The sequence below is a fragment of the Onychomys torridus genome, chromosome 15 (assembly GCF_903995425.1).
Source record: "Onychomys torridus chromosome 15, mOncTor1.1, whole genome shotgun sequence".
Classification (NCBI taxonomy): domain Eukaryota; kingdom Metazoa; phylum Chordata; class Mammalia; order Rodentia; family Cricetidae; genus Onychomys; species Onychomys torridus.
Genome location: NC_050457.1, coordinates 75,870,559 through 75,942,647, shown reverse-complemented (window position 1 = coordinate 75,942,647; position 72,089 = coordinate 75,870,559).

The window sequence follows — 72,089 nt, the reverse complement described above, 5'->3', positions numbered from 1 at the left end:
GGGAACTCAGGCAGGCAAGAAAGTCTGCAATTTCGCAGCCGAATGCAGAGGCTTCCTGTGTGTTCCAAGCATCTTGTTTGCTCTCAGCAGTGGAGCTGGTGGCCGGTGGCCATGCCTACCACAGCAGTACCATCTTATTCTTATAGGGAGTGAGTGGCCCACGGGCTTGAAAGTGGGACTTGAAAAGCTACCTGAGTTTTACAGAGCGGGATTTGGGCCAAACGTATCTGGCCAATGTCAGTGTGAGTATGGATTTTCAGGTCCACATTTGATTCTACTCTGCTTTTAAGTGTCACTAAGATTGGAAGGTCAGATTTTAGTTCTTGGAGCATATTTTAGTATTGGAAGTACAAACAGGAGCCCCACTATCCAAACAATGGAGAGCAGGGAAGGCCTCTGCTGTGATGCTGCCACACACCTGTCTTAGGGACCTGGATCTGTCCCTTGTTAGCTGGCTCTTAATAGGATCTTCTAAATGTGTTCAATATGCCTCCGCCCATGTTGTGATAATCTCACACATGTAGTGATTGAGGTTGTAAGTGGCAGATGTTTCCAGGCAGTCTGCCATGGATCTGGGATTAGGGCACATTCCTTTTCATCCCTATACCACTCTTCGGCACTTGACCATCTGATATGTTAATTCTCTCTTTCTTATTTTGACATTTAATTCAAGTGAGAATTCCAAAGTCTGGGCTTAAATTAAGGAGTGTCATTTATCACTATTTAGTAAATATTTAGAATTGTTGTCCACCCATAACATTATATTAATAACCCTCTACAGTCCAGTAATGCCCAACCTGAGGTCTGAGGGCTGCATGCACTCCACAATAGATGTGAACGTGGTCTGGTGTGTTTGTAGATGCCAACTATGTCAGTGTCAAAGGATGGATGCCCCTGCCATGTGAACAAGCCTGTCAGCCATCATCCTACCTTTTCTCTTGTATTTTTCTTTATGCTGTCCTTAACTATCTCATTGTCTCCCAGATGGAGTTACAATGCTTTTTCTGGTGATGAGATTTTAAGCATATTCTGAAAATACAAAATGTATAAATGTCAGTTAATTGCAACGACAACCAGAAGAAATCATTTCTAGGCTCATCCTGCAGGAAAGGAATAGGAGGGAAGAGCAGAGGCCCACAGCCATGGTCACAGCCATGCCACATTCAAGACTTTACTGGGCAGTGCCAGCAAGGGGGACTGTGCTGGCAGAGCCCTCCTTAAAGTCAGACCAGCTCTGTTTACACCAGGCTTCCATTCTCTGTGTGTAGACAGGGACATGTGAACCCTCTGAGCCTTGGTTTCCTCATTTGTCATGTGAGAATCAGATGAAGGACTACATGGGAATGGAATAGAGAGAGTATGGGCTGTGCAGGTGGCCCCCATCGGTCCCACAGCTCACACTTTGCTGCTGTGACTTCTCTTGTGGAGAGGCTGAGAGAGCTCAACCCTCAACCCCACAGGCTACAATGATGTTTCTCTGAGTCACTCAGAAATGTGTTCAAAATGAGTTTTGAGTGATTTCAAGGAATGCAGACATATTCTCGTTGGTATCAATGAGGCTAATGCTGTACTTGAGAAGTTTGTCTTCATGGCTCTGTGAGGCCAGATGCTGAAACTTAGGTGAAGAGAGAAGCCACAGTGCCCACCATCAGGGTCATCTCACTGCCTGTGTAGTCCCTCAGATGACAGGGTACCCCACTTTGGGTTTTCTGTTTCTTCATGGCCCATAGCTAAACCACACAGGAAGGTGAATATATGTTACAACCTTAAAAGCAACTTGAAAAACTATTATTGGCAGAAGATTTGACTTCGACTTCAATAACTTCCTGGTTAATGGAGTTTTTTGAGAAGCTCAAAGTGCTCCAGGGGAGAAGGGGAACAGTGTAATCCTGCCTATCTGTACTTGGTGCAAATACTTCTTTCTCTCTAGCTAAGTGTCATGGCTACTTCTTCATGACTAGCCCAGTGGCTAGGTAGGGTCAGGGTCTTCATGCCTATGAGCTGCTGTAGTCAGAAGACAGAAGCAAGCTCCCACAGATGACAGAAGTGAGTTCATTGCTGCAGCTTTTCCCAGTGGAGCCCAGGTTAGGAAGATAAGGCAGCATCAGTACAGCGCTCTGGGGCTTTGTCAATAGAGACAGGGTGGTGGACAAGAAAGCCTTCTTTCCGCACAGTTTGACTGGACGTAAAGAGCCTGCAAAACTGCGAATGCCTTTGGACTCTGTTTCTCCATTTTATGCTGTTTTGCTTCTCTTGTAGTTCTCATTTCCTGCCTCACCTCTTGCCTTGCACTGGACCTTCATGAAGAAAATACACAAGTGTGCAACTGGCTGCTGGAGCATGGGGTCTTAGGGGATCCCGCACTTCCCACAGTCTATACCCATGCCAGTCTTGGACTGTATTTCTGTCTGAGTCTTGCTGCCAGTCTGTTGATGTGTCCTGGCTGTGATGTCTCCATTTTGGTAAATAACAAGGGAGAGATTTGTGGATCCTGAGCTTCCCAGAACCCCCTGACCAACATAAAGTGTTCAAAGCAAGGTTTTGGATGAGGGCTTCTGGTTGGCACTGTCCAGAGACAGAAGGCCCAGGAGTTTTATGTGGCTCCTCATCTGGCCAGGCCAGCTGATGACAGGAAGCTGGGCAGCGGACTCAGCAACCCATCCAGGAATTGCTCATGGCCTAGGAAACAGCATCAAAGGCAGGCATGAGACTGAGCCTCTGTCCTCTACTTATTTGTGCAATGTTCCTTGTCAGACAATCTTCAGAGCTAGACTTCTGTTCCCACCCCACCTGCTTGCTGCTTCTGTTCTGACCACTGAGCCTTTCCACAGAGTCTGGCTTCTCTCAGAAGCCACCCACTTGATGTAAAGAAAAACAACAAGAACATGAAAATTAATCAGTTCCAGAAAATGAATTCCCAAAACATGGGAGAGGCTTTATTCTATTAAAAGTAGAAAATAAGCCTTCAGTTGAAGGGACCCCAAGGCATGGTGGGTGTGGGGATATGTTGTTACCCTGAGCTCCTGAGCAGGTGCACCTGGTTCATAGTGGCCTTATGGGGGTTCAGGGCAGCTTCTCATTTTTCTGCAAAGTGCCCAATTTCATACATCTTTGGGCTCTCAAATCTCCCAGAGGATATTATCCAGTTATAGTATACAGTTGTGGGGCCTGCAGGTACTGTGTGTCCTCACATACAGGCATTGCACAATATCGTGTATTGCTTTACACATACATGATGCCTTTATGTACTTTGTCCAGACATATCCACATAAGCAGGCCAATGGGGTGTGTACAAACACTGGGGACAAGGTGCTATAATATCTCAAGTTTTCTATCCAGGCTGAGATGTCTCACCCTCAGTACTGAAACATGAGATACACATGTGCTTGATCTAATTGAATATTCTGTTCAACAAGTATATGTGTCTTTCTGGTTGGTCTTCATTGTGTTGCTCAAGCATTCTAATGTTTGACACATATTTTAGAATAAGTTTTTGTAGAAGTTATGTTAAAACCCACCATGACTATGGATTTGTAGACTTTGTTGCAGTAAGATAAATTGATGGGTGTTCTTTAGCTGTACATGGTATCTTAAGATCACACAGATTTATTCATCACACCATCTTTCTGAGGTCCCACCCTCACTTATGCACATCACTTTTACTTAAAACAACTAGAAGAGATGCTCTGCATTCTTTATTTCCCTGATATATTTTTTATCCTGTTTCATTTTGTATTTTTCACTATCTCTTACAAAGTCATATAATTTTGATTTTCCTTAATGTAGTTTAATAGTCTTGGATTTTTTAACTTTTAAAGAATTTTGTAGATGAGTATACTAAAATATGTCATTTTATTCCTCCATTTCCCCTACCATGTCCTAGTATATGCCCACCCCTTTCATGACCTCTTTTATAATCACTATTGCTATATACATGCACAGATACACAGACACACAGACACAGACACACACACACACACAGTCCCCACAACTAACTGAGTCTAGTTATTGTTATATGCCTGTATCTGTGTTTAGGGATGACCACATGAGATGAGTTATATAACCTACTAGGGACTCATTCCTGGAAAAACTAAGTAACCACTGATTGTCAGTATCTCTTCTTCTACAGCCTTGTGTTGGGATATCTGCTCTTGCATAAAGTCAAACATGTACTGAGAACCTTGAAGGGCCCTGCTGAAAAAAGATGCATTGTGCTGCATCATCAGGCTTGGTAACTAAACTTCAGGCTCACTGCAGGCTGACTTAACTGTCCTTTACTCAACACCCCCTTCCATCCTTTCCATCTACATGGCTATGAAGGGAGACATCTTCTGTCTTTCCACTAAGCACTCTCTCTCATTTCACTGCAGAGCATGAGACACTGGATTAGGCCTTACTCTTGAATTGATTTCAAAGTTGTTGGGTGAATCTGTTTTGGGTTTTTCATATATAAAGCATAAACACTGAGCATTGAGCACAAGATTCAATTGACATTATATCTGATACATGCCTCTCTGCTCATGTGCAGAATCATAAGTATCTTCAAGGCAATCTTCTCTACTTTTATACACAGCAGAATAAATGTTAATGCCAACCTAGAATCATGAATTGAACTGGTTTGGGTCTCCATGGTCTTCTATATTACATTCCTGTGTGCTAGGTGCAGTCTCCAGGATCTGGTGCTATCATGAAATGTTGGAACCTTCAGGAGGGTGAGCCAGGAAAGAAGTTAGGTAATGGGGACATGTCTCAAATGGAGTATCACCCTGCTCCCCAGTGACACAAGGCAGCCTTACTCCACATGCTTACTACCTTGCCCATGATGTCTTTCACTGTCTCCATCCTGAAGGAAAAGGGCCCAGGGACCTTGACCAAAGCCTCTGAAATAGTGAGCCAAAATTAATCTTTCCTGTTGATGAATTGATATCTCAGTATTTTGTCATAAGGACAGAACAGTGGCTAACACACCATTTGCATTTAAATTTCTCAAATCATCTTTTTTTTTTTTTTTTCATGGTGTCTAAATAAGATTTGAATGTTGTGTGTCTTGTGGAGGGAGAGCTAAGGATCCAACTCAGAGTCTGTGAACACATGCTGGGCAAACACTCTGCCACTGAGCCATGCCCTTAGCCTAGTGTTTAAAGAATTTTTATTTATTATGTATACAGAAGCGGGTGCCAGATCTCATTACAGATGGTTGTGAGCCACCATGTGGTTGCTGGGAATTGAACTCAGGACCTCTGGAAGAGCAGTCAGTGCTCTTAACCTCTGAGCCACCTCTCCAGCCCTCAAATCATCTTTCTTATCTCATCACATTTTCCGATCTATGAGAAACAGCATCAAGTTGATGAGTAATTGTAAACAAACCAGGAAGCACATTAAAATCTCTCTAGAGGTGCCACCAGGAACAGCTGTTGTGTGTCTCTGTGTGTGTGTGTGAATGCCTGTGCTCCACACTCATTTTGTGCTTCAATCTGGATGTTTTGTATTGAACAACTTTCTAGCTAACTAACCTCTCACTGTGTGTTAACTTTCCTGCTAAACACGTATTTTGAAATTACATTTTCGTAAACTATAATGTTGAGTTCTGTAATGTTTATGATAGCTTTCATAGATCTCATCTCTCTAAAAGCCATTTCCTTGAATATCCTATTCATGGTTGCTCTTAAGGCCCTCATCTACTGGCCTTAGTGGCTGAATCCTCTGTGGATGCTTTTCTATGGTTGAACTTCTTTGCTTTAAAATAATTTTGTTCTCTTTCTATGCTTTCTGTGAAGCTTCTTTTTTTTTTTTTTTTTTTTTTTGTGTGTGTGTGTGTGTGTGTGTGTGTGTGTGTGAATGACCCATATCAAAGACATATTTAAAACCTCCTACTACTTTCCTGGCTGCCAGAAGAGTCTTAGCAGACCATCTTGCTTGGCTAGGCTATGATGGCTGCAGGTGGATGAGATACCCATCTTTGTTGTGCCTTTATCCCTGTTGTCAATTTCATCAGAGTCTCGGGTACAAACCCCACAATGACTCAGGGACTGTCATGGAAAAGGCAGAGGAAACAATGTAATTTCTGGAGGATGGGGAGGTGTGCTGTGAGATGCTGCCTTTTGGATACCATACTCACAAACTCACATTAGCTCTGGTTACTTGCACAGAATAGGCACAAAATCAAGCCAATCAAAATCCCAGCACAAAGAGGGGTGTTGTTCAAACCTTAGATGGTCTTTTAATAAAAAAAAAATGGTATTATATATTGGGGTGAAAGTTGAAAGATCAGAGAAGCAGAGCAAGCCACAGCCAACCTCACTTCGTCACCTCCACCAACTCCTCTGACTGAAAGCCTCTGAGTCTTCACACAAAAAAGTGAAGTTGAACTGCTTTAGTTTCTGTTTCCTCATGCCTTATATAACTTTCTCCTCCCAGCCTTGACAATTCCTGGGATTAAAGGCATGTGTGCTTCTCAGTACTGGGATTAAAGCTGTGAGTTACCACTACCTGGCTCTGTTCTCAGTATGGCCTTGAACTCTGAGATCTAGATAGATCTCTGCCTCCCTAGTGATAGGATTAAGGGTGTGTGCCACCACTGTCTGGCCTCTGTGTCTAATCTAGTGGCTGGCTCTGTCTTCTGATCACTAGATAAATTTATTAGGGTACACAATATATCACTACAGAGGGGAGGAGCTTGCAAGACACACAGCTAGCTGAAATTAGGGGGAGGATGAATTGATTTGGTATGCATAGAGAGTTGGAGGGAAAGAGACAGTAGGTGTGAACAGAATACCTTATACACATGCATAATTCATAAAGAGTAAATAAAGCAATTCAATCATATTGTTGGTCCCTCCCATTCCTTTTAAAATCCATCTCCTTGTTATTAACCTCAAAGCCAATTTTTATTTCTCCAGCACTCATGGCTATGGAAACATCTGGGTGATATTTTGTGCTTCTTAGAAGATACATCTGCTGTACTTTCCTTTGTCTGCATGTGCACAGATGGAATTTTGGACTATTAAAGTGAAAGTGGGTGTATCACCTTCAGCTTTGAGAACTTCCCAGCAGTGGTAACACTGTATTTAGACATTTCTTTCTATGTCCCTGGGAACTTTCTGCTCTCTGAAGGCCAGTATATTCTGCTTGGCCTCAGGCCTTGGACCCTGTCATAGATAATGTCTACACTTACTTCTAGGGACATCCTTTCCTACACAGTCCTTGAGAGTGCCTCTCATCACATCTAAAAGACATGCTTGCATTCTTTGTAGTGGTCATACTATAAAGTGGAGACGGAATGTCACTGCATGATTTATCCTATACAGTTAATTCCCTTTGTCAATGTGATTGGCCTATGTGCTGCCAGACAACTGATTGGACATTGTACTTGGTGTGACTCTGAAGGTGTCTGTGGAAGAGACTGGGGGAAAGCCACTCGTATCAGTGTAGTAGGCACAGTCCAATCTGAAGGAGGCCCAAAGAAAATGAAAAGGAGCAATGTAGAGAACCCACCTTGTCTGAAAAGAATGTTCATTTCAGACACACTTGTCTGGTGGCCTCCCGGGTCTGGGTCTTCAGGCACATGTAGGTCTTATGCTGTGGTCTCTTGGGCTTCTGGGCTTGAATTAATGCCACATGACCAGCTTGCTCTGATCCTCTGTTTATAGAAAACAGCAACTGAAACACCTAGCTTCCACAGTCACATAAGCCAATTACTCATAACAAATTGCTTTCATTGACCTATCATTTCTCTATCCATCATCTATCTATCTATCTATCTATCTATCATCTATCTATCTATCTATCTATCTATCTAGTGTCTGTTTGTCCATCTGTCTGTCCATCCATCTGTTCACCCATCCACCTACCTACTCATCCATCCATCCATCCATCCACCCACACACCTGCCTGTCCATCTCTCCGTCTGTCTGTCTGTCTGTCTTCTGTCTATCTATCTATCATCTATCTATATTCATCCATTCATCTATAAATATATTTCTCACTGGACCTGTTTTATTTCTCCAGAACCTGATTAGTATATCACATGAGACTCTCTTAGCAAAATGCAGAGTGAGATCCTCATGGAAGCTTTCTGAAGGAGCCCTGTGCTCTAAAAGCATCAGGGAGCTGCAGCTAGCCTCCCGAAATGAACACTGCCATTCTTCCAATAAACAGAGAAAAGGCGTTAAGAAAATTAATTGTATCAAGAACCAAATAAAATGTAAAACACATTGTCCTTAAAGTCAGACTTCCTGACGACATAACTGGTTGCTCTCACCTTGACTGCTGCCTTGGGAGAGGCTGAGTAGAGAACCCAGTGAACCTGTGCCGTAGCAGAGGTGGAAAGTCTGTGCTGTTTTAGGTCCAATGACATAGTTCATTATGCAGCAAAATTACCCCAAGGCTTTCCAGAGTGACAGTGTCCAGAGGAAAAGGTGCAGGCATCATGACTCACCTGCTGCATTTCTTTTCAGGGTATTGGCTTAAGTGTTGGCTTAAGGTAGTGTTTTCTATTCTTCTTTTTATTTATTTATTTGTTTGTTTGTTTGTTTGTTTTTCAAGACTCAATTTCTCTGTGTAGTCCCAGTTGTCCTGGGACTCACTCATTCTGTAGACCAGGCTACCCTTAAATTCAGAGATCTATCTGCCTCTGCTCCCCAACCCCTGAGTGCTAAGATTAAAGGTGTATGTCACCACTGCCTGGCTAAGTTGATGTTTTTTCATGGCTTTATTCCTTCTCTCTCTCTTCCTCCTTCTTTTCTTTGTTCCTTCCTTTCTTTTAATTAGTAAAAATTTATCCTGCCTTTCAGCCAAGCCTCGGTTGAGGATTCAACTAATAATACATGTTGCTCATAGCCAAGTAAACCAGATAGCTTATGAACATATTATCACAAAAAGAATTTTGATGTTGCAGGATAGAATATATGAGGAATAATTTTATTTACATTTAAAATATATATACTTTTATATGTAAGTAAGAACTACAAAATTATCAAATACTCAAAAAAAAAAAAACTGACAAATCATGCTTACTGTTCCAAACTGTTTATGAAGATCTCAGAAAAGTGTGTGCCATGTCTGTGACTGGAAGACTCAATATTATGAAACAATAGAAATTTCAAAGGCCAAAAATAGAAATGCTGGTTTTAAAGAGCAAGAAAGTGGGAACCATCACTAGATTAGCTATTCTTAGGTAGCAAAAGGAAGACTGTGTGCACAGTTATAATATGGGCAAGGAAAACAGAACAAAGACCCAAGGTGAGAGTGACTGATAATGATACTAATAATAAAGATGGTTGTGAAGAAGATGATGATAAAGAAGATAGAAGTGATAAAAAGATGAAGGTGACCATGATGAAGATGAAGGTGACCATGATGAAGATGAAGGTGACCATGATGAAGATGAAGGTGACCATGATGAAGTTGACCATGAAGAAGATGACCATGATGAAGATGAAGGTGACCATGATGAAGATGAAGGTGACCATGATGAAGATGAAGGTCTGTAGCAGGGATCTTAAAGGTACTTATTAATAAAATCAAACCCAAGGCCAGTCATTGGGGTGACTACTGGAAGATTAGAGAGAGAGAACAAGCCACAGTTTCCTCACCTTGCCAGTTCCTCAGCTGATGCTGTTTCCTCAGACTGAAAGCTTCTGAGTCCTCATCCGAATGGATCTCAGCTGAACTGTGTTGCTCCAAAGTTTAAAAGTTTAACCAGCCAAATGCTGAAGCAGCCAAATGCTTCTAGTTTCTGGTCTTCATGCCTTATATAACTTTTCTCTTTCTGCCCCCATTCCCTGGGATTAAAGGCGTGTGTCAGCATGCCTGGCTGTTTACAATGTGGCCTTGAACTCACAGAGATCCACCTGGTTCTGCCTCCCAAATGCTGGGATTAAAGGTGTGCACCACCACCGCCCAGCTTCAGCTATGGCTTGCTCTGACCCATTTTCTAGCCACCATTTTTGGCTCTGTATCTAGTGGCTGTCTGTTCTCTGACCCCAGATAAATTTATTAGGGTGCACAATATTTTGAGGAACACAATACCACCACAAAGGTCCTGCTGTTAGAGTGTAAAAAGTTTACACTAGTATTACAGAAAGGACATAAATACAGTACCCATATACAGCATTCTCAAAAATAATGAAATAAATGTTAAAAATAAAAATGTAAAGTATATAATAAATTTTAAATGTTTTGTGTATCCGTGAAATGGAATCAAACCATAGCAAAATGATTGCCAAGTCAATGTTGAACAAACAAGCAATAAAGAAAAAAAAACAACAGTCATCCAAGTGAACAGGCAGACACCCCATAGTATCAGAGCACAGTCCCATAAGTGAAAGAACTGGAAAGTAGCCACCTTAAGTTATGCCAAGTTCCTGCTGGGGGAGGTGGAAATCAAGATTCAGAGAGATACAAACTGGGATCTCAGGTGTCTGGAGTTGTCCTGCTTAATTTGGAATCTACTGAAGTGTATCTCTCTCTCTCCCTCTCTCTCTCTCTCTCTCTCTCTCTCTCTCTCTCTCTCTCTCCTCTCTCTCTCTCTCTCTCTCTCTCTCTCTCTCTCTCTCTCTCTGTGTGTATGTGTGTGTGATAAAGTCTGTAACACAAACATTTATAAAGAGGCATAGACCTGTAGCTCAGTTGGTAGATTGCTTATCTAGCATGGAAGCAGCCTTGGGTTTAATTCCCTAGCACTCCCATTTTCAGAGCTCAGCGACACAAGCTTGACTCATTGCAATGTGCACCTTGCCTCTCTCTTCTTGATCGCTTCCTCTACAGCATGATTGACAGAATACCAGACACTCCCCCTGCATCATCTTGGTCCATCATCTAGTTCAAAGCTTGCAGAGGAAGCACGCTAGAGCACACGTGGGTGAAGGGTCATTGCTGCAGTGGTGTGACTGCAGAAAGACTCACTCAAAGACAGACAGTGATGGATGGCATCAAAAAATTCTTATTGCATTTTCTTCTACAAAAATAAGAGCAGTGTGTTAGAATGTCTCCACATCAAAGGGACAGAATGGAGCTCATTGCGCCCTCCATTCCAGGCTTTGTGGAACCTCTATGAGAAAGGCCCTATTCTTACTCCATTATCACAAGAGCTTTGATCAAAGCACATGTTTGAGTAATAAAAGGAAATGTCAGACCTTACATAGAATGAGATAGCCACCTCTGGGTGATTAAAAAGGAGATGATGTAGACCTGAGAGTCTTCTTTGAAGGACAGAGCAAATGGCATAAAGCCCCTTGACTTCAACTCCACTGTAGAAAGAGCATGGAACCAAAGCCCATGATGTTTTCTCAGATGAGAAGGCACAGAAAGAGATATGTGGCCCAGTGATATTCTTGTCCACCATGAACGCCCATTATGCAGAGGTCTCCATTCTGCACTTGCCTTGGAAGTGGCAAGTCACAGAATGAGAACTAAGATCTGGTTACTTAATGAATTCCTGACTTGCAATGGCTGCTGCTCCGTGTCTTCAGAACATCTTGGTCCTGAAAGAACACAGATGGCGTTGCTACATGATCTGTCAGAGGACAATGTCATATGATGGTTTGCTAGGGCCTTCATCCAGGCTCAGCATCACGCTGGAGTTTTGCCCATGGGTGGTGCCTCAGATGAGGAGGGACTTGACCATTGGAGATTGTCCTTGGATGGCAGTTGTGTGCACCTATTGGGCAGCTGTGGGTGTGAACCATGAAGAATCAACAGTGTGGAACATTATTACCATTATTCCTAGGAAGTCCAAATGAAGGGTGTCAACATCTGGATTTATTTATTTATTTATCTATTTATTGTTTCAAAGTATGTATAAGTACATGTGTGCATGTTTGCATGTATATATGTGCACATGCATCCTGGTACCTGCAAAGGCCAAAAAAAGGAGATCAGATGCCCTAGAGCTGTAGTTATAAGGATTTGTGGTCCATACATACAACATGGGTGTTGGAACAGAACTCAAGTCCTCTGCAAGAGCCACAAGAGCTCTTATCCTCTTAGCCATCTCTGCAGGCCAGCACTTGGATTTTTAAGTTACCATTGTTCTTCTGTGTTGTTACCCAGTTTTGATTCCCATAGACTTAGGGAACATAGTCCTTAAATGGAAACATCATGGGGCTAAGAAGATAGCTCTGGGGGAATAGAATATGCTGTATGAGGTTCTGTGTCTAACTCCCCAGAACCTGTGTCAAAAGCCAGACACATAGCTCAAGTCTTGACCCCAGGGCTTCTATGGGAGATGAGACTGATACAGAAGACTTGAAGACTCTTTGGCAGCTCTGGGCCAGCAAGCCTGGAGTATGCATGGAAGAAACAAATAGACAAATAAGGTGTAGATGAAGCCCAACAGTCAGTACAACCTCTGACCTCCATGTGAGCACTCACACTTACACACAAGAATGAATACATGCATGGTACACACATAGGTACACATGCTCACACACATACACACAGATATGCATGCACACAGATGTACACACGCATACACACATACATACATACACACACACACACACACATACACACACACTTGTTAGCTTAGAAGGTCCCACAGTACCTGTGGTTTTGAGCAAATCATCTCTTTACTCTGTTGCTATGGTTTAGATATGAAATGCCCCACAGGCTCAAAGAACGCTTGATCATCAAATGGTGGTGATATTTCAGGAAGCTGTGAAACTTTCAGGAGATGCATTGGAGTTAGAGAAAGTGTGTCGCTAGTGGGAACCACTGAAGATCATTCTTGGCCTCTAGTTTCTGGGCTGCTTTCCTGGTCCACTCAGGTGAACAACCTCCTCTCAGACACACTCCCAATGCCATGAAAGGAGCTGACTTTCCATGCCTTCTCAATCATGTTGAAAGGAAATCCTTTGATAAGACAAAATGAATCTCTCCTCCTGTAACTTACTGGCAGCAGGCTGCAGTGGGACAAAAGTGACCAACACATTTCTTGAGCCATTGATAAAACAGGAGTCATCTTTCCATTACTACGAGTGTTAGCTCAATAGGACAGCAGACTATAGAGAGGGTGGTGCTTTTATAGGGGCTTTAGACGGTCTACCAGGAGAACAGAAAGGCCATAGCCTACCAGGAGTGCAGAGACCACAGACTACCAGGAGTACAGAGACCACAGCCTACCAGGAGCACAGAGACCATAGTTCACCAGGAGTGCAGAGATCACAGACTACCAGGAGCACAGAGACCATAGTTAACCAGGAGTGCAGAGATCACAGACTACCAGGAGTACCTACAGACCATAGTCTGCCAAGAGAACAGACAGTCCATAGTCTACCAGGAGTGCAGACAGACCATAGTCTACCAGGAGTGCAGACAGACCATAGTCTACCAGGAGTGCAGACAGGCCATAGTCTACCAGGAGTGCAGACAGACCATAGTCTACCAGGAGTGCAGACAGTCCATAGTCTACCAGGAGTGCAGACAGTCCATAGTCTACCAGGAGTGCAGACAGACCATAGTCTACCAGGAGTGCAGACAGACCATAGTCTACCAGGAGTGCAGACAGACCATAGTCTACCAGGAGTGCAGACAGTCCATAGTCTACCAGGAGTGCAGACAGTCCATAGTCTACCAGGAGTGCAGACAGTCCATAGTCTACCAGGAGTGCAGACAGACCATAGTCTACCAGGAGTGCAGACAGGCCATAGAATGCCAGGAGTGTAGAGAGACTGTAGCCTGTAGCTTCTCTAAGAATGCACACAGTAACCTCCTTTCAGACAACTTCTAAGTCAGTATCTTTCTGGAGTCTCTATGGCTGAAACTGGAGCATACTATGAACTGGTTTCTGGGGTAAAAGTTAATAATTTTAAGAACTCTGACCAGCGATTATTAAGGAGCAAGGATGATACATTTTGTAAAGTGAGGAAACATTGAGTATTCCTGATGAAATTCCTTTAATCAATTTTCCCCCAACTTCAACACCAGAGACAGTGCTGAGAAAATATTTCTGATCCTATCTCCTCTCCTGGCCTTACTTTTCACCCAAAAGGCTTCTGCAGTATTGTTGCTTGCGTGTATTCATCCCCAAAGCCAATTGGGCATCTGCAGCAATGTAGCACGACTTCAGCCTGAAAGACACCCTTTTATAGACCCGGGAAATGCCTCTGCTTCTCAGGTGTAAAGTGGAGTTCAACTGTGACTTCAAGCTGGTTTGTTTCTGGCATCATCTCCTCTCTAAGATGATCAGTCATCTCCAATCCTGGAGCTCAATAAACAGGCAGCACACAATTAACCCACAGCTTCCTAATTCTTCCAAGGAGCATGCCCTATGACCAACCATTTTCAGCGTTTCTGTATAAAGTCATATTTCCTGTAACGATATATCTTGGGTAGAATTTGCTCCTAATTATCCAGTGGCATACTTATATATTTAGTCATAATATACTGATTTTTAATTCTGTTTTTGTGATTTGTTTATAATTAAAATAATGATGCCAAATATCCATCCAGCACAGGAACAGTGTAATGTAGTACTCAAGTGCTTCAGAACTCTAGATGAACCAGGCTGTGGAGCGAGCCCTGCCTTTGAAATATGATTTAAAACAGAATTCATAGTGTAGCAGAATTACATAAAACTGTGTGAAATTGTGCAGATAATCATTTAAATCTCCCTACATGAAAAGATAATTGCTCTAGAAATTAACTGTACCTGGGGTTCATTCATTTGGTCATGGCTAGTTTCTTATGTAGCGCTGATTTGATATTAGAGCTAATTAAGATCAGGTCAGAGTTGCTGAAGGTCAGACATTAATGTGTGGGATCATTGAAATGATAATTATAAACAGATTAGGAAGCCACGGTCCTTTATAAGGGGTTATTAGGTAATTACTGTGAGCACGAACAGCTTACTGTAATAATGGATTATCGACTCCTCAAGGCACTCTTGGGGTGAGAGTGTACTGCTTCCTCAAGGACTAAAGAACCACATCATCCAAACCCAGAGCTCAGTAAATAAAGTAGAAACTTGGCAGTGGTGGCTTACTCTTTCCTTGAAGGGTTTCGGCTTTGGGGGAGGTCTGTTTTGCCTAGTATGCCTTTGTTTACCTGAATAACAAGAGGGCAGATGCCTAGAGAAGTAGAAGAGGAAAGAATCCCATTCCTTATTGGTAGACTGACATATAGCAGGGCATGGAAGGCCTCCCTGGGTTGTCTGGGTTCTGAGGATAAGGAACCCATGACCAACTGCACAAGGTGTAGGGGGTGTAGTTGAGCCTGCTCTGTCTCTAGTCTGGGGTGGATTTCACTCAGCTTTTTCTGGGCATGTTTTAATAGTTACATGGACTGAAATGTTGGTAAGGCTTATAAAAGTTGACATCCTGAACTGGGGCCATGTGGAATTTGTCCTCAACCCAGAACTGCATGATAAGCAGGTGCTCATCTCAGGTCAGCCCACAAAGGTAAACTTTGAGGAGAAATGAGTTCATGAGCATGAAAAAAATGGCCAGAATGCTTAACTTGCTTTCTGCCTTGAGCATGTCAGAGTCCGGCAGTCTCTTCTCTCCATGAAACCCAGTCGCCGCCTCCAGTTCCCTCTAAAACTTTCTCCCCTGCAGAATAAAACCTGGCACTTACAGCAAATCAGGAAAGCATACTGGAGCAGGGATCTCATTGTAATGCAGTCTTTTTAAACCTTCAGTCTAGAGCTGAGCTTCTGAGGAACACATTAGATTGGAGGTGGGGGTAGAGGTGGGATGCCCTCATGACCAGGAGGACTTAGGCAGCAGCACTCTGAGCCATTGGGTATGTGGCCTTGGGTGTAACTGTCCATGGCTTTGGCTGCTTCCCATGGCAGCACCTCCTTTGTGATGATCTCAGAGTATCTGGCTCTGAGTCTGGCCTTGGCCAAGGAGTTGGATTTCTCTTATCTCTATCTTAAGAGGACTCTGGCCTCAGCCTGGTTTTTAGTGCTAACAAAGTATACATGTGTACATACACATAATAATTATTTATTTTTAAAAAAAGAGTTAGGGGCTAAGCGTGAAATGTTAGGATGATGTTGACAGTCTCAACTCAGTCTCTTGGAACCTCCAGGCCGGGGACTCAGGACCACTTACTGAGAGACACTGATGAGAATGTTCTGTGTCAGCACAATTCAGATGTCTTGTCAATGTATCTTAGCAGCAATGAATCTCAAGTATGCTTTTTAATGAAGTTTCAGACTCTCCTGTTTCTATTTCCTGCATGAGCCTGCTCAGTACTGTTAGCCATCAAAAGTGGATAGAGTGTGATAGACAAAAGTGTGTATGAGGCGTCCAGGGGTTGGCATTAGCTCATTTGTCTTGCTCTCTGTATTGGTTGACAAGATTGTATATGTATAGAAGATCATGTGGAGTTTCCATCATTCCTATGGTTTTGAGAGATCTCATGGGGCTCATCTTTAGTAGCCCAAAGGAATGCCTTTCCCTCAAGGTTCTGCTGAACTGGGATGCCTCCTTCGTGACTGGGGAGTTTTGCCAACCACGAGTGAGTCAGTATGGATTCTCTGAATACACCCTTGAGTTTAAGTGCTTTGCTTGGAAGTTTCTGTATGATTTAGGCTTTTGGGGAGATAGGAAGTCACAGTCTATGCTCAGCAGGGTAAAGGAGCCATAGTTTCAACAGTGCTGGCAGGGAAGGGAAGCCATGCAGTCATGGTGAGACCTGTTAGAGGAGGCAGTGATTCTGAGCAAGGAATGCTGAAGTCTTAAGTTCAAAGTGGTACTTGGACCCTGTTTCACAGAAGCACAACTGACTCCCTGCTTGAGACTAGGTGTTCCAGGTGAAAGGAAGGCCAGGGCCACAGGACTCAGGATTCATCTTGTCCTCCAACATACAGGAAGATGGATGCTGGAACCTGCTGGCTCTGTGAGTAGCCACAACTCTTGGACTCTAAACCCTTGAGCTCTGGGGACATAAGGGCCTAGGGTATTTGGATGTTGGAGATTGGACCAGTGTGTCTGGAAGAGGTGCTGAGAATGGGTCCATTTCAGGCACCTCCTAGTGGTTAAGGAAGCTGGTTTTGGGGGAAAACCGTAAGTACTCAGCACTATCCTCCACTATTATCAGGAGAAGAAACTGAATGGTTGGAGCCTGGAATGCACAACACTTAAATATAATGGAGAAGGCAAAAGAGGAAAAGAGGTCCACACAGTAGGAAGTAGAGGATAGAGGTGAAGCTTCCCAAGTGGAACATCTCCTGAGACATAGAGCCTGAACTGAAGCTGTCAGCTCCCTGTCACCGCTTTCATGCCTTTCTTTAAAATGTCTTTCTAAGAAGCTGCTAATGAATGGTTAGGCCAAGAGTGATGGGCTGTATGTTGTTATGAGATTGGTATGCCTGCCTATATCTTCCTAACTTCAGGGTAAGCAAGGGCTCCTGGGCCACTGAACATAGTTAAGAAGGAAGTCAACCTTGGAGAATCCTGTTTCAGAATTGTTTCAGAAGTCATGTGATGACCTGCTCCTGTCTGAGAGACAAGGGTCCTTGTCCAAGTCTCACAACCTTCAGGTCACAAAGCATGTTTGTAGTACATGTTGCTGTACATAGGATTCTTGGATACTTGTCCTGGAGTGAGGCATGAAAAATCCATCCCACATTCAGGGAGAAGATCCTCTGGCATGGGGAATCTTTAGGTTGAAGGTAAGTTTTAAGCATGGATGGTGGTTGGAGTATCCAAGGCAGGTGGAAACATATGCTGGAAGGTGTCTTTCTAGTAAACCTTTTGTCTCCAAAGAGGCACATTCAATCAGTTGCTCTCAACCTGTGCTGCCTTTCTGTCTCACAGAGTGTTTTGACACATCACTCCCACATAAATGAAAATAAATGAGGATTTTACAATAACATTAATAAGAAACTAAAATAAAAAGGCTCATTAGTCAAGATGTGGATGGCAGGAAGTGTCATAATAAAAGATGGATGAAGCAAAAACATATCAAGAGGGTCTATCTCCCAACACCACGAGTGCATCACCTGCTTGGGGGGCCTTGAGACATGGGATGGTTCAGACATGTTTATCTACCCCAGTCCTTGTCTCTGGGTATCTTTCTTGACACTCAAGTTACACCCAGGTGGAATCCCCTTCTTTCCTGATTCACCCCAAGATCTCAGAGTTTAACCTCAATGGAGAATGTCCCATGATGCATTGCATCCTAAACATAGGGTCCTTTAGTTTGTTTGTGGCACTAAGTGGTGCTTTATGACACATTCAGCCATTAAAGACACTTCATATCTCTGGTGGGCAGAGAAGGTGGGGCAGTTCAGAACTCAGGCTGCTAAGCTGTCTGTCAGATTGTCAGCATAATGTTTGCTATCTCAGTGGTGATAAAGTAGATTCTCTCAGTCTCTAAGGCAGGTTCAAAAGTTTCACTGGAATGGATCCTCTCTTGCCTATGAGCTCACAGGCCCCTGTGTCCAATCCTGGGATTTTCTCTTTCCTGTGAGGGAACAACTTCCATAAATGAAGTCACCAAGTCAAATGCTTTCTTTTTCTTTGTATTAGGACAACACAATCCTGTTTCCTATGAGTCTTTTCCCACAAGGCTTTACCATGCATTTTAGGAAATCTAAACATGGTTGCTGAAATACCAAGGAAGCAGAATGAAGACATCTGTCAGTCTAATTCAGTTTTAGCTGCACAGTCAGGCTACAGTGTAAGCTGGATATGGAGAACTAATGGTATGATCATTTCTTCCTCACTGGAGTCTGGGTTTTATAGGACAGCTCTGGTTCAGGAGCATCCTTGATGATGCGAGGTTTCTGCTGTGTTTGCATCCTCTGTGCAGCAGGAAAAGCAAATTAACTGTTTATGTCTTAGAGACCTGGAGTAAAGGGAAGTGTTTGGAACTGATGGTTCCTGTGGTGAAAATCTAGGAAGCCTTGGAGTACTCTCTTTTTCTCAGGTTTCAAGAACATGCCACAAGATGATCTGCTTTCAAGATGAACTTGGAAAATGTAAGGTATTTTTGTGTTTTTTGACAATACCATACTTGTATGCAATGCACCGTGTTTATATTGACCCCCTATGCTCTCCCGTGTAGCTCACTCTCACCTTGCTTCCTTCTCCCTGGCTATTATAGCTCCTAACCTCATGCCCTCCTTTCCTTTCTTCCTTGATTTCTCTCCCTTCCACTCACATCTCTCCTTCCTTCTTCTTTTCAGTTGCTGTGTGTCCATAATGGCAACGGCAGTGCTATATCAAGAAGACAGAACTGCACCATACTCCTCCTCATCTTGGGTTCCCATAGTCCTCCCACATCCTCTTCTGAGATGTTCTCTGGGCCTCAGAGGGAGCGACACAGGTGTCCCATTCAGGACTGCATACGTGGCAGTCAGTTATTCTTAGCATTTTGGCCACTTATGGGTTCTTGCTTTGATTGCCACCCACTGACCAAAGAGGCTTCTCTGTCAAAGGCTGAGGGCTGCACCGGTCTTGCATAGAAACAAATATTTAGAGAACCATTTAACTACAGGTCCACTTGGTAAAACATCAATAGCCTACCCTGCAAGAAAGCATGTCACCTTCCTAGTCACGGGCTTTTATACTGAATGTGGTGAGCCAGAGAAACAGACACTGTATGTTCTCTCTCATATGTAGACCCTAAACACAGACTTTTAGACAGCTATGTTTCAGTTGGAGTGAGTGTCAGCAGAGGACAGATAGCAAAAAAGAGGACGTGAAAAATAAGGAAGGTCTGAAAGGTGTGTAGTAAAACATGTACTACAAATAGAAGGGGGATCCTAAGGGAGGAAAGAGGAAAGGAGTAGAGGTAGGAGGGCAGAGGAAACATGTCAGTGAGGGTGGTTCAAGCAAATCTAAAGAAGTTTGAAAAGAATACATAGACATTGACTACTGTATAGGCGAACCAAAACTTTTTATTGACATAAATAAGGTAGACTGACAAGATGGCTCGACAGGTAAAGAGGCTTGCCACCAAGCTTGAGAGCCAGAGTTCTCTCTCTGGAACCCACGTTCTAGGAGGAGAGAACTGACTTTTGCAAGTTGTCCACTGATATTCCACAAGCACACAGTGTCACGCATGCCCCACTCCCACATACACACACCAATAGGTAAAGAAAAAAAATTAAGAAAACAGGAAAGGAGTTGGAAAAGAAGTGTGCTACTTGATTGGTTAATGCTGCTCCCAGACTCATACGTTCGCAAATCAAAATCCCAATGTCAAGTGTGAGATACCTCCTCAAATAATATATGCTATTTGCCATTTCTCCTGGTTACATACCAGAACCAGATGGTTAAGATGTACTGCTGAAGACACCACACACTTTGGTTGCAGGACATAGAGAAATGAAGCTGGAGTTAATCTGGCAGTTTCTTGCCTGCTAGGTAGTATTTGTAGAGACAGGAGGTGCTAGTTAGGGTATCAGGGGTAGCAGAGTCATCAATCCCCTCACCTAGATGCAGACACTTGGAGCTACAGTACTGAAGTGCCTGCCAAGGTATGTTCATGGATGCAATATGCAATGGTGGCATGAATGTTCTGGGGGTAACCAACTGCTTCCCGATTGGAATTAGGGCCCAATCCATAGGAAGAAATAAATACTTGGTACCGGAGAACTAGATAGAATATCCTCTATGAACAAAGCAGAAAAATACAGGCCCATGTCACTTAAATCTAAAAATTTCATCACTCTCTTCTAGTGTCTCTACAGTAGAAAGTCTGACATCGGCTCCAGACAAATGACTCCAAAGGAGGTCTGGCTGCTGTAGTCTTCCACAATTTACTTTCAATTTTCATTTAGAAATATTTAAGCCAAGATGAAAGCAAGCTTCCCAGCAGCTCCTGACTTCCCCCAAGTTCTGTACTGAGTCCTCAAATGATGGGTGCAGTGAAGACTCTTCAGTGTAAAGTCCGAGCTGACTGGCCCTCCACAGTTGACTGATGTGTTTTTGAAATGGACTTCTCATGGTTCCCCTCTCTTTCAGTGTAGCCTTGACCTCAGGAAGCCGTGTCTATTCTGCTAAGTAACTGTCCAACAAATCAAAGCCCTGACCATTTCTCCTGAAAAGCCTGTTATCACACACAATAGGTTTTGGGGGAAACTGAACTTGGAGCTTTCAATTCTCTAAACATCTGGTGGGCTTCTGATAGGAATTCCCCAAGGAACTGCTCAGTCACGACATTACTTACATAGCATGCGTAGCCTTCCTGCAAAGATAGTGTGGAGCCCCCTACCTGGGTGTCCGAGTATGGCCAGCAGGAAGATTGTGTTCAAGTTGGGAGGGGGCCAGAGTGTGAAGACCGGCTTAGACACCCAGCCAGGCTGTGGGTGGACTCTGAATGAGATATGTGCAGATGGACAACACCCTCTGCTGAGTGCAGATCTTTGTAACCCAAGGAAGAAAACGCTTCAGGTGCTTGCAAAATTGAAGCTGAAAAAAAAGAAACAAAGCAAAACAACAACAACAACGACAGCCTGTGATAAGTGACAATCAGGCCGGAACTGACAATAGGATTACAAAAGGCTCACAGTGTGTTGTTTTCTGCTGTGGCTGATTTTTCACACAGATACTGCCCTTGGGTGTGCAAGCTGCTGTTTTCCTGCTAGCATAAGCCTGAAGTGTTCCCGTGTGTGAGTGTGTGTGTGTGTGTGTGTGTGTGTGTGTGTGTGTGAGAGAGAGAGAGAGAGAGAGAGAGAGAGAGAGAGAGAGAGAGAGAGAGAAAGAGAAGGGGAGCAAACTGTCCTGTGCACACACATGTGAAAATTTTCCTGCTTGTCCGTGCTCTTGAACCTAATTAAAATAGGAAATCATTCCCTGAGTGGAATGCGAACTAAAAGAAATGAGACTTTATTTGTTTTTAACAAGACAAGAGCATTTACTTTCGTTTGATTGTGTGTGTGTGTGTGTGTGTGTGTGTGTGTGTGTGTGTGTGAAAACTTGTTTTTTGTTATTTTCACTTTTTTAAACACCTGTGGTCAATACTGTTTTATCACCCAGACAAGCACAAATTGGTTTCGAAGACTATTGACATAATTGCTTTTGTTCAGTATCAGAGAATAAACATACTTATTAATGTCGGAAAGTAAACAAAGTCCTGGTCAGCAAGAGAATCCTGACATTGATGGTGGTCTTCCCGGCTGGTTCATTCCAGTCCATAGGAAAGAAAGCCTGTGTTTCCAGGCTGTGGGAAGCCTCCGCCATGATGATGATAATTCAAGGTTGAATGTGTATTATGTGTTCAATAAATTTTTGCTAGGATGATTGGGAAAGAATGCCATGCTTTTGGTCCCTTGTGACATACCCCAGTTCTGAATGCATCCTTGATGAGCATGTAGACCACACATAAAGACAAGACTGTCCCTTTCTGTACCTAGTGTGGCATTTTCTTTACAATTTCTTTGGTCCAAGAACCATTGGGCCAATGTCTTCTCTCTGGATGGTCCACTTGTGCCCTGTTCAGTTACCTACAAGATGTCTTTCCCCTGAGCTCACTGCTTTCTTTGTCCTGAGCACCCCCATGCTTTCATCTGCCTGTTGAAATCTCCATCCAAGTTGACCCAGGCAGGAGCCAGAGACAGACCAAGAGCCCCACGTGGGTGAGCAGTAGCTCCCTGACAGATGCATGGAGCCCATCCCTGCCCCCACCCGTCAAGTCAACAGAGGATGCAAACCAGCATCCTGCCCAAGCCCACCCAGGGCGGAAATGTGCTGCCCTCTCTGTTGAGAGGCCCTGGGGATGCCCCTACCGCGGGTGTCCATCACATGTGCTGATGGGCATGAATGGGGCAGAGGGGGAGTCCCTTGCTTGCCTGCACCTGTCAGCATAGTTGATGGGCAGGAAAAGGTGGGGGAGGCCCTCCTCCCATTCTGTCAAAGCAGCTGACAGACAAGTGTAAGTGGGTAAGGCCCCTGGCCTCTGCTAGTCATATCTAGAGGGTTTGATTGGGAGTGGACGGGGTTCCGCTTGCCTGGCAGAATGAGGGGCTGTAAGCATTGGAGGCAGGAGGCTCTACATAGACAAGAGTGAAAGACAAGGCCAGTGTGGATGTGTTGTGCATGCTCGTGTATGTGTGAGAGCCTTGCTGCAAATGTGAAAGTGTGGCCCCACATGCCCAGGTCACTAAGACACAGTGCCTGACATGGGTGTTGGGGCACTGGCCAAAATTAGTATACTATACAGGAGACTCCCATGAAATACACTCTGAGAATGAAGAGGGGGAGGAGTCAAAGACAAGGGCTGACCTTGGAATCTATCAGGGAAATTCTTTGATATACATTTGATGTTTGTAACTCAAAACAGCTGATGATTCCTTATCTCTGGGTTTGGAAAGGAATGCACCATCCAAATTCTTCATTTAGTCATTTTTATGGTTTGTTCCTTTGCCTTGAACTTTGCCACAGAAAGCCATGTTGCACGGAGGGTTTTGATGCAGTTCTCCTAGGAATGTGTCTTTGAAGGGAGCATTAGATGTGACCCACTTACTAGTCAGATGTACTGTAGTAATATGTGGAAGTCTCTGGGTGAGTCAAGAGCTTGCATGTTCTCTTAGAAGTTAAGTATTTCTGCCAGTGGCCCTGGCCATGTACTGTCTGGGAAGAATCTAGTAGGGACCAGGGAAGAGCTTTTGGCTCAGTATCTGGCCAGCTCTATATGACCTATGAAAGACCATGCAAATGTTTTGGTGATCCATTTGAGAAGCAATACACTTTTATTTCATAGAAACACATTCTTCAGTTTAGTGGAAGGAATTTACTCATTAGTTGCAGTTGTATTTTGTCCATGAAATACACAAATACCTTTCCACAAGCCTAGGGAGTCTAGTGTTAACAAGTCAAGAACAGAGTGAGGCAAAGCATCCAGTGTGGTCAGGTCATCATCATTCCAAAGATTAGTTTAGATGAAGGGTACACATCTTAGACTGTAAGTATTTATTTGTATGTATGAGTGTGCATACACGTACGTGCACTCCCTCATATGCACACCGTTAAAAGTATGTGGTAGTCAGAAGATGACCTGTGGTAGTTGGTTCTCTCCTTGTTACATTCTGGATCTGGAGGTTGAATGTAGGTCCTCAGGCTTGGTGAAAAGTGCCTTTACCTATTAAGCCATCTTACTGCCCCAAGGGATATGTTTGAAGAAGCATGGCCACTCTAAAATTTTCTTGGCTATGGTCTTTTGGAATACCTTTAAAGAGTAAAAGGGTAAAAAAAAAAAAAATCACGTAATATTGGAAGCATATGCCAGAAACTCTAAGCGTCAACAATCTGAAGCAAAAGCAACCTAGAACTCCACGGCTCACTCCTCTCCCAAGAATGACATGGGAATGTCAGTAGACACACTCACCTGGTCCTGATGGAGAGAAGCAACATGCCTTTGCCCTGGAATGCATCAGCTATCCTCTACATGCAGGTATCCATGCTGGATTCAGAAAGAAAGGGAACTCTTCAGTGGCTTGTGACTTTCACTTCACAGTGGCTCTTGCAAGCAGCAGAGGTTCTGTTGGAATGCACCCACGTGTCTTGGAGACAGAGGCCACTGTTGGTAGCTCTTTGTTATCAACTGCAGAACTGACAGTAGGAGTAAATGAAACATGTCACACTGTACAGGGGAGAGAGCCTCTGAGAAACCCCGCTTATTGCATTGGTGGAAGCTGACGCCTCTGGTCCCTTCTGGTACAGCAAGCTCCCAGTGACAGGCTTAAAGAGTCTCTCCATTTTTCACTTCCAAAATGAGCCTTTGCTTCCAGTAGCATCGAGACAAAAATAAAATTAAGAAATAGATTATAATATCTTGAGGACCTTGATCATTTTTCTCTTAAACTTCAGCCTGGTCACTTATTTATACTCAGAGTGCAATACTCAGACAGCCTCAGATAACATCCTGAATAGTGAGCAATGATTCTATGGCTATTTAAGAAAGGTAATTAAGTATCCAAACAGACACTAAGGAGTTTTAAGGCTTTTCATACCACAGAGAATTGACACTAGTTTAGCAATTTTAAGAAAATTGGCCCAAGACCAACCTAGGGATCAAAGCCATAGCACACAAGGTGTCGGACAGATAAGCACCAGCCACTGTTGGTACCACAGAGGTGCTGAATGAACCAACTTTCCACAAGTGGGTGACAGAGCTTTGCCTGCTTGTGGAGGTGCTGCAGAGAGGCAGAGGTAAGAAATTAAGTCTTCTTTCTGAGAAGGTTTAATTTAACCAAGAGTGTTTAGCAGCTTTGGGGCAGGCTGAAACCAGAAGCCCCCTGATTATTACTGATCACTTCCAGACTTAACATCAGGAAGGTTTGTGTGCAGCATGCAAGTGTGGATAGATCCTTCAGTCCTCACGTATGAAGTCACAAGCTGACTGCATATGCAGTTTTAGAGGCTGTATGTCACCTTGAAGACAGCTAGCTAATACAAAAGAAAAATGGGATGAGATTTAAAATGGTGAATTTTGACTGCTGATAAATAAATATGCCCCTGAGATTCAATAATTCATCACTTTGAGTTATTTATCTCTCTCAAAAGGTTTCTGAAATCATTCTTTACTGTTTCACTTGATTAATTCTTTGATCTCCGTGACAAAGATCACTTCATCCATGGCCACTGCGCTGCACAGGGTGAGTTACTGAGAGTGACAAACAGGTGGATGCTAATCTGTTAAAACTGTAAAGAGGTTGGGGGTGCAGGCTGGTGGGGGAAGGGGCCAGGCTGGGGGGTATCCTTGGAACAGGCTTGGGGAGCAGAGTGGGAACAGACTGGGAAAACAGACCAGATGAGCAGACTGGGAACAGGCTGGGAGCAAGCTGGATGAGCAGCAGGCTTTGAAGGATCATGGTTCTGAGAGCTACCTATGGCTGCTGTACATTGTAGATTCCCAAAGCTTTTAAAATGGCTGATTAGCCAATTGGCTCCCTAGGCCTGTTTTCTCTGTTTCAAGGCCAGGTTGAATGACAGGAGCCAGATGATGCCCTGAGCTTTTGCTTCTGCTATAAGGTAAAGGCCTAATAATGGGGTCAACAGCTTTCTTGAGCTGCTTTGGGGTGATTGGGTAACAGAAGCAGTAGTGACAGTCAAGGTCTCTTGTGATAATACCTAAATAAACCTTGGTAATCACATACATTCCCAGTCAATCACTGAGGAGAGAAGGCAAACCCTTCACCACAGAACAAGAATATGGTGTGAAAATATCAGGAACATGAAGCAGGCCACACAGAAGGGCAGTCACAGCCTCGTGTCTGATTCTGTGAGACACCTAGCCTGATGAATCTCATGGATGCAGAGACTGGAGGGAGGGAAGGAGGAAGCTGCTGATCTGTGAGCATACAGTTTCAGCTTTACATGATGAGTGGATTCTGGAGGACGCTGGACAACAATGTGTATGGTGTATTGATAGCATCTTAGGAGGAAAAGAGTTTATACAGCTCACAGTTCCAGGTTGGAGCCATCATCACAGAAAGTAAGATGGAACTTAAAACAACTTATCACATCACACCCACAGTCAAAAGCAGAGGGAGAGAGGGAGAGAGGGAGAGAAGGAGAGAGGGAGGGAGAGAGAGAGGGAGAGAGAGAGAGAGAGAGAGAGAGAGAGAGAGAGAGAGAGATGCCTACCACTCAGCTCACAGTCTCTACTCTCACTTAATCTAAGATCCAAACAGAGGAAGTGGAGCTGCCCACTTTTAGGCTAGGCCTTTCCCATATCATGTAACACAATCTGAATAATCTCCCAAAGACATGGCCACAGGTTGACCTGATTTAGACAATCCCCCATTGAGACTCTCATCATCTTTCAGATGACTCTAGATTTTATCAATTAGACAGTTAGAACTAGCCATCACACACATTGAACAACATTTGGGGTTTTGTTTAATATGTCACAAGACGCCTGGATATAAACATTTGTCTGATTTTCATCTTGATGCTCTTCAGACATTCTGAAAGGGAGCCCTACCCCTAGGAATGGTGGTGGGTGACCACATGGCTTGGTATGAAATACAAAGACCAATATGAACAATCCAAACCCTTTCATTAGTTACTTGCTATTGCTGTGACACAAACGCCATGACCAAGGCAACTTGTAGAAGAAAGGGCTGATGGTTCCAGAGAGATAAGAATCCAGCTTGGCAGGGAAGGATAGTGGCAAGCATCAGGAATTGCAGCCAAGCAAGGGGTTGAGTGTAGTTGGAAGTTTTCCTGTGTCCCGCCCAGTCTGCAGCCGCTAAGACCCAAGTAAACACACAGAGGCTTATATTAATTAAAACTGCTCAGTCATTAGCTCAGGCCTACCATTAACTAGTTCTTAGACTTAAACTAAGCCCAATTCTGTTAATCTATATGTTGCCATGTGTTCCGGGTGACATGCTTTACCTGTGTGATATTACATGCTGCTCCCTGGATGGTGGGCTGGCTTCTCCTGACTCAGTCTTCCTCTTCCCACAATTCTCTTTGTCTGCTTATCCTGTCTATGCTTCCTGCCTGGCTATTGGCCAATCAGTATTTTATTAAACCAATGTACAAAAGCATTATCCCAAAGCATCTGAGAGCTCACATCTTCAGCTCTAAGCAGGAAGCAGAGAGAGCAAACTGGGAACTTTAATCCTAAGGCCTGCCTTCAGTGACGTGCTTCCTCCAGCAAGGCTGCACCACCTAAACGTCCTCAAACAGTCACTACACCATTGGGGACAAAGGCCTAAGTAACCAAGACTGGGGTGAAGGCATTTCTCATTTAAACTACCATAATCCTAAACCATGAACCAGCACTTTCTGTAATTTTTTTTTATGAAATGGTTCCAGAGGTTGATTAAACCTTTTTCTCATCAAAAGAATACTTATTACAGGTTTGAACAGAAAGTCATCCTCAAGCAGTAACACCCGGGAAGCTGTGTGTTTGTATTTACCTCTCCTTTGGACAGATTCCAGCTCTGGAAGGGGGTCAAGGCTCCTATAATAATCAAGGGCATAGGAACCGATACTGGCTTATGTCCCTTCTCTATAAAAGACAGATCCATGCAAGTACCTGAAGTGATGGGGGTTGGAAAAAGGAGTGTGAAGATAAGTGATCCAAAGTTGGAGTTTTCTTCTCCATAGTTTTCTCCACTGTAACTTTAAAATAGTCTTCCATACTTATTATAAAGAGAAAGCTCAGCCTGTGTATGACATTTTCCCATCCCAGAAACAAAAGGGGAGACCCATGAAGATGTTTCACAGGTCATCAAGCTGCTTAGGAGCCTTGATGCACCAGCATGCATGTGTGGTCACCCCGGATGGGCTGCATGCCAGGTTTCTTGGGCTTATTGGCCCACAAAATCCTTTTGCTATGGGATGCCTATTAATATCGCAGGGCACAGCATGGAAACCTCTGGTTTACTTTATTAATTTGCTTACCAAACCCTTTCTCCATGGATGAGGAATTGACAAGCATAGTCCCCAGCCAGGTCTGAATTCATAGCAGATTCCAAATTGGTGAAGACAAGTCAGTGACATTTTATCCTTGTGATATTTTCTTTCTGAGGCTGTGAAGTAAGCAACAGGGCAGGCACTGTTAGGGTGACAAAGGATCACCTGTCCTGTGGAACACCTCAAGAAAAACATTAAAAGAAAATACATTCATAGTTCAGGAAATTGTTCAAAGCCTCTTTGGTTTCCCTGATATCAGCCCATTCTGGTGACAAGTAATAAAAATAGTCATGACTATTAAAATAGTTCAAATAAATAATAAAACAAGAACAAAACCCAAATCCAATATAAGGCTTGTATAAATGGCATTTGATAAGAATTCCACACATCTAGAAACATGTGAAGCCAGACGGGACCCACAGGCATCAGTGGGAAACACCACCCAAGGCTCATTCCTCCAAACATCCTGCTCTTCATTTTTTTCCTCTGTGATTCAGTGATTCAGGGAGGTGTCAATCAGCAGTGTGCCTGCAACTCTTGAGGAAGACAAAACAACCTGAGATGTGAGGTTATCACCTTTGTTTTCTAAGCTGATATGGAGACCTGCTTAGAACCCAGGTACCGGCCTTTGTCTTTCCTAGAAACTCCTCATGGCCAGGACCCAATTTCTCTGAATGAGTTTTATCAACACTCATCAAAGGGCTGAGAAGACAGCAAAGCTGGGTGTGGACATTCTCAGGGCAGCCACTGTCTTTCACAGTATTTCTGAGTCTGACTTTCCCATGCGGCAGCAAATTCAAACTGCATTGCTGGACATATGCCCCGGCTCCATCCATGCAGACTTTAAGGACCATTAGTGAAATAGAAAGCTTCTTAAAATTCCACAACACATCACAAGTTACTATAAATGGCCCCAAATCACTCAGTGGGCACTGTAGGTATACAACACCTACCTGGGGTCTGCAAAGCAGACAGGTGACTGAAGTATTCTCAATCCATTCTTGCCTGAGGGAACATATCTTTCTTTTCCAAATGGTTGTGTTCCTGGAAGATTTTGTTAATTTTTATTTTATAGGACTCCTTGATAATTTTGAGCCCCAAACACTATTTATTGTTTGACTTCATTTTCTACATAATAAAAGTATTTCTATTTGAAAGCAGCATGGCCTTTCCTGACACCAGAATTACTGCTGTGCCAATACAGCCACCGGATCATCATCAGTGCTCGCCCAGCTTGTGTGGGAACAATAATTATAAATATTTACTATAGGTGACTAGCAGTTAGTAACCCATTTAGAGTATAAATACCCTTTTCATGTTTAAATACAAAACAAAATAAAATAATTTTTAAAGATTTGTTTATATTTTATGTGTCCATGTGTATGTCTGAGTGAATGTGGGTGAACTGTGTGCATGCAATGCATGAGAAGGCCATAAGAAGGCAGGCAGTTCCCTGGAGCTAGAATTACAGACAGTTGAGAGCTGCCATCTAAGTCCTGGGAATCCAACTTCAGTCCTCTGCAAGAGCCCTATGTGCTCTTAACTTCTGAGTCATCTCTCCAGCCACGTGAAACAACTTTTATTCTCCATTTGAGTTCCAGAGAACTTTTTCAAGAAATTAACTTAAAAAAAATACCAGTTTATGCAAAACGATTTTTCAGCTCTTGTTTCTAACACATAAGACTATTAGTTCACTGGAGATGAGGAAGCTGAGCCTCAGGGAGGTGAGCAAGTGTAGAGTTTAAAGTCAGGATTGCCAGGCAGCACTTTCTGGCATGCTGCATGTCCTTCCCAGAGCAATCAGGGAGCTGTGCAGATGTGCAGGGCCAGCATGCCTGCAGCATCACATCAAAGCTGATATTTAGAACCCAACATGCTGGTGGTATTCTGTCTTACTCAATGATGGGGGAAGTCCGCTGCCAATCCTGTAGAAATGGTGCCTACAAAGCTGGAAAGACGAAGTGCTTAGCTGTGCAGCTGTGGCTTCCACTGATGACTACCAGGGTGGTCAGCCTGCTGGAATCACCAACAAGGCCTCCAAGTGTGGCTGGCCCTCTGCTCACATGGCTTCTGTAATCACAGATGCAATCAACCCCAGATAAAATCCATATGAAAGTCACACCCATAGACGTTTTACTTGTCCCAGTCTCTAACTGATGCCACATAAAAACTACTTCCACTGTCTTCATCTTGCTCTAAATACAATTTGAAGTACACAGAATGATCTCAGAGGTTATATGAGAATACTACATATTCTATCTGAAAACCAGAGTAGTCATGAATTTGGGTCTTAGGGAAGGATGCAAGAAGCAGTCTCCATGAATACCTAGAGGTGACTCTCAGTCATGTACATGCCACAGTCATGTTAGATCCACACCAGTTCACTTAGATTATCAATACACATCAACACATAGACTCTTCAAGAAGCACCTGCCCTGCATAGCTTTCTCTGACACATTTGCATCTCATAGCACCTGTGAGGTCATCAGGCCACCTTCTATGTCAGGTCCCTTCTCTGAACATTTTTAAAGATATCAGATAAGGAGACTTCAATCACAATCCTGGACCTTCAGCCCTAAAACTTGACAAGTCTTGCTATATCATCAACCAATATCTTTCTAATAGAGTTCAACTGGTTAATTTAAATTAAAATATATATTCATTACCCAGCATGAAATGCAAATGAGATGGTAATTTTTGAAAGGTAAGTGTCTTTCTCTCCATAGATCTGTTTTGAAATATTTTTTCTCCCGTTAATGGCGATCTGTGACTGAAAGGCTGTACAAAGTCAACAGCTCTCTCTCTCTCTCTCTCTCTCTCTCTCTCTCTCTCTCTCTCTCTCTCACTCACACACACACACACACACACAGAGAGAGAGAGAGAGAGAGAGAGAGAGAGAGAGAGAGAGAGACAGAGAGAGACAGAGAGAGATTGATTCATATACTACAGAGACAGTATCATTCCAAACCAGTTCCTTGCTATGTTCACTCAAATATACAATACATACCAGGGACTCGCCCTCCATATATAATACATACAATGGACTCACCCTTTATATGCAATACAAACCATGGGCTCACTCTAGTGTTGAGCAGTGATTTCTTATTAAAAGCTATATAACAAGCCTGTTGAGCAGCCTGTTGGTAGATGCACTGTTGGCTTTGATGATTTTTCATTGTTAAGGCCCCGAGACTCCCACCTGAGCTCCACCCCTGCCCTCTCACCCCTAAGCCTTTTCAATATTTTGAGACAAGTTCTTACTGAATTGTAGCAGGAATCTTAGAAGGTCTTATTTGTAGTATGAATCTTAAAGAGTCTTATTAATAAAATCAAACCTGAGGCAGGTTATTGTGGTGAATGCTGGAAGATCATAGAACAAGCCACAGCTATCTCACCTTGCTAGTTCCTCAGGTGATCCTTTTTCCTCAGGCTGGAAGCTTCTGAGTCCTCCTCCACAAGAATCTCAGCTGAACTGTGTTGCTCCAAAGCCTGAACGCTTAACCAACCAAATGCTTAGCTAACTACATGTTTTACTTCTTTAGTTCCTGGTCCTCATGCCTTATATACCTTTCTCTTTCTGCCCCCACTCCCTGGGATTACAGGTTGGGTTTCTGGGATTAAAGGCATTGCGCAGCAAGCTTAGCTGTTTCTAAAGTGGCCTTGAACTCAGAGTTCTGGCTAGCTCTGCCTCCCAAGTGCTGGGATTAAAGGTGTGCACCACTACCACCCAACTTCTGTTATGGCTTACTCTTCCCATTTTCTAGCCTCCATTTTTGGCTCTGTTCTAGTGGCTGTCTGTTCTCTGACCCCAGATATGTTTATTTCAGGGAACACACAATATTTCAGGGAATACAATACCCACCACACTTAATAATAAAAAACAAATCTGGGCTGGGTATTGGGGTAAATGCTGGAAGATCAGAGAGACAGAACAAGCCACAGCTACCTCACCTTGCTAGTTCCTCAGGTGATCCTGTTTCCTCAGGCTGGAAGCTTCTGAGTCCTCATCCAGAATGGGTCTCAGCTGAACTGCTGCTCCAAAGCCTGAAAGCTTAACCAGCCAAATGCTCCTAGTTTCTGGTCTTCACGCCTTATATATCTTTCTCTTTCTGCCCCTATTCCCTGGGATTAAAGGCTTGTTTTCTGGGATTAAAGGCGTGTGTCTCCATGTTGGCTGTATCTTTGAACACACAGAAATCTGCCTAGCTCTGCCTCCCAAGGGCTGGGATTAAAGGCGTGCACCACCACCATGCAGCTTCTGCTATGGCTTGCTCTGACACATTTTCTAGCCACCATTTTTGGCTCTGTATCTAGTGGCTGTCTGTTCTCTGACTCCAGATAAATTTATTAGGGTGCACAATATTTTGGGGGAACACAATACCACCACATTTACCCTTTTTTGTCTAAAGTTAAAAATGGTTATAACTAATACAAGAAAAATCACATCTAATAAGTATATACAATATACGCAGTCAAGATTACATTAATGATGTCTAGTCCATTAACATTTGACAAATTCTGAGAAAAACTCCATTATGTATATTAACAATGTCCAGTCCAGTAACATTTGATAAACTCAGACAAAAATTTCATTACTTGTCTTATTTAAAACAAGTAGTTCCTTTTTAAATGTAGATTCAATAATTGATCTTTTTTCTTATCATATTCATATTCTCTTTTTCTTTTCATAAAAGTCCAATAATCTACCTTTTGTCATTTTTATATCTTCCCCTCTTTCTTTTTAGTATAGATTCAATGATCTACCCATTTATCCTATTTTTTCTTTATCTTTTTTCTCAGGGTAGATTCAGTGATCTACCTCATATCTATATTCTCCTTTTTCTTTTTTATACAAAAACTCTATTTTTGGGTTAATTGTCAAGTCCTGTATCATTTGTCCAGCCGCTGTATATTGAGAAAGTGCAGGGCTTGTTTCAAGTCCTTGTTCGAGTAGTCTGTCAAGCTGGATCATCTCAGCTAGCCATCTCAAAATTGTCCTAAGCAGTTTGTAGACCAAAGTCGATCTTCCCATGGTGTTAATCAGCTTAATGGCTTTATCATAGTCCATGTGGAATCATCATTGTGGGATACTGTCATCTTTTTGAAGATTTCCAAGTCACTGTTAGGCTGTTAGGTGTGGTCATGGTTCCTGGCAGATTGTTTTTTCTTTCCTCCTCTGTGATTTAGAGTAATCACAGCCTGATAAATATCTGTCTCTTGGAACCATGAACTTTCTTCCCTAGAAGAGAATATCTTCACAGCAATTTCTCCCCACCATTTGTCTTACCAAACTTTTCCAAATTGACCTTTGCCTATGCTTTCTTGTAACACAATGGTCTTGGCACTGAATTGTCCAGGCTGGCCTCAAATTCAGTCTTCCACCTTTAACCTGTAGACTAGAAAGGATTGTAAGTGTGTGTCACCAACCCAACCTCTGTTTTTACTTAAAAAAAAAAAAATAAACCAGCATGCATACCATGCATCTTTATTCAAATTGCATGTATTCACATTTCAGAGTTTTGCACTTAATCTTTCTGAAAAGAGTTCATGTAAAATGACTCCAGTGAAGTACAGTAATATAAACTCAACAGTAGCCAGTGATGTGAGTGGTTTCCAGGTACCATAATCTATACTGTTCATTATCATCCTGGGTTTTCACATGTATTTATCATGTGTATGTATGTGCGCACGCGCGCGTGCGCGCACATGTAGACACATGCACATCATGGCAGGAGTGTAGAGATGAGAAGATTAATCAGTTTTCTTCTAATCATGTGAGTTCTTGGGATGGAACATAGGTCATCAGGCTTGGTGGCTAGTGCTCTCACCTTCTGAGCCATTTTGTTGGCCCCTACAGAGCTGACACAAGTTTCTCCATACTAGCATGGTTTGCATTTCTATATAATTGCTCTCAGTGCCATTGATTATCTTGGTTATTTTTCCTGTAAATTTCCTCTCCATTATGTCTTGTTTGAATTCTTTATCAATTTACTGAGTCCTGGTGGTGTCCATTCATTCCATATCTTTGAGTTGCACAGCTGTTTTCAGTGTAGTTCTGGCTAGGTTTTTGTCAACTTGCCTTGAACTAATATAATCTGAGAAGAGGGAACCTCCATTGGGAGAACACCTCTGTAAAATTGGCCTGGGAGGCATTTTCTTGATTGATGATTGATGTGGAAAAGCCCAGCCCATTGTGGGTGGCTCCACCCCTGGGCAGGTGTTCCTGGGTTGTGTGAGAAAACAGGTTGAGCAAGATGTGGAGAGCAAGCCATCAGGCAGTGTTCCTACATGGCCACTGCTTCAGTTCCAACACCCTGGTTCCTTGCTTGCTTGAGTTAATTCTGTGATTTCCCTCAGTGATAGACTGTTGCCTGGAAGTGTAAGCTGAAATAAGCTCTTTCCTACCCAGGTTGCTTTTGGTCACAATGCAGATTCCTGCACTAGATACCCTAATAAGACAAGTGCATTACTTATTCTTGTTTCTGTTGCCCCCTCTTTCTTTGTGAGCAGTTGGTTCTGTAGTTTGTTTGCCTTTTCCTCAGGCCTTTTGTATTTTGATGACACAAATGTCTCCCAGGGGATTCTCAAAATGTTCATGTATTTAAAACATTAATTTTATTTACCTCTCTCTTTCTCCTTCGTGTGTGTGTGTGTGTGTGTGTGTGTGTGTGTGTGTGTGTACATGTGTACACATGCATGAGTGCCCCTGGAGCAATGGAGCAATAGGGCATCAGATTCCTTTTAGTTGGACCTACAGACATTTCTGAGTTTTCCAGTATGGGTGAAGCAACCCAAACTCCTGTCCTCATGGTAGAGTAACAAGCACTCTTAGGCACTGAGCTACCTTACCATCACATGTTCACACATTTAAAAAGATTTGGGTTTGAGTCTAGTGCATACTTGTGATCAATGTCATTTTTTTCTAGGTGGACAACTGACCAGGCCTACCACAATGGCCCTTCCATTCCCTTCCTGAGTGGTACAGTCTCTCATTAGACATGCCTCTGTAAGTATAATTTAATTCTTACTCTGCTCTATAGTTCAGACACGGCGGCCTTTTAATCTTAGTGGCCATATGCACATTTTAAAAATTGGTTGATACAAGAGTTGGAGAATTGGTTCAGTGTAACACAAATTGCTAAACAGACGTATAAATAAAAAAAATAAATCCAGAGCCAGATATTGGGGTGAAAGCTGAAAGATCAGAGAAGCAAGCAGCCACAAGTTCTTACCTCTATGAAGTCCTCAGTCTAAACAGCAAGACCCCTTATATACCTTTCTGAGCCCTGCTATATTACTTCCTGGGATTAAAGGTGTGTGTGCTTCTCAAGCAAAGGCATGAGATCTCAAGTGTTGGTATTAAAGGTCTGTGCCACCACACCTGGCTCTGTTCCCAGTATGGCCTTGAACTCACATAGATCCAGACGAATCTCTGTCTCCTGAGTGATAAGATTAGTGATGTGTGCCATCCCTTTCTAGTCTCTATGTCTAGTCTAGTGGCTTGCTCTGTCCTCTGATCCCCAGGTAAGTTTTATTGGGGTATACAATATATCACCACAGCTCAGAGGTTAAGAGAGTGAAATCTTCTTCTAGAAGGCCCTACAATCTCAGGGGATATAATGTCTTCTTCTAGGGTCCATAAGCACCAGGCAGGCACATAGTGCACAAATATATACAGACAAAACACTCAGACACACAGAGTAATTAGTTAATTAATTAAAATATGTTGATACTGTGTTTGCTTGTGTGTACTCTAAAGCACTTATTTTTGTGTACTGTGCTGCTTTCTGTCAAGTTTGGGTAGGAAGTACCTGATTTGAGATCCTCAGGAAGAGCTGAACACATGTGACTACTGCTCCTTAGATTCCCTCCTGGATGTAGACCGGTGCAGCTGTCTTCCATCAACAAGTGGGGATTCCATTCCTGAAACTAGTACATACCCAGTTCAACTTGCAGCTTCTGAGCATGCTTGCAAAGGAGAGCAAAATCCACACTGCCTATGAGCACAACCCACTGCCCACATCCGGTCCCATTGCCTCAACCTAAGGACAGAGCAGAGAATGGATGCAGGCAAGCTGGGGGCTGTGTGGAGCCTGGTAGTCTCTGCCTCATCATCTTAACTGGTCTTTTAAACCATAGCAATCAATAGAATTTTCAGCAGAAAACAAGACGATTAAAACCATACCACATATGTACTGTTTAGGAAGAGCTTATGTTTTCATGATTTAAAACTTTGCCACCTAAGGGATACTATTCATAATGGGTTTTGCTTCTTCAACAGGATCAAAGGTACAGAACTTTTATCTTTTCTATTAAGCCCTTCCTAAGTATTTTTTAGTTTTTGTTACATTGAAAAAAAGGAATAATTGGTTTCAGTTTTTATTTTTAACTGATTATTGAAAAAAATTATAGTTGGTTTTGTATGTTTAGTTTGTATCCAGCCACTTTACCATATTTTATGATACATTCTAGAAATTTTTATTAATTCCTGGAATTTTTTTTTATGAGTTGACAGTCATATCATCCACAGAACAAATAAATTTTATGTTATCCATCATCCAGGCCAATATATTTTATAAACTATCTAGATTCTTTAAAGCAGTCTGTGTTCTATTTGGCATCTTTTCTTTGAAATGTATATAAACTGTTTTCTCTAAGTTGGAGCATTTCTTCCTGGATAGAGGTTCCTTACAACCCAAAACCCATACATGGTAAATAATCACAATAAACTTCTTGGGTAACTAAGCTAGATCCCAGTAGAATAATTTCTTTGGTCATTAGTTCCTCATCAGTGTGAGGAGGTGTTTGCTCACATCTCTCTCCTCTGGAAAGTCACACAACAAGCAAGCAGCCATAGTGAGGGGCCTCAGACTCAGTTCAGCCTTGAAATCTCCCTTCAAAGTTCATATGTGATTCACCACAAAGTTGGATGATTCTCCTCCTTTGTTTTTTTTCCAATCAATCTCCCTATTTTTTAATGTGATTATTGCCCATCTTTTCTGTTCCTTACATGACTCTAGGATATAGTCTGCATGTAGAGTTGTATTTTCATACTAAAACAACTCCAAGTCTTAACATCCCATCCCCTGTAGCTTCAGGATGAAGAGCAGGCATCATGGTACTCAGTCTTTACCAAATTTTATCTCACAACCTCTACTTATGATACACCCTGAGCTGTTAGCAAGGCATCACAGACTTGTTCTGTCAGCATGGAAAGACCACTCACTCTTTGTCTTGTGAACAAGACTTTCCAGGGACACTGATATGTGTAGCAAGAACTTTGACTTGTTAGCTGAAATGAGACCTGAATGTGAGGACCTTTTTCTCATGTTGGTGCTGTATGAATCTACTCTAACCTTGAGAATGGCTGAGAATGCATAGAATGTTCACAAAGTTGCTTGGTATCTGGTGTCAATTTCTGTATCAAGCTATGGAACAAAAGGATATTTCTATGAGTGTCAAGAAATCAGAGCAATTGCTGAACTGAAAGTACCCCTGGAAAATACTGTTAAAAGATGATACATTTTGTGTGAATCTGGTAAATTAAGTCAATGTTTTTCAAGCTACTTTAAACTTTTTATTTTCTTTTTAAACAATTTAGGAAAAGAACAACTCGTAGGCTTAATATTGTGAGACAATACACACATACACACACACACACACACACACAGAGAGAGAGAGAGAGAGAGAGAGAGAGAGAGAGAGAGAGAGAGAGGAGGTCTTAATTTTTGCTATTTAAGCACTATTTGGGAAGAAATATTAAAAGGTAAAGGGTTAAACTGTACTAATTTAAACTTTAGTCTTACAACTTTTACCCACTGGCTTGTCTGTTTTATTACAAGGAGGTGTGTCTCACCTTAGGCAAGTCTGTAAAGCGGTGTACGACTGAGCTCCGGGGTTAAAGTCTTTGGCATACAGATTTGCAGACAGCCTCTATTGTGTTTCAAGTTCAAAATATCTTCAGGGATCTATTTTGTAATGGCCTTGGATTAAAAAACAAAAAAAGACTACAACTTTAAATGTTGCCTTGTATTCAAGAGGAATGACTCAAAAATGAGTTCCACAAATCATGACTGGAGTAGAAACACTGACATGAACAGTCAGTTGTTATCACACATTTGGTGGTAGAACTTACAAGTGACAGAACTCTCTATTCTGACCCCCTAAGCTTTGTCTGACTCGACATGACTTTTAATTTCTCTCTCTATCCTTCCATATATCATCATGTTAGTTTGTATAAGAATGGTCTTTATAGGATCAAATATTTGAATGTTTAGGGAGTGGCATTATTTGAAAAGATTAGGAGATGTGGCCTTGTTGGGGTAGGTGTGGCCTTGTTGGAGGAAGTGTGTCACTGGGAGTGAGTTTTGAAGTTTCAAAAGGCATAAGGAGGCCCAGTGGCTCTTTCTCTTCCTGCTGCCTGTGGATCCAGATGTAGGACTCTCCAGCACCTCCCCAGCACCATGTCTGCCTGTGTGCTGCCACACTTACCCAGTGATAATAATGGACTGAATATCTTAAAGTGTATGCAAACCCCAATGAAATGCTTTCTTTTATAAGAGTTGCCATGGTCATGGTGTCTTTTCACAGCAATAGAGCACTAGGACTGACCATCAGTGACTCATCTTCTTTCCCAGTTTTTGTGGTAAAAATCTTTCTGACAAAAACACCTTAAGGGAGAAAGGGCTTATTTTGGTGCACAGTTCTGACTGAGTCCATAGTCCACAGTGGCAGCAAAGCCATAGAGACAGTAACTTCAGGAAGCTATTCACATTGTGTCTGCTGTCAAGAAGCAAAGAGAGACAATGATATGCTTTTGTTCAGCTCTTTCTCTGTTTATACAGTCCAGGATGCCCTGCCTAGTGAATGATCCTGCCCACAGCTAAGATGGGACTTCCCACATCAGTTAATGTTACCAAGACAGTCTCCCATAGGCCCAGAGACTCATCCCCCAGATTATTCCAGATCCTGCCTGGCTGTCACTCAGCCCTGACCATCCCATTCAGAGGAGGGATTCTGCTATGTGAGTGTAACATGAATACCTTGAATATCTGAGTATTTTGTAACTGTTCTTACTAGGCTGCAATACTTCTTTCAAGTAAACTTAGCCAGAAACAACTGGTGTGTGATGTATCTCTTAGTAATTCCTCTTCATTGCTGCCAGTATGCTTCTTGGTCATAAAGTCCCAGTCTTGGTTGGAGTTTGTTCCATCGTCTTCACTGTGAGATCTCACTCATTGCATTGCCTTTCACCCATCACCACGAGGCCCTCTGAATCAATCCTGAAGGTTGTTTATAACAAATGTTATGATTAGTTTTTCTTCAACTAACATCACAGAGGAGGCACAAGTCCTGACCAATGTGCCCTGTTTCTGCCCTAATTCCCATGTTAGTTAGACTCCACCACTGTGACAAATACCTGAAAGAGACTTAAAGAGAAAAGACTCATTTTGGCTCAGAGTTACAGAGGTTCCAGTCTGTGGTCACTTGGCCCTTTCACTGTGGGCCTTCCCTAAGACAGGGCATCATGGTGGAGAGGGGATATTAGAGCCGAGATGCTAACTAACATCATGGCCATCAAGAAGAGAAGGGGAATGAGATAGACAGATAAGAATGAGCCAAGGCAAGACAGGCCTTCACAGACATCTGCCTGCTATCATGTCCCCCAGCAATGTCTACTTTATTCTTGTGAACTCATCAGTCGATCCGATCCAATGCTCTTAGAACCCTCATGGTCCAACCATATATTGACCAGTCCATTAACACATGTCTTACTAAAACCATGAGAGGTATTTTACATATGAGTCTTTACCATGAGCTGTCTTGCAACCCCTGAACATTGCATCCTGAGCTTCATGTCATCTTGTTCACTCTTTCTCTTCCTAAACCATTTCTTTGTTTTGTGTTTCTGTTTTATTTATCAAAATTTTAAGTGCTTGGCAGATTCAAAGGGTAACTAAGATCAGCAGTTACCCATGGCAACTCATGGTTACTCATGGTAGAGACCAGAAACTGGCTTTGTTCTACACATAGAGCCAACCCCTCTTGTGCAGGGCAGCAGGTACTAACTTCCAAAGCACACACTGCCAGGTTTTGATTCTTGTAGATTCTATTTACACGGAGACCACGACAATTGATTCCATTCTTCCACTCACTGCTTAGATGCAACACCAGGACCACTGGATCTCTCTTATCTGATGGTGAACTCTGGTTAAGATGTCAGAGGCAGCAAGGAGTGTGCCTCCATTCTGACCTCAATGAAGCAGTCTAGTGTTTCTCATGGAATTGTACAGCTCTTTGCTGCACTTAGATGAGGGAAAGGAATTATGTACTTTTAGTGGTGCTGTATTTTCTGAAAATTATATCTTCTTTATCAAGAAAATTTTGTGTTTATTTTTGAAAATTTGGAGTAAAATATCATTTACGTTTCCCATAGCATCTTTGTTCTAATCTTAAATTATTAAACAAGGCTGGTGCCTCAAATATTCTAGCCCATGCAATGTTTCAGTCCATCAGATAATGTTAAGAAACATTAAATGAGTTAGCTGTCTGAGACAGTCCAAACACCTGTAAGGTTTTACTTTCTCTTCCTTTCCTTGTTTTTAATCCACATTTGAAGAAAATACATTTTTAAAGCCATTTACTAGAGAAATTTGCTGAGTCATCTTTGCCTGCTAAATATAAATTATGGGATTGTCATATTTAGGGTTTCCATTATTGTGATAATACACTGGGGCCAAAAGTGGTTTGGGGATAAAAGGGTTTTGGTGGCTTGCTCAGTCTACTTTCTTATAGAACCCAGGACCACCAGCCAGGGATGGCCCCACCCTCCATGGGCTGGCCCCTCACACATCAATCACTAACTAAGAGAGCTCCCCACAGACGTGCCTATAGGCCAATCTTATGCAGGCATTTTCTCAATTGACGTTCCCTCTTCTCAAGAGGACTCCAGATTGTGTCCAATTGACCTAACATTAACCAGCACAGGTATGTTTTGTCCTGGAAAGGACATTCCAAATGAATCCTTTACAGACAAGGAAACCAGGTATCAAAAAGAAAAGGGTTGTTTTCATTTATTGGAGTTTCCTTAAATCTCACTAAGCAATCCCTACATATTCAGAGTGCAGTATCCAGCCTTTTGGGTGCTAAGTTTTAACATTCTCTTTCAGCAGATCAAAAGGCTCTAAGCTGAGGCACCGATCTTTCCCCTTTCTGTGGCCCCTGCTCCAAGGGGACAGTCTTCGATGCTATCCTTCCCTCTTAGCCTGGAGACTCTCTGCAGTTAAACAGATTCCCAACTTTCTGGCTTTAATGGGGGATTCAATTATAATTTGTTTATTTATGTATTTTTTTAGTCCTCTGAAGTAGTTAGTGGTTCAATACCAAAATGAATTTATAAATAAAAAATTGAGCAAATCTAGCTTATTATTGATGATGTGAACTTGGTTTCTGCATTAGCAATTTAATCACAGGGATTAAAAAATTAATGGGCTGAAGTTGAAATAAAAAATATGTCATTAAATTGGCCAAACTAAAAACCCTGCTCTCATAGTTGAGCTTCCTCCAAGGTCCCTGGGAAATTTACAGGTAAATAGTTTTCAGTGTACTTGTTTTTAAAGTTTTGGGGTTGCAACCCCCATCAGGGAGTGTGTTTGTGTTTGTCTGCATTCACACATATCATCTATATACAAATTTGTCCATAGCTGTTATATAGGGAGAATGATTGACATACAGTGTTCACATTGTGAGTTGTCTAAAAGTTGAAGGGAGATCACTAAGTGTCCATAGGTCAGTGGGGTAGGGTAGTGTGGGGCTGCACTGGCTGTCCATTCTGTGAGTACAGGCAGCAGTGGCCTCTCTAGGAAGCAGCTTCCCTATCTCTGGCTCATTATAGTGCATGAAGAGCTTCTGACTCGGGGTGTGAGAATGAGAAGTGAAGGGTGTCACACTTTCCCAGGATAAGTGAGAAAGTTATTCAGTTAATAACCATTTTTTATTTCCCTCTTTCTCTCTTTCTTTATCTCTCTCTCTCTCTGTCTCTGTTTCTCTCTCTCTCTCTCTCTCTCTCTCTCTCTCTCTGTGTATGTGTGTGTGTACCTACATGAGTATATGTGCAGTGTGTGTGTGTACAGGGGCCCTTAGAGGCCAGAAGAGGGTATTATATTCTAAGGAAAACTGGAATTATAGGACATTGTGAACTACCATGGAGCTGCTAGGATCTGAACCAGGACAATAAAAAAAAAAAAGTAAATTATGATTCCCATAAGGTTATAAAAAATGATTAATACAACTAGACTGCTAAGATTTATAATCATAAAACTCCAAATATATCAGATTTAAATAACATCTTTATCATTTAATTGCCTTGAGAATTCTCTAGAATTGTTTGTGAGGAGACTTTAAGGATACTGGAGGTGGAATGTGGATTTAAAAGAAATACTAATCAACACCTATGTGTGTATTCTGCTGTCCTGTATATGTCAAGGCTTCATGGCTGGTTGCTTCTCTCCCCACTCTCTCAATACTTCGGCCTCCTGGTCCAGCTCCTTCTCCAGGCTGCCTTCCAGGTCAAAGGGCAGAGGGACCTTGCAGAGAGAGGGTCAGCTCCACTGCTCAGGTCCAAGCCCAGCTAACACCAGTCAAAAGGTACCTGTCAATGCAGGACTCAACCTGTCACCTTGTCCAAGCATTGAAGCAAAAGAGAAGATGATTAACCACAGTGGGCCTGTAGCTTGAGACTCAGCATTCCCACACAACAGCCAGAATCCTGAGTGAAGCTGCCAGAGCAGAGGTTCCAAGGCAGCAGTGTTCCAGCCTCCTGGGAACCTCTGAGCATCACCCAGATTTGAGGAGGTCCAGGAGCCTAGAAATGAATGTCATAAGCTTTTCAATTCCCATATTCAGCAGCTCACAGCCACTTGTCACTCTAGTTCCAGGTGATCTGACACCCTCTTCTGACCTCATGGGCACCTGTATTCTTGTACACATACAATATACACACACACATATGCGTGCACACACACACAGAGGAATAATAATCCTTTTGTACACTCTAAAGATTTGTCACTCAAATTGGTTTGATAAAGTGCTGATTGGCCAGTATCTAGGCAGGAAGTATAGGTGAGGCAACCAAACTAAGAATGCTGAGAAATGAGAAGAGTGGAGTCAGGAGTAGCCAGCCAGATGCAGAAGGAGCAGATGAACATTCCGTGCTAATAAAGGTACTGCCACATGGCAGAGATTAAATAAGGAATATGGATTAACTTAAAAATGTAAGAGCTAGTTAATAATAAGCCTGAGATATTGGAAGATCATTTATAAATAATATTAAGACTGTGTGAAAATTTAGCAGCAGTTACAGGGATGAGGAGTGAGTGGTCAGGACAGAAAATGTCTGTCTGTCTCTCTTTCTTTCTCTGACACACACACACACACACACACACACACACACACACACACACACACCACAAACAAAAATAAAATAGAAGTGCTCAAGGGAGCTTCACATCTAAATTGTACCTTCACACCTAGCAGCCTGAGAGCCATGTGTCCTACTTCCTCTTAAGTGAGTAATGTCATGATGACAAATAATACCACTTCTCCTGTGAATATGGACACATGAGCATTTCATAATTAGTTAAAATATGACAGTCAATGATGTTTTCAAAAATGACAAAAGCAGATCACCACACAGGACTCACTGGAGCCAGTGAGCATTACCTCTGATGTGACTGACCTGCTGTTGAGTGGCAGGTGATCTCAGAAGCCCTGGCTTCTGGCTTCTGGCTCTGCACATCATGGTTCTTTGACACTGCTCCTTTTTCCCAGCCCAGTCTGATCACTAGCCATCTGTGCCTCCATCTTCTCATCTCCAGCAACAGGGAATCTACAGCTACTTGGGACGTGTGAATAGAGACTGGAAACACCTAACTCCAGAGAGACACTGGTTTCTATTTCCTCTGTAATTTGCAAAACCCAAACAGTAGAATTTTGCCTTCAATCTCATAGTTTATTTATACTTGAGTCAAGTAAGAACAGTTGGATAAAAGAAAAATTTTAAGGGAGGAAAGATCCCTTGTTCTAATTTTAAATACGTGAGACAACAAAAAAACTTTTCTGTCAGTGCAACTGTCTTCTTGCAGAGATGTGGAAGGGATGCAGAGCTGAGCAGGGTATGTGTACAGGAGGCTACTGGTGAAATTATTAAGGCCACTCCATGTAGTCAAAAGGGAGGTTTATTTTGTGGGGTAACTTACAAATGAAGGGATAGTATTGGTGAAATTATTAAGGCCACTCCACGCAGTTAAAAGGGAGGTTTATTTTGTGGGGTAACATACAAATGAAGGGATAGGTTGCAGGGTCTGGGAAAGGTATGGTGCAGTCTGGTGGTGTTCTCTGGAGAACTCTGCTTGGTCTACCTCCAGCGTCCAGGGTCCTGGAACCAAGAGAAGCCTCTCCTCTTGATCCTGGGTCTTCAGCGTCCTCCCTCAGCCCCGCCTTGTGGGCGTGACCATTACCAAAGCCTCAATGGGGGTTGGAACTTCCAGGCCAAGGCTGGAATGGCTACCCACTATAGGATAGGTAGGTTGTAGGGTCTGGGAAAGGTATGGCACAGTCTGGCGATGTTTTCTGGAGAACTCTGCTCGGTCTACTTGCAGCATCCAGGGTCTGGGCACCAAGAGATCTCTCTCATTTGGATCTTGGGTCTTCATCCTCCTCTCTCGGCCCCACCTTGTAGGGGTGACTGTTACCGAAGCCTCAGTGGGGGTTGGAACTACCAGGCCAAGGCTAGAATGGCTACCCACTACAGGAGGCTAACCTGGGTGAGGGTGTTTATAGGAGGCTGAGCTCATGCAGGAATGGGAGGCACAGGCAGACAATATGCACCTCTTTGACTGTGAGAGAACCCTATGACAACTGGAAATGTCCATCCTCTCTGCAGAGTTTCCATCTCTGGGCATGCATTTTGCTCTGCATGATAGAGGTTTCATAGCCAATTTCTACATAAGTAGATAGAGGATAAAGATGGAGGGTTTGACCTCCATGAACCAGACACACTCTACATGGCTCTCCTTGTCTGAGAAGTAGCTTTGAAACCCATCTTGAGCCATAGAGGTGATGCCTTTGTGGCAGCTAAACCAACAGGGACTCAGTTTTCCCTGTTGTACTCCCCTGATGGGGAAGGAAAACAATGCAAAGTTAGCAAGATGTTTTAGATTAGTCGTCATGGTTTCATCCTCACCTTTGCAGCCATTCTGACCAGCTTCCCTTACTTCTTGCCCTTTGGGGACCAGTATTCCTGGAGCAGTTGACCAGGACCAAGGCTGTAAGGAATGTGTTCTTAAGCTTGAGATAGAGCAGCATGCAGAGAAGAATGAGGGTTTGTGGCAGAGCATCAGACTCGTTCATCTCCATTGCCCTTGAAGCTTCTTCTCCTGTGGGCTGCAGCTGTCCCAGGCATGGTGGGATAATATTTACACTAGAATGAGCATTGGCTTCTTGTAAAACAATTGGTCTAGCATTGGGGAGCAATTAAAAGATAAAGATGTTGCATGTATTGAAACAAGGAGGACATTTTTTCTTTAGAGAATTGGCTCTCAAACAACTTTCCAGAGCAGAATGCCTTTCAAAATGGACAGCTACTGTGCCACACACCTGGGCTTGGCAAGGATGGGGTCCTGACAAGCCACCTCACCATGAGCAAAAGCTGCCCACACAGTAGGGCAGTTTGTTGCAATGAGTGCTAGTTTACTTTCAACATGACAAATCACTCATTCATTTGGTTTTCTGTGCAACTTATCTCTTCTGATAAGCAAAGGACTGATCATACTGTACACACTATATGTTGACTAAAATGCAACCAAGGTTTACATACACCTGCCATTAAGTGTGTGTGTGTGTGTGTGTGTGTGTGTGTGTGTGTGTGTGGTGTTTTCATGTGCATTTTTTGTGCAATATGCATGGGTGATTATGCATGTGGAGGCCAGAGATCCATGTCTGATGTCTTCTTGAATGCCAATCTACCTTAGGTTTTGTTTTGTTTTGTTTTGTTTTGTTTTTTGACAGTCTCTCACACAATTTGGAGCTCAGTGATTCTCTAGCCTAGCTGCCCACTGAGATCCATGGATCTATTTGCCTGACTCTGCCTCCCCATGCTGGGATTGTAGGTATTAACACCCACACCCAGTTTTCTTCTTTTTTTACATGGATGCTGGAGATCTGAACTTGGACCCTCACACCTGCAACCACTTTGCCAAGTAGCCCAGTCCCTGCCTTTAGTATCTTTGCTATTGCAGACTTTGAGTTGCCTGAAGAGATGTTAAACTCCTAAGTATTAAAACACAGAAAATGGATGAGCTGTGGCAGCACATGCCTCAGAAGCAGAGGCAAGGGGATTACTGTAAACTCAAGGTTAGCCCAGACTGCATTGTAAATCCTAAGCTTGCCAAGGCAATGCACAAAGACCTTTTCTCAAGAATAAAATAATAAAATAAATAAAAAGGAAACCCAAGTCTCACAAGGAATACCTAGGCTCTTATTGGGTTTGTATAAATTAGATATTTTTTTAAGTGAAAAATACAGACCTATATAAGTAATTTGTATCTCATGTTATGTAACAGAAGAAATAAACTGGTCTCAAGTTGTTTCTTTTCAAAATTTTTTTTTCTGAATTTGAAGTCTATATTTTATCAATGAAGTGTGAAAATTTGCGGCTTAGAATAGTCCCACTGTATCAAACATGCTTGTTTATTTGAGGTTGTCTCTTTCCTTCCTGGTACACGCACGGATGATGATACCTTTGTTTACATAACAATATGTCTATGATGATATCTTTGTCTATTTACGATGACATTGTTATCCATGCCACCTGTGCCCACATTTTCACACAACTCCGCCAGAAGCTGCTGTCGTTTGAATCCGGGCAGTCACGGAGCTTAAAACACTTTGTGTGTGCCTTTTCCAAGGTTTCAGAGGAGTTGACCTGAGTTCTTAATGGAAATCCATGTTTGCTCAGTCAAAACAAATAACCATAGAGGTGTTCAGTGCTGGGACTGGGAGTCGTGTGGACACCCACAGATAAAACAGAACATGGGCCTGCTGCCTGAGTACTTCGAGCATGATGCTATTTAAATAAGCTATCAGGGATCGCCCGCTGCTCATATGCCCTGGGAGTTGCTCCCCTGAGGCTGCCCATGGTTGCTAGACAACGTGTTGTCTGGCCAGAGTAGCTGCTGGGTTTTAGGCTTCACCATGGAACTTGGTAATCATCCACACTCAGAACAGCACCTTCTTTAAATCAATAGAGGCCCCCATCCTGTTTACCCAGGTGCAGCCAGCACATCAGTGTGACCTCCCTCCACCTGGTGCTTAAAGAGGTTGGCTTCAAACTGATCTTCCCAAAAGGCCACATTGTTTCCAGATCCATGTCAGTATGTGGGTCATCGGAGTTTGTTAACACAGGGCTTCTCTTCCTTCATCTCATGATGGGATGACTATCTTCTCAGATGCCATGAAGAAGAAATCCTTTCTGAAGACTGGCCCCATACCTGCCTGTGCTCCCAGCTGCCATCCTGTATGAAGGCCTTCAGACTCACAATTCCCACCATGTACTAGCCAAATTCTGAACACTAGCAAAATTGACCAGATATTAAAATATCCTTTTAATAAAGTTTTCAAGCCACGTGGGGTGGCTCATGGCTGTAGTCCCAATACCCTGGAAGCTGAGGAAGCTATGGATTGGCATGAGTTAAAGGCCAGCCTGGAATACACAGTGAGACCCTCTATCAACAAGGTGAGAGGGAGGGAGGGAGGGAGGGAGGGAGGGAGGGAGGGAGAGAGAGAGAGAGAGAGAGAGAGAGAGAGAGAGAGAGAGAGAGAGAGAGCGAAATGCTCAAGTATAATAGTGAAGCATTTAGCATTTGGATGCTGAAGCATAGGATTGGCACTGAGTTTGAAGCCAGCATGGGCTCCATGGTAGGTTCCAGTCCTGTCCAGACAATGAGATTTTGTCTCAGTGTATATATAAATGGTGTCTATCTATCTATCTATCTATCTATCTATCTATCTATCTATCTATCTATCTATCGGCATATGTAGTATGCATGTGTATATGATACCTGTATGTATTTATATTTGTATATGTGCGTATGTCTGTATATGTGTTTATATATGTGCATGTGCATATATTATATGTTCTGTTGGTTTAATTTTCCTGAAGAACCTTGCTTGATGTATCATACAGGCCAAAGAAGAGAGGGGCACCCTGGCTTAAAAGTGACCCCATTGTCCTCAGCGGGCTACTCCTTGTAGTGGTGTGGTTTACTATAAATAGTGGGGGACTCAGTAGTGGCCAGTAATGTGGAGGAAGAGGCCATAGTCTTTAATGTCATTCAAAATGATAAGCTTTTTATGGGCGAATGTCTGTGAAGATGTAAGAAAACAGGAAAACAGATTACCACATTGAACATTTGAGAACATTCCTTCTATTCTTATAGCCTAAGAGTACTCCCAACATTGTTTAAGGTCTTTAGACAGCTAAGAAATTTTTCAAAAGGCCATTTGTCCCTTGTGGATCCCCAATCATGTGTGTCTTCATGGCACATGTAACAGCTCTTCTGAGTCAGAGCCCAAGGACTTGTGACTGCTGATAGGGTGTCATCTGTCCTGGCAGATCCTCCCATCCTACCTTGCCTGGTATGGGTTTGAAGAACTGGAAAGCCACAAAAGGACAGTGTTTAACAGTAGATAATGATCATAGATGACTGTACCATGTCTTTACTGGAGAGGCCATGCTACATTACCACACCTGGTAGCTTAGATGGAAACTGCTCTTGCCACTGTGGAGCATGATGAAGCTGAAACATTTTCTTCAGAAGTCTAGGAGATAACTGCTTCTGGTTCTTTCAGCTTGTAGGGATAGCCATAGTGCTTAGCTTTCCTTGGCTTGTGGTCACCTCACAACCATCTGGTGCCATCGTCCATGCCAGTTCCGTCTGTCCTCATATTTCTCTAGATATCACATCAGGACCACCCTCATCACGATCTCATTTTAATAAGTCCTCTTGGAAAAGTCATTTCTCAGCAAGGTCAATGTCTGACGTTCTCGATGGATATATGTCTAGAGGGACACTGTTTGGATCAGCTGAGTGGCCACCATAGTTTCCTTAGTAACTGCGGCACCTATGGGAACAGAAAGAAAGGTGAGTATAGTCTGCTCTGAGGCTATCTCAAGCAGGGAAAGAAGAAAGGTTTGGGGCCCCTGGCATTCCCTGAACTGTCTATTCCAGGGAATAGACATTCAGTGTTCAAGGGGCAAATAACCCGTTCCGAGGTAACTAACTCATTCTTGAGAAAACTAACTTACTCCTGAGGTAACCAATCCACTCCTGAGTTAGTTAACCCACTTTCCAGGTAACTAACCCACTCCTGAGGTGATTAACACATCCTTGAGGTAATGAATCCACACTAGACATAACCAACACACTCCTGAGAAGATTGCCACACTCTAGAGAAGACTAACCCACTCCTGAGACAAATAGCTCACTCCTGACAGCTTGCCCATGCTCTAGATCATGCCATTAATCCAAATAGCCAACTTGTGGTAACTTACCCATGCTCTAGATGATGCCACTAATTCATGAATGGGAGCATAGCAGTCCTTCAGACCCAAGTCCTTCTTAGAGACCCTGTTCTTAATACTGTCACAGTGGAAGGAAACTTCAGTGTGAATCTGGGAGGGTACAAAGGTTCCAGACAGCTAGGTGCTGTCATAATCACTGAGACTTTCATCATTTACTGCTTACTTTCCCCAAGAGGCTGGACCTGCTCCTGGTTATAAGAAAGGCACCTCTACCAGGGCTTCTAGAGCAGTGTGTTAGGCTTCTCAGGGACACTTTCTAAGTTGCTGGGTGGAGTCCTCAGTTCTGAAGATCCTTATATGGCCAAAATCCTCACTGCTTTTTGGAGTGCTCCCCAAGGTCAAAGTAGCACCCTCCTGGGCTATTGGTTGGCAGACTCTAATATATGCACACCTGCTTCCCCAGCTTCACAGGGAGAGTGTGTCTTCATGATAGCGTGTGGAGCCTATGGCTGGGTGAGGTCACTCAGCTCACAGCAGCCAGAGCTTAGCAATCAGCATACCTCTTCAGCTCAGAATTTAGAATTATTTCCAAAATGTAGAACCCAGGATTGAGAGGAACAGTTGAGTGTACCCCATCAACAACATCCTAGAAGGCTTGACTGATAAGCTATCACACTAGGAATACCACCCTTCAACCCCCAGGCCAGACCAGGCCAGGCCTGCTGAGGACAGCTCACCATGGAGGACCATACCATGTCTGTCTCTTCTGGGGAGTGGTGAACTTCTCCTAGGGTTTTGAGAGAAGGCAATGGACCACCATTCCCAGACCTCCCCTCATGGAAGATAGACTCCACTCTCAGGGTAAGTCAGGCTTTTCAGGATTGAAGATAACCCCCTCAGGCTGCCTTCTAAACCACCATGAGAGGCTTCAGATATCTCTAAAATTTCGTACACATTCACTAAGATCAAGTTCACTGTGTGGGTCTAGAAAGATCTACCAATAAAGCATCTAAACCTTGTTATAGTCTCTTTTGTATGGCCTTTGTTCACAATACAATTTCTAAGGGATTGTGAAGCCTGTGAATATCCCAACACGGTGCCTTACCCATTCTCCTGATGTCACAGGAGCCTGATGTGAGAGGTAGGTGGACAGCTGGGTAGATGCTGAGGATGCCCCTCCTATGGAAGAAGTCAGGGGAGGGAGTAGGCCAGGCCAGAGAGAGCTCTCAATGACCATTATATAGAGCTGGGTGGAAATAAGTGATTACATCGAAGAGTTCATAGTATTGTGGGTCCTCACTAGTCAGGACACAAGGAGCCCAGCCCTGCACCCACCATGGAGTACAGATGAAGGCCCATTCTAGGTCTTTAAAATGCTCATACTTGGAACAGATCTTTTATGAAGTTCAGAACCTCCCCACAAATAGGACCTACTCAGGATTCAGTCTGTCTTCAAAGAAATGGTGGTAGCAATAGGCTGTGGGAACCCAAAAGGGCTCCTAGCCAAGTCTGATCAAGAAAGCCAGTGTAAGCAGCCTCATGGCCACACAACCATCCTGTGGTGAGCACCAAAATCCTTAAGAGGACCGTGGACCTCAGGAGGTTCTCAAGCACCTCAGTCAAGTTGCTATGCACACAGCAAGACTCCAGGAGGACAAGACTAGGGAAACCATCATGGGAGAGGTTGTCTCCTGGGTCTGCACATTGGGGAGGGTGGTGCTTAAGGAATGCTGTGGGGGGAGGTAAAGCGAGTGTGTGCAGAGGATGGGAGGTCGCAGAGTTGGGTATGTGTAGTTCTATAGAGGGCAAGCCCACCCTTGACCTTCTGTTTACACATTCAAAGGACTATATCAACTCAGCAGGGCACCATTGGCTCTCAGGAGCCCCTTTGCTCTCCACATTTAGCCCTCTGAACATGTATATTTACTGATAGACAGGTGAGTGTGTGCAGAACCCCAAAGCAGGGGCTTAACACAACTCAAGACTGACTGCCAAGCCGGAAAATGGCTGCTCCTTCCCATGCAAGTATGAAAGCTTGTGGTCTCTCTTAAGCTTGGTCCTTTAGAAGGCCAGAATTCAACTATGTCAGCCAGGACAAGCTTGGGGCAAAATCCTGCATCCCATCCAGACCCGTGGGTGCCTGCCAAGTGAGGCGAAACAAAAGCTTCCTTTTGACTTTTATGCCTGTGCCGCATTTTCTAAAATTAGAGAGGCCTTCAGAGACTCAGATCAAGACAGCTGTGGCATTTTTCCCCCCTTTGGTCTTAATTGTCTCATTTCTACTGTTTGTTTGTTTGTTTAAATTACAATCAAACCCCAAATACAACAGTAGAGAGACTGGATTACATTGACAATCATATGGATGAGTTTGTCCTTTTGAGGAAAGTCAAATTATTGAGGATTAAATACTTTGGTACTTTCTAAAAATACCAAGCGGGATTCACAGATTCACAGGGAGAGTCCCAGAACTCTGTGACAAGAGCTGACAGCCAAGCTGAGTCCTCCTTGCTTCCTCCAAGGTGTGTCCTCATTAGGATGTGGATTCCCACTTAACCAGGGGGGGAAATGGGCCCAGCATGGTAACAATCCTAACTCAGCATATCCTAATGAAAACAGAATATTCTATAGAGGTAAAAAAATCAATAGATTTTAGCCAGCCTTATGCTAATGAGCTACTCCAAGTTCCTCACCAGTCTCCCGGGAGTTGAAGAAATTATGACACAAACCTCGGCCCCAGTAGGGTCAGCACTTTCCTGTTGGGATCTTTCTTCTCCGCCTTTAGATGGAGCTTGGATGCTCAGTGATACAGTATTGATTTAAAGATGTATTTGTTCTCATCTGTTCAGGGAGAATAGTGAATGTGAGTTGCGGGTTCCCTCTAATTGGATTCAGCATGTTTTGTATTAACTAATTAGGAGCTTGCTTTTTTGTGTATGTTCTCTGCATTTCTGTCTGCTCAGCTATTTCAGTCTTCTTTCTTCAGTGAAACTGGGCTGCTAGATTCATTATTTTCTTTTAAATATTTGACAGTGCCATTTCAGCCCATGGAGATGCCTGGGGTACATGCCAGGAAAAGCCAATGTTTTCCTCTGTGGCCTTCCCAGTGTTCTCCTGTGATATCATGACTGCACTCCTCTCCCTGGCCTGTCTGTCACACCCCAAGTTCACACACGCACGTACATGTGTACAATTACAGCTGACCTCAGGCCACACGTGTGCTGAGGCTCCATAGACTATGTCTCAGAGACTCATTTAGTTTTATTGCCGCCTTTCAAATGAGATACTTGGTTGGCTGCACCAGCCACAAGTCACACATCAAGTGCAACCACTGAGGGCTTTATCTGGCAGAATTCTGGAGGTGTTGGCATTGGAGTGAAGGAAATGTTCTGGAGCTGCAAGCTACTGTGTCTGGTTCTACACTGCCTCTGCCTCTGCCAAGTCACCCTGCCCAGGGCCTTCTGAAATGCACAGATGTCCCAAGCTTGGTCAGTCCTAGAAAAGAACTGGGAAGGGGTGGAGCAGCCCTATGGGAGGGTCCTGGGGAAGAAGTAGCCATGATCAAGCAGGATAAACAGTAGGGTGGAGATGAGCCACAGAGGATGAACACTCCCAATGACAGACAAGAAGGGGAAAAAAGGGTAGAGCAGGTTCCTTGAAGAATGCGCTAGCAAATGGGCCAGACTTGGTAAGATCAGGGTGTGCTAACCCAGCTACAGCCAGCCGGAACCCCTGACACTCACGCAGTATTCAGGGACTTCTTAACTTACTAACATTATAGACGTGCTCCTCCAAGCATGGCACGCTCCAGGGTCCTTTTTGACATTGTAAGACCATGTCTATCTTCTAGTGAGTGTGACATTTGGGTGCCTTAAAGTAGCTTAGGTGTGGTTTCTTGATCAGAAGACTGTTTTCCCCTCCAGGACAAGAGGGTTGTGATCGTGAGCAAAGTACAGCAAGACTTGTGTTTCAGAGGCTCAAAGTGGTGTTTATGTTAAAGACCATAGCAGCAACCTCTGCTGTTGACAGAATACGTGGGCTCTGCAAAACTTTCCCCTGTGCCTGGAAACCAAAGTCCTGTCAGGAGCAGGAGAGGCAAGTATTAGGGTCACAATTACAGGTGCAGTTGATGTTAAGCTATATATTAAAGATAAGGTTGGGATTGAGGTTGTGGCTATACACAGTATGAAGGGTAGGTCAATCCAGAGTTGGGAATAGGTGAATTGATATTAAACTCGGGGAGGGTGGAAATGAAGGCTGAGACTAGGTTAGACCATCCTGGGGTAGGCACCAGTCTGGGCATCCTTAGCCACAGGGAAGGCAACCAGAGGAGGATTTAAGAAGACAGCAGAGGACTTGAAATGGCTTTAATGTCACACCATTGTAAATTTCACTAGGTTCCATGCTTGGCTTGAAAACTATAGTCAAAAGTCACAATTAGCCAGGACAGGTGGTATATATTTTTAATCCCAGCCCTCAGAAGGCAGAGGCAGGTGGATCTCTGTGAGTCTGAGGCTATCCTGGAATAAAGAATGAGTTCCAGGCCAGCCAGGGATATACAGCAATATCCCTTCTCAAAACAAAACAAAACAAAACAAAACTATTATGAAGCTCAGAGAGCTTACTCATGTGTTATTTCACCAGAAGTCACAGCCCTGTGTGGTCTGGGGTGGCCAGTGTCTATCTCTGCCTCTGCTAGAAGCTTCTGTGGGCACCCCTATTGACTCTGCAGCTGATCTACAGAGGTCGGAAATCCATACTATTGGATAAGCTCCATGGCTTTCTCTTTGTGTGAAACTCTTGTTAGGACATCAGCCAATTGTCGGGCTGCACTGAGTAGATCCTGATGGGGAGGGACCCTATGTCATCTTTCAGAGTACCAGCTCACAAATGTCTCTGCCTTACTCTTATGTTATAGGCCAGTCTCCCTCACTGGCTAGTACTGACCTATTCTTGAAAAAGTTACTGGGACAGGTACCCATGGTGCTCTCTGGGTGGCTCAGCAGTGGCAGAGACCAATGAGCAGTTAGCAGGCCAAGCTGTGAAATCACCAATGTGATGGGTTGCCTGACAGCTGAAGTACAGCAGCCACTGGATGATTCAAGGATGATCAGGACAGGACATCGCTCTCCTTTCTTCTTTCTCTCCCTACTCATATCCACATCTCTATGTCTAAGAGATGGAAAACAGATGGCATAATGGAAGACTTTATCAAGCAGGTCAGAGTGTGATCATCAAAGCCAATTTTGAGTGTTGACTTGAATGGACTGAGAGAGCAATAAGACATACTTCTGGGTGTTATCTGTGAGGATGTTTCTAGAGAGGCTTACATAGGAAGAGATGCACACCTGGATGTCTGTGGCATGGTACCATCCCTATTATCCATGATCTCTGCTGGAATAAAAGGAGAAAGAAGAGGAAACCAGACACTTCAGGCATTTTCTTTCTGCTTTCTGGATCTATGACATGAGCTGCTGTGTTGCAACCTTCCACATAATGGACTGAAATCCTAAAAACTCTGAACCCAACATGTCTCTCCTCAGGTTGTATTGCTTTGCTGTTTGCCACAGACTCAGAGACTAGTGGCCACATGGGTTCAATGTAAGATTTGGATACATTCTGGGGAGCAACAAGATGGCTCAGTAGGTAAAATGGTTGCCATACAGACCTAACACCTGACTTTGGATCCTAAGTCTCCATTAAAAAAAGGTGAGTATGGTAGTATACTTCTCTTTTCCCAGTGTAGGGAAGGAGAGTCAGGAGGGTTCCTGGACCTCATTGGCCGTGCAGTCTGGGTGAATTGATGAGTTCCTGGTTCACTGAGAGATTCCGTCTCAAAAGATAAGTTGGAGAATGAATGAGGAAGACAATCAACATTGACCTTTGACTTCCAATTACATACCTATACATCTGCATATGTACCCACCCATACTCATGAGCACACCCACATAAATGTATATACAACACACACACACACACACACACACACACACACACACACACACACACTGCTGTGGAATAATTCTTCTTTGCACTGTGAATATGCATTGCTCCCGTTAATTAATAAAAAATTGACAGGCTGATAATGGGGCGGGAAGTATAGGTGGGACAGCCAGACACAGAGGACTCTGGGAGGAGGAAAGGCAGAATTAGAGGAGGCACCAGCCAGCCACTGAGCAAACAGGATATGTAGAAAACAAGGTAACAAGCCACGAGCCATGTGACGAAGCATAAATAGAAATATAGGTTAATTTAAATGTAAGAGTTAGCTAGTAACAAGCCTGAGCTATTGGCTGAGTATTTATAAATAATATTAAGTCTCTGTGTGGTGCCAAGATGGGTAGTCAGGACGGGAAAACTTCCAACAATAACACACACACACACACACACACACACACACACACACACACACACACACACATACACACACACACACACACTTATTTTTGTAACTGACCAAAAGCACCTGGTACTCTCAAAATGCTCTCATAGAAGGCACTTGATGCAGGTGGGATCTCAAGGCAAGTTGGTGAGGATCTTGGAGGACCCAGCTTATACAGGACAGTTTGGATATCAAGCTGACCCAGAAGACAAGAGAACTGCAGAGGAACTCAGAGGAGCCTTTGTTATTCAGGGAAATTGATTCCATGTCTATGTGTATTGAAACAACACTGTAAAGTAAGTGTAATGGCCAACCAAGGGAAGACTTATTTTAAAGGACCTTGGATTTGGAGTTGTCTTTGGACGTATTGGGGTTATATGGTAGATTCTGTTCAGGGACTATTTCCTTACGTTCAATGTGTGGCTGATATTCTCAAATTCTGGCATTTTTATGCTGCACAATTTCATTAATGTCACCAGTTTCTCCCAAATGATTTTTTAACTGGAATTTCAAGTTAAGTAGGAAAAATAACTCTACTCCAGTATCCCAAGCAGACAGGTTCAGAGTTACAGCCTCTCATTTCTTAATTTTTCATCTGGAAAATGAGATACAAGATATACAGGATGGCTATAGAATTCAACTAACTGCCCAGGGAGCTCTGGGGATCTGTCTGCCCCTCCCTGCCCAGCACATGGGTTGGAGACGTGAACTAGCACACCCACTTTTATGTGGCTTTGAACAAGGTCCTCATGCTTGTGCAGCAACTGCTTATGCACTGAGCCACCTCACCAGCCCTCAGTGCTGGATAGGTGATGAGGTCATTCCTCTCTCCCTGCAGTCCCCAGAGAGTAACACTACTGCAGGTCAGCCTGATATAGACAATGGCTCACTGAGACTCTCTCCCCAGCAACTCTGGTTTGTTTTAAGTTGACAATTAAAGCTGGCCATCACCACATCCTTCTCCTGATTTTATCTGAACTTGGTCATGTACCTGTGTCTTATTTCCAAAGGAAGTCCTATCACTTGTGCTGAGGACTGGGAGTTCCTTTTTCTCTGAGGCACAAATTGAACAAAAGGCAGCCGTGGCATCCTGAGAAGATGCTTTGACAATCAGAGTACTCATGGTTCAGGATGCAGAAAAGGCTTGTGATGCATGAAATCTTGATACTCCCTTGGGTTTAAAGATGGAGGCAGCAAAGAGGTGTCTCTGAATCCTGGCTGAACACTTCTGCACACTATGAGCCCCGGTTTCTGCACTCTGGTCCTTAATCTCCATCTCTGGTGAGAGGGTCTAGGATGAATGTTCTAGTTCCCTCCAACAGAGCCAAGCTTTGGTTATGACCTTTGCTTAATTTCTTTCAGTTTCTGGGGATTGAAATCAAGGAAGCTATCTTAAGGCTACAAGAGCAGTGCTGGATAGCTGAGTGGGCCAAGGCAAGACTGGGGCTTGTCAGAAGCTTTGCACTGGCAGGATCCACACAGCTGGGAGACCGTCTAACATTATTTTCTTAGTTCTGCACCGATCTGTTTGGTACCTGTTCATCCCAGGGTCAAGCACTCAGCCTACAGTTTTCTTACTTCTCATATTTTTGGCACTCTAGCCTTCGGTTCCTCACAGAACTGGGGAGGCTGCTCTCCAAGGCTGGGTAATGCTCACAGATGTTGGTGGCATGCGACAAGCATGCTGCCTGTTAAAGCCTTCATTCTTGAACCCAGCCTTTTCCTATCAGGCCACTCACACCACCAAGAACCTTCCATTCCTGGAAGAACTCAGGACCAGAAACCAGACAATGTCAGCGGAACATCCCTGTGGCTATTTATCAGGCCTCTTCCACCATCTGTCCTGGGCGGTCCGCTCTGATCTCATCTGCCTTTTGCAGAAACAGCATCCCAGTGAAGGTTCTGGCCTAGAAGCTCCTAATTCTGTCTTCCCCACCAGCCTTGGCCCTCTGTCATGTGACTTTTTTCCTAGAGAAATGCCATCTATGGAGGCTTATTTTCTGTGCTCTTGGGATCTCCCTGCCATCACCATCACCCTGAATTTGGAATAAGGACCAGGGGAAAACAGTCTTCCAAATAACCGTGAGGTGAGAGAAGACTTTGAGGGAACCAGGTGAAGGATGGTCTTTAGGGACTGTGATGATGTTGGAGGACAGTTGGGATCCACACCACTGCTATATTCTGGTTAGAAGCAGGTCCCTGGGGCTAATGACACACACAGGACCACAGACCCCATCATGAGGCAAGACTCACAGGGGCCATCTAAAAGCTTCCCACCTCAGTAAGAGTTGTTTAGCAAGGTCACATCACCTGGATTAAGTCAAAAGTCGCGAACAGCTGATGTAACTATCTTGCTAACTCATGTGTTAACTCCTAGTCTCATGGCTCAGTGACTAGGAGCTCTGATGTGCCATGCCTCCAGATTTGTCAGCGGTCCACCCACACTGCATGAATGCAGGTACCTGCACAGCATGTGGCCACCTAGACCACAGGCCTGTCTCCACGGGGGTGCCCCGTGATTTAGTGGATGGAGTGTCTACCTCAGCAGAAAATCCACACTGTGTCAACAGGTGGCAAGCACATCCGACTCGTTCTTGACGTAGATGGCTCCAGTGTGATCTATTTCTTTTTAGTGGGTGTTTATTTTTCCTATGGATGATTTATTGGCTTCAAAATGAGCTATGTCAACTACTGCATAGGGTATATTAATTCCCATGTGTTCTCAAACATTTCCTCAGTGATGTACCTTATTCCATCTTCATGTGCTCGCACTAGCAACATCTTATCCTTTATTTGAATTAAAGAGATTTTTCTACATAGCTATTCTCCAAGGAGATGGGGGTGGGGTGGGCATATGGAAAGCAAGCTTTTATTTAAAAAGCATTTTAGTGCTTCTCACATGAGAGTGTTTAACACATTAAATATTTTGTCCCAAACTTTCAATAGGCTGTTGTTTAATTACCTACAGTTAGGTTTCATCTTATTTTATAGTTATAATCATTTTTATTACTGTGACATTAAAGTTTTAAACTGATTAAAATAGCTGTATGGAATGGCACGTGGTTTAATTAAGTTGTGGAATGCACATATGGCCATTTCCATTTTACAATGGTGACTAAGAGTACAGACGTGCACAAAGGTAGCAGAGCAGGTGGTTGCAGCAGCTCTGTTCCTGGCACCAACTCTCAATCTACTGCAATGCTTGCTCGTTTGTGTAGCAAACACTTGGTGACTAACCAAGGATCATCACTGTATACCAGGCAAACATTTGGTCATAATCAGGACTGTGTGCCTGGAGAGTACCTGGTCAAAACCATCACTGTGCATCAAGCAGATACCAAAGCCCGTGCCGCCACTGTGCACTAAGAAGACTACACACTACTGAGGAAAGCCAGGAATGGGAGAAATGGCCTTCCCCAGAGAAGAACACATCAAATGGTTGTCCAGTGTCAAAAAAGGTCAGCCCTGCAAACATGCATACAGGTAGCATTATATGGACAGAGCTAGTTATATTAGGAATACACACACACACACACACACACACACACACACACACACACTTATATGTATGCAATAACAATTAGTGAAAAAAGAGGCCATGCCATACATTTGAACCCTTTCTGCACACTAAGCAGCCGCTAAACTGGAACCTTCAGTGTACCAACACACAATGTATACCTCTGTATGTTGATATAATTTTACATATTCTAGAGAGTTGCTTGTAAGTTAAGTCACATCACTGAACAAGCCCTTGTTGATGCAATTTCATTTCTCTTGTATAAATTCTTAGGGATGGCATTGCTGGAACATAGTGTGGGATGTGTGTAAACTTTTAAGAAGTCACTCAAAAGGCTCTGAAAGATACTATAGTGCTTTATACTCTTATTGCTCGTGGTTCCTCCAAATTATATCTGGTATTTTATGGTGTCAGACCTTCAGCAGTCTTAGTGTCTCTGTTGGAAATGCAGTCACAGCTCATGTTAGCTTTAATTCACATTTCCAAGAGATCTAATAATGTTAAGCAACTAGAAAGTTTAAAAAAAAAAAGGCCAGGATATTCTATTCCAGTCCCGTGGATCCAGGATGGCCTCAAACTCATGACACCCCACCCCAAGCCAATCAAGTATTGGAACTATAGGTGCCTTCCCCTATACCCAGTTAATCAGTTAGTGATATGCTATTTCTATACTTGGTATAATTTTGTAAAACCCATTTTTATTGTGTTGTCTTCGTTTGTACTTGAATTAGGCACTCTTTCACTTCTCAGAGGATACAGTCCATAGTTGCCTGGCCCTGTGCACCTGAACAGAGCATCATGGTGCTGGGAGCAAGCATGAGAGGAGGATTTTCACTTCCTTGTGGATTTGGAAGGTGGAAGGGAGGGAGGGAAAAAGAGAGAGTGGAATGAGCCAGGGAGAGAATAGGGGTGGGGGAGAGAAGACTTTGGCAAGATAAAGCAGCCTCCCTATTGACCTAATTCCTCTAACTCAGCACCATATCCTAAAGTTTCAAAATAGTGCCACTAGCTAGGGATGAAATGTTCAGCGCATGAGCCTTTGGAAGAAATTTTACATCCAAACTATAAAATTATGCCCCGTCCTCAAAAGGCTCATGGCTGTCTCATAATGCAAAACGCATTTAGCCTACCTTCAAGCATCCCCAAAGTCATAATAGTTCCAACATTGTGTAAAAGTCCAAGCGCAAAGTCTCCTTGGAGACTCAAGGCAAACTTTAAGCTGTCTATTCTTACAGAGTAAAAAACAAGTGGCGTACTTTTCAGATATGCTGGCATAAATGAATGTTCTAGTTCCAAAAGGGAGGGATGTGTGAAAGGCGGGGAAGGATGGGGTCAGAGCAAGGCCAGAACTGTTATGACAGACAGTAACTCCTGGAGCTCCCATGCAACACCTGGAATGTATGATGTCTGGGTGTGAGATCACAGGCATCAGCAGCCCCACCCCAGAGACCTTGGCATTGGCAGCCCACATGGCCTCTCTCAGGCTGACTCCACTTGGTATCTGGTGCTTTTCTAGGTACCTGCTCCACCTACCTGGCATTTCCAGCATTATGGGGTCTCCATTGCACCTGTGGCTTTCCACTCACATTACTACATATTACCACTCATGTTACCAAATATTACCACTCAGAACGTATCTATAAGGTTGCAGATTTTGCCACACATTGCCTGACCTCCTGATCTTTTGATATTTAAGCAGAAATCTCCATGCCTCTATAACTCTTACATTCTTGATATATTCTAAACCAACAACACACAGGTGCCAAAGACTTATGCTGGTACAAGTGGTACATCGACCTCCATGGGCCATAACTACTGTAGCCTCTGAGTCCTTGGGTGAGTAAGCCAGGAAAAACACTTCCACAGGCACCTCTGTGCATGCAACTTACCCTAAAGCTCTCTTCTCAAAATAAAGGTTTTCAAATGAGTTTAAAGCCTTAAATGCTTGATTCTGTGATGGGTATGGCACAGCCAATTTCTAAGATGCCCAATTTCTATTTGATGGCACAGATCTCATTACCATAGTTTATAATTGTACATGAAATCCTTCTCAGGACAAATTATATGCTCTTCTAATCTTTCTGCTGCTTTTTACTCTCAATTATCACTGTCAATCTGGATAAAAGAAGCAAGAAGTGACCATGGCACAAACTTTGTGCTGTGATGGCTTAATCTTTGCTCTTTCAGATGAATTAATCCATCCCATTTAATTTCATACTTCCACAAAGTCTTAAAACACGGGCAAACTGCAGATCAATAGTTTGACAGAATTAAATACAGAGCCTTTAGTGCAATTCTCCAAAAATCCTTGCTCATGCCTGAACACTCATTGGTCTAACAAAATGGTCTATCTTCTCATTTGGTCTTCTGAACTCCAACCAGAGTTTCCCATGGTGCTCTGCTTACAGTATCCTCAACTTTATCCTTGTTGGTCAAACTCCCCCTCTCATTTGGTTTCAAAGGCTTTAGAATCCTGTGATCAGGTTAGTCAGTAATGACCCATTTTCTCTAGCAAAACCAATAGATTTTAGTTGGAGTCTTTAGTTTGGTTTGTTGTTGGTTTTTGTGTGTTTGTTTGTTTTGCTTCTGAAAAAAATAAATGACATAATTTAAAGGAGGAGGGGCTTTTTTGTTCACAGTATCATGAGTCTTCCTGTCTCACTTAGGCCATGTACTTGGTCAGATAGTCATGGCAGTACAAATGTTTTCCATCTCATGGTTGACAGTAAGTATGGAGAGTGAGAAGTCAATGGCAAGATGTGATCCCATGGACATTTCTCTGTGACCTGCTTTCTCTAGTAGGACCTACCTTTAAAAGTTAGCATAGTCTCCAAAAATTGTGACGTCAGCTGAGGACCCACTGTTCAAACCATGAATCTGTACAGATAGTTTATATTCAAACTGTAGCAGAGCTGTTACAGTTCTTTATATACTCAGTCATATTTTCATTTTTACTAATGTGTAATATTTGAATATGACAATGGATTTCACTGTGGCAATTTTTAAAGATTTATTTTTATTTTGTGTGTAAGGGTGTCTTGCCTGCAGGTATGTATATATACCACACACATCCCTGATGTCCACAGAGGCCAGAAGAGGGTATTGGATTCTCAGGAACTGGAGTTACAGACGGTTGTGAGCAGCCACGTGGGTACTGGGAACTGAACCTGGGTTCTCGGTACGAACAGTATGTGCTCCTAACTTCTGAACTGTCCCTAGTGCCTCGTTGTGCCCTTTCACACATGCATGTCATATAATTTGCTCATATTCACAGCTTTTTGCGGTCAGTGGCCCCCTCTTCCCAGCTCCTCATTGGATCCCCTTCAACTTCCTTAGTGGTCTCCCTTTGATTTTTCTTGGTTCTTTCCTTAGATTCCATCTAGGAAAGAAAATAGGACAGTTGTCTTTCTAAGTCTGGCTTATTTTCTTAAACAGGATCTCCAGTTCTATTTTCCTGAAATGATGTAATATTACTCTCTATGTGGCTGAATAAAACTCCACTGTGTATATGTACCAAAATCCGTTCTTCATCTGTTTGTGCCAGAGTAGGTGTAGGCCTGGTTCCGTGAACTGTCTCTTACGAATACAGTAGACACAGCTATGCACATGTAGCCAGGTAACGTATAGTTTTATGAGGGATCCTTCCTGAGATTCCCATTGTGGACATTCTCTAAGCCTCCATTTTCTCCACATCCTCACCAGCACTGTTATTTTTTGGTTTCCTGATGACATCCCATTCTGACAGGGGTGATAAGGAGTCTTGACAATTCTGATTTGCATTTCCTGATGGTTAATGATGTTGAACAGCTCCTTCAAGTCCATATTAGTCATTTGTACTTCCTTTGAAAAGTGCCCATTCTGTTTGGCCATTATGACCTAATTATTTGTTTTTTGGGGTTAATTGGTTTATTTAATTGTGTGTGAGGATGCGTGCATCATGTGTACACAAGTATCAGTGAAGTATGCTTAGAGGCCAGAAAAGGGCATCAGATCTTGGAGTTGGAGTAATAAGTTATTTCTAGCCACCAGATGGGGTATTGGGGACCAAATTTGGGTCCTATGGGAGAGTGAAAAAAGGTCTTTAACCACTGAGCCCCCTCTCCAGCCCTGAAATGGAATAAACGCTTTCTTCTTTTAAGGTTTAATGTATTGATTTCTTTATGTGTTCTAAATAGTAGTCCTCTGTTGGAAGAATAGCAGTCAAGATTTCCTCCCATTCTGCAGGTTTCCCTGTACTCTGTCATTTCTATTGCTGTTGGATGAACGTATTTTTAAAGTTTATTATTTCTAGCACTTCTGTAATTTGTGCTAAGCAGAATTTTTTTATTAACGTAAATTTGAATCTATCATTTTAACTTTGATTCATGCTTTTTTTTTCTTTTTTTTTTTTTTTTTTTTTGCTGAAGCTGAGGACTGAACCCAGGGCCTAGCACTTGCTTAGCAAGTGCTCTACCATTGAGCTAAATCCCCAACCCAGATCTTTTTTATTTTTTTTAAACCAAGAAAACTTTACTTTCTACAAACCTGAGAGGAAACCCCCTTTCTCTGCTAGAAGAAGACTTACTTGCAACTTCACAATCAAGCCTCCAATCTGCTTTGAGGTGGTTTGGGTCTGCCGTGAGCAGTTACCTTTTCCCATCAAGTTCATGCATTACCTGTGTCACATATTTTAGTGACAGTATCACCTATGTAAAATGTGAGGTTCCATGGGGGTTTTGAAAACCATCTTGTAAACACACAGGCTACACCTGGGTTTTTAATGTCTTAGTACCACACTGTCTCAATTCCCTTACGTTTGTTCAGTGTCTTCAGGTTTGAGTTCACTTGGAGCACGACCATCAACTTTGTTCTTGGTGTGCCTGGATATCATTTTATCCTTTGTTTTGCCACAAAAAAAATTCAGATCAACTTACAAATTTCTAGAGAAAAAAAATCAACTTACATATGTATTGAAACTACACTAATAGAAGTCAGTTAGGAGAGAACAGCAGCCTGTGATGCATGAGCATGGCGTATCTCTTCTTCACTTAAACTTCTATAGTATTTCTTAATAGAAACTCGCAGTTTCTAAGATAATGTTGAATGTACCACACAGGTGGTATTTTCAGTGGTGTTGCTATTTCGGTTTAGTTTTACACTGTTGAGTAAATAGGATTTTGATTTATTGGAACTAAATTCTGTGTTGCCCCTCATTTCACCAGTTAGCTCCCTGTCTCTTAGATGCCTGAGGCTTTTCTGCCGTTCTGCCATAAAATCTGTGACTGAACACAGGGTTACTTCTTTCCAGCCTGAATGCCTTCCATGGCTGTGCTGGGTCATCTGCAGCCCCTGAGAGAAGAGTTCTTACAGTGTGGTGTAAACACACACTGTTCACATGGAAAAGGTTCTAGATGCAAATCTCTCTATGCACACCTCTGATTATTGAGTAAACTCATATTTGCTTCTCATGTGTGGAGTTTATCATAAAGACTTCTGCATTTTGATGAACAGATTTTTCTGCATTTGTTGTTGTTATCATGTCATTTTCCCACTATCTGTCAACAAGGTAGGTCGAACTCCCTATCTTTTATGCATGAAGTCAATCTTTCATACTGAAGATAAATCCACATTGATCATGATGGAGCTTAATGGGGTTTTTGGTTGTTATCGGGGCTTTATTTAGAAGCTTCATAAAGTAAGTGGGAATGTCTCTATTTCCTGCCTGTTCTGAAAGAAGTGTCTCAGGCTTGGGATAACTTAACTCCTCCTTTAAATCTTCAACAGAAATAAAAGCAAAAGGCTAGAGATGTGGCTCAATTGGTAGAGAGCTTGCCTAACACGTACAAGCCCTGGGTTCTATCCCAACATAAATCATATCTGATGTCACATTTATACAATTCCAGGACCCAGGGAGTGGAAGCAAGAGGATCAGAGGTGCAAGGTCATTTCTAGCTACATGGTGGCATCAAAGTCAGTCTGGGATGCATGAGACCCTGTTTCAAAACAAACAAACCAAAGAACAACTTTCTAGGCTTAATTTTTCCATGAAGTAAGGTTGTTAGTAAAGTAGATACACACCCGCTTAGATCATTTCTTCTTGAACTTTTTGTCAGCTCATCTAAGCACTTTCGTTAACTTACACCTTACTGCTGGTGCTCAGTGTCCCCTCGGCTTTATCTCTGGCCCCCTCAAGGTGAACAGCTCCCATGCCTGCTGGTAGCAGTTTCTGCCTTTTTTCTTCTAGCTCTGTCTTGCCGGAGATTTTCACCCCACCCCATCGCTGATGCCCAGCATCACTTCTGTTTACAATCCTGAAGAAAAACTTTCCATCGTTATCAAATTTCCCTGATTGTTCTTTCTAAATTTTCACTGATTCTTATTTGCATTACGTCTCTCTCTGTTGGGCTCCGATTTTTTTTTTTTTAGCTTTTCAAATTAATTTTATTCTTCTGACTATTTTGTGTTTATTAACTTGTATTAAGTAAGAATGTTACTTCAAAATGGAGAATTTGGTTATCTGGTTACTAAAGTCAGTAAGAACTTCAGCTTTCATAAATTATATATGCATGTGCAAGGAAAGGGGTATATACTACACAAACCACACATGTTTAAAATAAAAATATAACTTATAGACACACCCACAAACACATTCATGATTCACTCATGGATAGGTTACACATGTCTAGTAAAATTCAAGGATTCTTTTTCTTAAAATTTACGATAATCTATATGTATATCTATTTTGTGTGTATACACACACACACACACACACACACACACACACATAATTTTTTAAAGAATTCTAGCCATAAGCAAAAATGATGGTGTTATTTAACACTTTCTGTATTTTATATTAACCAAGTCTCCATTAAAAAATAGTCTATTTTAGTTTGGCTATTTGTTCCTGTGCTTTTTCCAATCTTGGTCTCAACAATTCTCACTCATACAATCCCTCCTCTTTCTCGCCAATTGGACTCCTGGAGCTCCACCTGGGTTGTTTTTAAAATGCCTTTACAATTTAAAAGGTCTTAATGGACAAAAATCTCGTATTTATTAAAATGATTATGTTTATTATATTTTATAGAGAATCAAGTTTTGTTAACATAAAATGCTGATTGTTCTTTTATGCATTCATCTCCTTAGGGTAGAGGTGGAGGCTGATTTTGAATTTTCCCACTCTGATAACGATGTTTATGGGCATCAGAGCGGCTCTCCTGTCTGATTCAGCTACACCTCAGGGGCTAACACAGATGATGTCATGACTACTCAGTTAAAAGGCTTCCTTTCTTCCCTCGGGTTTCTTCCTTGATTCTTGGTGATGCAGTTTGAGAAACACTAGTTCTTCATATGTGTGGAGATTGTCTAATGTCTTGCTGCTGTTACTTTGGACATCAAGACTTCTTTGTCAGAGGACACACTTTGTGCTGTTTTGAGGCAGTGCATGGTTTGTAAAAGTAACTTTCCACATGTCTGGAGAAGATAAAGCTTTCCTTTGATTGGGACAAGTCCTCTGCATATGGCAGACAAGTTGGTTGATGCTTCATGTTTTTAGGCTTGTGCACTGAATCTGTATTTGGACTCAGTTTATCTTGTGTTGGGTATTTGTGCTGGTTATTACTGATTTCCAACTTGATAAGATCTAGAATTATCTAGAAGATTCTAGGCACACCTGGGAGGGATTATCTTGATTAAGTATTTGAAATGGAAAGGCCTAAATGTGGGCAGCACCTTCTGCAAGAGGCCCAGATATGAGGAAAACTAAGCTCTGGCTTCTTGCCTGATGGCCCTTTGTGTCTTGTGGGAAAATCCATCTATTTTGTCACTGCTACAACCACCATCCTTCACTGACATCAGAGTACAGTTTTTTTTTTTTTTTTTTTTTTTTTCTGGCTTCCAACAAGGACTGAAGGCCAGTAACTCTCTAGGAATCTTCTCAGCACCAGACTGAGAAAATCTACTAATTTTCAACCTCTCTAGTATGAAGACAGACACTATTGGAAAACTCAGAAGGCATTGTGTGAGACAGTCTACTAAATGCTATTTGTAATAAATGACCACTCCATTGGTTCTGTTCCTCTGAAGAACACTGGTTCATATGTTCCTTGGACAGGTAGGGATGACTCAGGTGAGAGGCAGAACACATAGGTGTGGTAGAGGAGTGCTATGTTGAATAGAGTCTGAGAGGCCCTGGGGGATACACAAGGAAGCAGACAACTTCATTGCTGGACTGAATTCTCAAAGGCCTCCAAGAGGTGTCAAGGGTCTCCCAAAGGCTGTTGTGGACAGAAACACTAATACTCTTGGTCAGACATTGGTGTCCCTTGCTGTAAAATAATTCTTCTGTACAATGTGAATATGCATTTCTCTCATTAGTTAATAAAAAGCTGATAGGCTGGTAGCCAAGCAGGAAGAATAGGTGTAACAACCAGCCCCAGAGGATGCTGAGAAGAGGAAGGGCAAAGTCAGGAGTCACCAGCCAGACACAGAGGAAACAAGATAAGAATGCTGTTATGAGAAAAGGTACCAAACCATGTGGCTAAACATAGATAAGAATTATGAGTTAATTTAAGTGTAAGAACTAGTCAGTAATAAGTCTGAGCTACTGACCAAGCATTTATAAGGAATATTAAGTCTCCCAGTCAATATTTGGGAAGCAGCTGCTGGGTATTTTGGAGTTGCTGTCTGGACACAGAAATTTCTGCCTATAGTCCCCTCCCACTCCCACAAGTGCTAGCCCAGTCACCCAAGTGCAGGTGCTGAGAAGTGGGGGAGACAAGAGGTGATTCAGTAATGAGACAGAGCATGTGCACAGTCCAATGTCCTTGGGACCAACATCTTTAACTGAAGAGGCCTTGCAACATCAGACCCTCTCTGGTCCATGTGAGTAACAGTCCTCATCCTCCAATAACCTAGCAAAAAGCATCTTCTTAGAAGCAGAGATGCAATTGACTCCCCTCCTTGGATGTCCTAGAATCTACAACCTGTCTTTTATAAATTTTCCAGTCTCAGGCACTTTTTGAGAATATCACCACAAACTGAGACATCACCCTTATATTTGGTTGGTGGCCTTTTTCTTTAGAGTTCTTTAGACCTAGAATGGCTTCAAACACCCTAAGAGAACAACCTCCAGGAAGGATTGTGTAGGTGGGACAAGGAGAGAGGAGAATTCTGGGAAGTGGAAGGCTGAGGCAGAAAGATGCTGCCAGCCACTGCCATGGGGAGCAGGATGTAAAGTACTGGTAAGCCATGAGCCACGTGGCAAGAAATGGGTTAATTTAAGATATAAGAACATCTAGCAAGAAACCTGAGCCATTAGGCCATACAGTTTATACATAATATAAGTCTCTGTGTATTTGCTTGGATCTGAGGGCCACGGGAGCTGGGCAGGAACATGATAACTTCATCTACACAGGTGTCTTCCATGTTTGGGAATTTTCATTTGAGATGGGATCTCTTTGAGATGAGCTAACTCACTTACTATTGGATAACAAATTAAGGGACCCTGGGGATGACTAATTCTTCTTTTCTTGGCAATCATTAAATGCCTGCAGCTTTTTGTCTAGTGTTTGTTTTTTTTTTTTTTTTTCCCCATCTACTTTGGTATATGAACTGCTATTGTGCAGGTCTTGCTTAGTCATCCACATGGTTGAGATTTCATGGCTGTTGCTTGCCTGTCAAATACAGAAGACACAATTTCACAGCAGAATTCATGGTCCTCTGGCTCTTAAAATCTTTCACCCCTACTAGAGTGCCCAGCTCTCACAGATACATCTACTGTGTACTCCCTGCAGAAGACCCTGCATTTTCTATGTTAGTTCTGGGAACTGAACTTGGGTCTTCATCTCCCCAGCCCTCCAGTCTATTTCTTCACATGCATACTCTCCTCTTTATTCTTGGAAGTGGCTGTGACGCATTGTGTATTTTTAAACTTTAAGAAATTCCTCCCTCTGATTTTTTTTTTTTGAGCTGAGGATTGAACCCAGGGCCTTGTGCTTGCTAGGCAAGCGCTATAACACTGAGCTAAATCCCCAACCCTATGATTTTAATAGGCTATTTTAGACAATAAAGTGTAAGGTATGACTGGATACATTACTTGTAGAATCAGACAAAGCCACTACTGGGTCATATAAGTTGATGTAAAAACCACAGAAAGTGACACATCTCTGCACAATGGTTATATGAGGAAAATCTGTAAGCTATTATGTTTCAGTCAGTTCCCAGTGTCTAGATATCACTGAGGCTTAGGTTTGGGTGCAGGTTGAAGATAAACAAAGCCTGGATTCTAAGCTGTACTCGTGGTGACCCTGACTTTATTAGTAATGGGATCTAATGACATCACTTCTTGACAGTCATGATCTTTAACCTAGTTTGATCTAAACCAGACTCACTGAGTATGATATCATTAAGGTAAATCCCCAGAAGAGACCCAAATGCTCAGAATAAGCTGTGCAGAAGTATTAGGTTACTGGGAATGATTTCACTCATCACTTTCTTCTTCCTTGGGCAACAGAGACCATATCAAAGCTGTAGAGAAGGTAGCAGATAGTTGGTGTTGTTTTAGTAATGTTCCAATCCACAGCAGCCTCAATGCCCATGGGGGAGGCTTATTAAGATGTGGCTCATGTCTGTTACCTTTAGATAGATGTTACCTCTCAGCATCTCAACTCTCTAACCTTTGTGCAGAGATAAGTTCAGATGAATAAGTAGCCCATAGGGATGTGCTCCCAGCTCTAGAAAAATTATGAAAACAATAAGCAAACAAGAACAATGTGCACATGAACTCTGATCTGTGCATAGGGTGATAAGCACTAGGGTTGCTGCCTCCCATTTTCCCCATTGTTGTCTCAAGTCCTTACCATGCCCCCTGCTTCTTTCCTAGGCACCTAAAGGAATTTCTCTATGGAGCAGCAAGATGCTGCCACAATGTGTGCTATGCACTATGTTCACACCCAGCCAGACCAGCCTACCTTCTATGCTTACCAAGAGCTTTTATACAGGCGTGATGTGATGGCAGTGGTCACCTGGGGTCTTGACCACACTAGCTTTCTGAGCTGTTTCCAAAAGCAGTGATGCTATTTTCTTAACCAGGTGGAAGGAGCCATCTTTGTTAGCTTTCCAGAATGGAGTTTTCTTTCTTCCTGGGATCTCCCCACCCAAGGAGGCAGGAAGGCAGGTGTTGCATAGTTTCTCCCCAACCAAGGAGGAAGTTCTCATAATTCATGGGACTTCTCATGTTGCTTATATATTTGAACTTGTAGCAGATAAATCTGTGTTCTGTTGCAAGACCACTGAGTGAGTTACAGGCTGAAGATGTGGGGAAGCACCCTACACTGGTTATGCAGAGGCTTAGCTTGAAATGGGGAGGGTCTGGCTCCTCATTAATTTATCTATTTGTTTTTCTGTTCTGCTTCTTCTTGTCTGCACAGGACTCCCCTCCATTGGGTTCTGTGTGGAAAGAAGACCAGGCCTAACCTCAGGGCTGGTGAGGTACATATTAGTCTCTTTCTTGACTCTTGAGAGATTCTTTTTAAATCATTGGTTCTGATTCGATCTGGCCCATGCCCAGGGTACAAGTCCATCAAGTGGAGCAGAGCAGAGAGGGGGAAACCTCTACAAAGAACTCATTCCCTCTATCCTATCCAAAGCTGTCCTCTAGGAGTGTGTGTAGGTAAACAAGCCCAGGATTCATGACTGGGGAGGCCACTCTATATATCCCAACCTGAGCAAAAAATACATGGCCCCCAGTGAAGATGCCAGAAGCAGAAAACTGAAGTCTAATTTCCCAACAGCTCCTGGTTGGGAAATAACTCAGGCATCCTCTAGGGATTCAGGTCCCTTATTTAAGGAAATGGCACCACCCTTGCCTCATTCAAAATATTCACTGAGGCTGAGGTGAAATGTTGCCTATAACTTGTGCTCATAGAGCGCAACCTACTCCCTACTCGGGACTTCACCCTCTATGATGACAGAGGTCAGAGGGAGAAGGAAGGAGACAGGGTGATATCTCTGCATAGGGATTCACATGTAGCCAGCTCCATCTCTGAGACTTGCCCACTGTGTTAATTCAGCCCCTGTCTTTTCCAGGCAGGAGTCTCCAACATGTGAACTGGTGTGAGATGGTAACGTAATAACCTATGATTTATGCAGCCATCTGGCGGAATATGAGCATCTCTATCCTGGAAGAAAATCCAAGTTTAGATATAGACACAAACAACGATTACTTTTAACAAGTGCAGAAGGGTGGGAGAGCAGGATGGAATTTTGTCCTGCAGACAGTCAGTCACATAACTTGAGCATTTCCATGGC